Source organism: Xyrauchen texanus, chromosome 16, assembly GCF_025860055.1.
Source record: "Xyrauchen texanus isolate HMW12.3.18 chromosome 16, RBS_HiC_50CHRs, whole genome shotgun sequence".
Lineage (NCBI taxonomy): Eukaryota > Metazoa > Chordata > Actinopteri > Cypriniformes > Catostomidae > Xyrauchen > Xyrauchen texanus.
The window spans coordinates 20279196-20344998 of NC_068291.1; the positions used below are offsets into that span (position 1 = coordinate 20279196).

General features: G+C 39.2%; 3 protein-coding genes across 6 annotated transcripts in view; 1 reads left to right on the forward strand and 2 right to left on the reverse strand.

Moving 5' to 3' along the window:
* Positions 1 to 1859, reverse strand: part of LOC127656999 (cathepsin B-like) — a 5725-nt gene extending 3866 nt beyond the window's left edge. The window contains exons 1-2 of one of the 2 annotated variants that reach the window (XM_052145611.1): positions 1734 to 1859; positions 77 to 200 (exon numbers count right to left, since the gene is read on the reverse strand). In XM_052145611.1, the coding sequence (XP_052001571.1) occupies positions 77 to 199 (123 nt within the window). In that variant the 5' untranslated portion in view covers position 200; positions 1734 to 1859. Of the gene's footprint in view, positions 1 to 76; positions 201 to 1396; positions 1551 to 1733 lie in introns of those variants that run through there. The other variant, XM_052145610.1, reaches the window with a different exon arrangement.
* A 5319-nt stretch (positions 1860 to 7178) lies between these two features.
* LOC127656992 (XK-related protein 5-like) lies at positions 7179 to 14713 on the forward strand. Its single transcript, XM_052145603.1, has 8 exons — positions 7179 to 7308; positions 8349 to 8532; positions 8639 to 8811; positions 11595 to 11807; positions 11977 to 12146; positions 13370 to 13481; positions 13573 to 14003; positions 14058 to 14713. The coding sequence occupies exons 1-8, from the start codon at positions 7218 to 7220 to the stop codon at positions 14358 to 14360; spliced, it is 1677 nt and encodes a 558-aa protein (XP_052001563.1). The 5' UTR covers positions 7179 to 7217; the 3' UTR covers positions 14361 to 14713.
* Positions 14714 to 15078: 365 nt separating this feature from the next.
* LOC127657005 (protein eva-1 homolog A) lies at positions 15079 to 50924 on the reverse strand. 3 transcript variants are annotated; one of them, XM_052145617.1, is made up of 4 exons: positions 50788 to 50877; positions 23882 to 23934; positions 21040 to 21171; positions 15079 to 17681 (listed from the first exon to the last, which is right to left on the reverse strand). In XM_052145617.1, the coding sequence occupies exons 3-4, from the start codon at positions 21083 to 21085 to the stop codon at positions 17311 to 17313; spliced, it is 417 nt and encodes a 138-aa protein (XP_052001577.1). In that variant the 5' UTR covers positions 21086 to 21171; positions 23882 to 23934; positions 50788 to 50877; the 3' UTR covers positions 15079 to 17310. The 3 variants fall into 3 exon arrangements, with proteins under 3 accessions (XP_052001577.1, XP_052001576.1, XP_052001578.1); XM_052145616.1 differs by lacking the exon at positions 50788 to 50877 and adding an exon at positions 45417 to 45773; XM_052145618.1 differs by lacking the exon at positions 23882 to 23934 and having other exon boundaries at positions 50788 to 50924.
* Positions 50925 to 65803: the final 14879 nt, after the last annotated feature.

The following is a 65803-nucleotide window of genomic DNA, read 5'->3' on the forward strand; positions in this document are numbered from 1 at the left end:
ATGACATCGTCATCCCTACTGGAGCACACTTTAGATAATCTATGAAGATAACAGCACATGGTTGTATATGGATTACCATCCAAGTGGTGTTTGCTTTATTGATGAAATTGACCATCTCATGGGAGAGAGGAGCGAGCCGCGGTCGAGCCCAGCTAACCGAGAGGGTGGAGATCACGCACAGGAAGGCTAGTCGCCACATTCTGGAAGATAACAAAAAACATTAATTCATTTCCACTTCAGGCAACTTAACTGAAAGGTGTTCACAAGCAAATCCAGAAATACAAAGCACTATGCAGATATTCCTGAAACATTAGTAATGGAAAAGCATCTTAGCCTGTCATTTCAGAGAAATACATACTGTAAACACTAAACAGAGGTCTCAAATACCAACACAAGCATGCATGCATGAAGTGCTACACCACTCCAAGGACACTTTACATCCTTGAGGCGAAACAGACCACTGACTGATCACAGTAATGTACTCTTAAGCCTGCAATCATGCAGAAGTGAGAGCTCTAGACATTTAACAACATGCACCACACCGCAGTCGTTACACAACCATAAGGCAACATAAAGACAAAAGTACCCTGGATGATAATTTCCTGTTTCAGGCATGATGCACTGTAAAGTCAAATTCAGTGTACTATTGTTGAGGTTTATGCTTCCTTTAAAATTGGGTCTCACTATTGACATCATGATCTTCTCTGATAAGGTGCATGAGTCAGCGAAATTGACCTTATGATTACAGGTAAGCCCCGCCTACTCTGAACCTCAATGTAACAAGAAGTACTGCATTAATACAGTCAAAAACACTGAAGAGGCATGAAACACCCATACGTTTATATAAAGTAGATGTATCCCAAAGCTACACAAGAGATTAATTGTTGATATGTGGAGGGTTTCAGAGTAGCTTACCGTGTGATGCTCCCCAAGTTTGAAACCTAATAGTGTATTTGTAAGGAAAAATATCTGCTAAAGCTAGTGAAGCGTTTACATGTGTGCTCAAGATTAGCTCTGGTTTCCATATCTCTCATTTTCGCTTTTAACCGCAGGCATTGTTTACATAGCAAAAAAAATAAAAAAAATAAAATAAAACAAGACTGCGTGAATGCATTTAGCGTCAATACAAGTTTGAAAACGTATTTACTTGCATGATATTTATCAGATACTAACGATATATTAACTTTATTTAATGATAACTACGGTGACAAGCAAACGCCTGAGAAACTGTAGACTACTATCATCCATTGTGATAAAACATGTCTTCAAAATAACTTCTGAAGAGGTTATTTTACCTAAATAATAATAAATAAAAAAAAAAAAACCCTAAATAACCTATATACAAAAGGCTAACATGAGACGATATATATATATATAAATAAATACAACAGCCTACCTGTGTTTTGTCTGCTGAGAGCGTTCCTTGTACTCGTTGAACTGTTTCACCGGGCGGAAATAAACAACAGTTGAATCGCAACGAGCGTTAATGGTGTTTATAAAGAAAGCAACAATAGATCCCGTGATATGTGACGTACGCAAAGTCTTATGACTCTCACGTGATCACTTCACTCGAATAATCACTGTACTCTCTTTCAGTTTCATATGTAAATATAATGAAAACGGCACTTTAAAAAGTTAATTTATTAACTGCTGATGATAACTATGCAGTAAATAATGACAGCTACAAAACTGCTTCAATAGATTTGAATTACTAAAAGGGAAATTCATTTTACCTTAATTTTTTTTCTTCACAATTTGAAAAGACCAATTCCCAATGCGCTCTAAATCCTGGTAGTGGCGTAGTGACTCAATCCTTGTGGCGCATTGTTGCCTCTACATCTGAGACCAGCAATCTGCGCAATTTATCACGTGACTTGTTGGAACGCATGTAGTCAGCTATCCACGCACAACGCACCCCACCGAGAATCACACATTATAGACCATGAGGCAGTTACCCCTTGTCTACCCTCCATAGAAACAGGGTCAATGTAGTTGCTTAGCTGACCTGGCTGGAGTCACTTGGCATGCCCTGGAACTTGCGACTCCAGGGGTTGTTGTCAGCGTTGTTTACTTGCTGAGCTACCCAGAACCCCTTTACCTAAATTATTAACTGTCAGGTTACCTCAAATTGGTTTAAAATTCCTAATGCAAACACATCTTGAAATATCAGGAAATGGCTTGCTTACATCTATAACAGTTTAGTAACCATGATCTAACAATGATCAATAACTTTACAGCATTTATTAATCTTGGTTAATGTTAATTTCTATATATATATATTTTTTTATTTTTTATTTTTTTTTATTAAAATTTGGGTGGCAGTGGCTCAGGTGATAGAGCAAGTTGCCCACTAACCACAGGGTTGGTGGTTTTATTCCTGGCCCACACAACTCCATATGCTGAAGTGTCCTTGGGCAAGACACTGAACCCCTAGCTGCTCCCAATATCAGGCTAGTTTGCATGGCAACTCTGCTGTCATTGGTGTATGAATAGGTGAATGAGGTGTAGTGTAAAGTGATTTGAATACTGCTAAGGTTAAAAAAGTGCTATATAAGTGCAGACCATTTACCATTTAAATGCTGTAAAAGTATTGTTTATTGTTAGTTCATGATGCATTAACTACTGTCAATGAATTTAACCTTATTGTATAGTGTTACCGTTACATCTAACCAAAGTTGGACTGTATGTTCACATGCTTTCACTTTAGAGAAATGGCAGATGCATTTTTTTAAGTTATATTTTGCTTTGATAAATTATGCTTTTACTTTCATCGTTAAAGTAGTAGTTTATTTCATGAGAAAGGTTCTTTTTTATTTGCACATTGTATACTAAAATAACAGTGAGCACTACAGGAATATGGAAAAAAATATAGGCCTATACATTGGCGGCCAAAAGTTTGGAGTAATTTACGGATTTTGCCGTTTCGGAAGGAAATTGTTCCTTTAATTCACCAAAGTGGCATTCAACTGATCACAAAGTATAGTCAGGACATTACTGATGTAAAAAAACAGCACCATCGCTATTTAAAAAAGTATTTTTGATCAAATCTAGACAGGCCCCATTTCCAGCAGCCACTCCAACACCTTATCCTTGAGTAATCATGCTAAATTGCTAATTTGGTACTAGAAAATCACTTTCCATTATATCAAACACAGCTGAAAGCTATTTGGTTTGTTAAATGAAGCTTAACATTGTATTTGTCTTTGAGTTGCCACAGTATGCAATAGACTGGCATGTCTTAAGATCAATATTAGATACAAAATGGCAAAAAAGAAACAGTTGGGGATAAGTGCACTGTGATGACGGGAGCTAAGATGTCGTCATCACTGCTGTAGTCATTACAAATTGTTTGTGGACTTATGTTTCTTTACATTTGTTATTTAGGGTTTTGTGTTTCTGTTGACTATGGTGCAGTCCCTTAGGTTCATTATTCTATAATACTCATTTATAATAAGTTGAAGATATGCTGTTGGAGTTGATTGCAGATAGGTGCACATATCAGTGGTCTTGACAACATGTTATGTCTACTATAGTTTCTTTTTGATTTTTTTTTTCATTAACCACACAGACAAGTTTTTAGCTATGCATTTTTGTTATTTATTATTTCAAATTTGTATTTTTATCCCACCACTGCCACCAGATTAAGACCAGGCAAATTGTGAATGCGCTTGTGCAATTGTTTTCACGGGTAGGGATACCTTTAGAAATCCTTACAGATCAAGGCACCAATTTCACTTCCAGACAGATGAAAGAAGTCTATTCACTGTTAGGCATACAGGCCATTAAGACCACTCCGTACCACCCCCAGACTGATGGTATGGTTGAACGGTTCAACCAGACTTTAAAGGCAATGCTCCGCAAGTTCGTATCTGAGACAGGCTCAGACTGGGATCAGTGGCTTCCGTATCTCCTCTTCGCTTATAGAGAGGTTCCCCAAGCCTCAACAGGTTACTCTCCATTTGAATTGCTCTATGGACGCCAGGTACGTGGACCGCTGGACATCCTGAAGGAGGCCTGGGAGGGAGGCAAAGCAAGGGAACAGGTGAATGTGGTTTCATATGTCTTGAGAATGAGAGAGAAAATGGACTCTATGGCAGAGATGGTTCATACCAATATGGCCAAGGCACAGCAACATCAGAAGTCATGGTATGACCAGTCATCCAGGAAAAGAACTTTGACCCCGGGCCAAAAAGTGTTATTGCTTCTCCCAACATCAGACAGTGGACTGCTCGCCAAGTGGCAGGGCCCTTATGAGATATTGAGGAAGATGGGTCCTGTCAATTACAAACTATACCTGCCTGAACGGCGGAAAAAGAAGCAAGTCTTTCACATCAACTTGCTGAAACCCTGGCAAGATAGACCAGGGCCCCTATCAGACCAGCTGTTTGCACGGAAGGTCGACGAGGAGGAAGAGTCTAACGAGCAATATTTCCCTACAGCTGTGAATTCTCCGGTCTTCCCTGAGTTGGGTCATTTGACATCAGAGCAGCAGGAAAACCTTCAATCACGGGTTCCAGGGGGCCTATTCAGTGACAGACCAGGCAGGACAGAGGTGATGCAGCATGACATCCGCCTTCTATCACAGGGTCCAGTCCGACAGACTTGCTGTAGGGTTCCTGCAAGACTCATACCCGAGTTAAAGAATGAAGTAAAGGTAATGCTGGAGATGGGGGTGATCGAGCCTTCCAGGAGTGAGTGGTGCAGCCCAGTCGTCTTGGTACCGAAAAAGGATGGCACATTAAGATTTTGTGTAGATTTCTCCAAGATGAACGCTATTTCTGCCTTTGACCCTTACCCCATGCCAAGGGTTGACGAACTCATAGAACGTTTGGGTAAAGCCAAGTATCTGAGCACACTGGACTTATGTAAGGGTTATTGGCAGATTCCTTTGTCTGACACTTCCAAGGAGCTAACTGCTTTCAGGGTCCCAAGTGGGCTCTATCATTTTAGGGTCATGCCGTTCGGCCTTCATGGGGCCGCAGCGACTTTCCAGAGGACTATGGACTGTGTTCTGAGAGGTACTGAGGACTTTGCAGCAGCCTACATTGATGATGTGGTTGTTTACAGCTCGTCATGGGAAGACCATCTGGAGCACCTGTCAGCTATATTCTCCAGAATCCATGATGCTGGGCTCGTGGTTAACGCCACTAAATAAGTGTCTTATTTGGGATATGTGCTGGGTGGTGGGGTAATTAAACCTCAAGTGGACAAAGTGGAGGCAGTGCGTTCTTGCCCACCTCCAACAACCAAAAAGCGGGTGAGGTCTTTCTTAGGTCTCGTAGGTTGGTACAGACGTTTTATTCCTAATTTTTCCACTCGAGCAGTTGTGCTCACTGACCTCACTCAGAAGGCTAGGCCCCAAAAGGTTGTGTGGACACCTGAGTGTGAAACAGCATTTCAAGATCTCAAGGGTTGTTTGTGTCAGGGGCCAGTGTTACAGAGCCCCAACTTTGACCTTCCTTTCACAGTGCAGACGGATGCATCGGGAGTAGGGCTAGGAGCTGTCCTGTTGCAAGGTGACAGTGAAAATCGAAGGCCGGTGCAGTATATTAGCCGGAAATTGTTCCCTCGTGAGGTCAGATATTCTACTGTGGAGAAAGAGGCTCTGGCTATTAAGTGGGCATTAGATACTCTGAAGTATTACCTCATTGGTAAAGATTTCCTCTTGGAGACTGATCATCGGGCCTTGCAATGGCTCCACAGGATGAAAGACAGCAATGCCCGCATTACCCGCTGGTTCCTCTCACTGCAACCGTTTAAATTTCAAGTGAAATACAGGGCAGGAGCTCAAAATGGTGTTGCGGATTTTCTGTCCCGTCACTATGATGAGTGACGGGCTTAAGGGGTGGGGTGTGTGATGACGGGAGCTAAGATGTCGTCATCACTGCTGTAGTCATTACAAATTGTTTGTGGACTTATGTTTCTTTACATTTGTTATTTAGGGTTTTGTGTTTCTGTTGACTATGGTGCAGTCCCTTAGGTTCATTATTCTATAATACTCATTTATAATAAGTTGAAGATATGCTGTTGGAGTTGATTGCAGATAGGTGCACATATCAGTGGTCTTGACAACATGTTATGTCTACTATAGTTTCTTTTTGATTTTTTTTTCATTAACCACACAGACAAGTTTTTAGCTATGCATTTTTGTTATTTATTATTTCAAATTTGTATTTTTTCCCACATTGCAAACAGATACCCCACATGCTGTCTACTTACCATTTCCTGTTCCTGTGACTCCTCAAAGGAGGGGCGGGTCCACAGCTTTCCTTTTTCTTGGGTTGGGTTAAACGATTTCTACTAATAGGGAACTTAATCCTTGGTAATGTAGGCATGGGGAAATGTCTTATGGTGTTTGCATTTAGTTTAAGTTGCTGAATGAGTTTATTTTATTTAATTTTTGATTTTTGGAAAGTTAATTGTATAATGGTCATATATTTAAGCTACAAAGGTTTTGTATTGATAACCCTGTAGTTGGTATGGTCTTGAGTGTAATGAGCCTGTTCTAGGCTATATAAGACAGTCTAAACGGAACCTTGTGGGGAGAGGAAGGGGTTATATTGCTGAACGTATCATGAAGATTTGTGCTGCCTGTAGCAATTTGTTTTCTTTGGTTATTGTCATATCAAAGTTTGCACTGAGTCCAGTGTATGTTTATTTTTGGTAAATATATATTTTTTTGGTTTAATTTTGGAATTGTTTCTGTGACACTTCACTGAGAGTTCGTACACCCCTACTACTCCACTGGCCTTTAATAAAAATCCTCTTTGGGATGATATCTGAGTCCTGAGCCTATCTACCATCTCCCCTTGATCTCTACGGGACACATTATGACATGCACATTTTTGCTTATTAATATAAAATTTAGCTAACAAAATAAAAAGTTTAACCATAAAATCAAGAAACTTGTCGTCCTTATTTTCATTAAATAAAATGGTGTCAATAATATACATGTAAAATTAACAATAATTAACATTTAATTAATTTTCAAGTTCCGTCCAAACTTAGTCCAAATATAAATGTGTCAAAGATTCTCATTATTGCAAAAAGTGCAAATGTCATCAAAGTGATTTTTGGTTGCTCGAATAGTGACGTCACACTGAGCGGCAGTCTGCAAAAACGGAATCTGCAGGACATCATACAAAGCGCCGAGGCTCCTGTTTTTCAAAACCCGAATTAATACCACAAACTTAAAAAAAGGAAGGTGCAGTGCAACGATGCAGAATCAAAAGGGAAGAGTGATCACATGGAGTCACGTTTGCCTCTACTCTTTTTCAGGAGTCATTATTTTATTGGAGAAAGTGGCACGTAAGTGAAATCATTCCCTATTCATTTCCAAACCGCTTTCTGGTCTTACAAACACATATTTGGCAACACCATGTTGCGTTAAGGTTGAGCAGTGAATAGTCTTTTTGCCTGCTTGGACTTGTCGTATTATGAGTTCTGCTCTTTTGTTCTTGTACATTTTTGTCGCCATGGTTTCACTGTATTTGAGCGCCTTTTTTCATGAATGGAGAGTGGATGGGGGCGTGTTCTGCTCTGTGAAAGCTGCTTCACATTAGACATACCAGATGGATAAAAAAATAAAAAAATGTAACACGCTGTAGTGCTAAACAGATATTTTAGCGTATATTTCACCCACAAATGAAAATTGTCTCATCATTACTCACCCTCATGCCATCCCAAATGTGTATGACTTTCTTCTGAACACAAGCAAAGATTTTTAGAAGAATATCTCAGCTCTGAAGATCCATATAATGCAAGTGAATGGTGACCAGAATTTTGAAGGTCGTAATCCATACAACTCCAGTGGATTAATGCATGTGTTCTGAAGTGATGCAATCGATTTGGATGTGAAACAGATCAACATTTAAATCCTTTTTTACTATAAATCTCTAAATGCACAAAGAATGCAAATCACAAAAAAACAAAGGAACAATGTGAAAGTGGAGATTTATAGTAAAATAGGACTTAAATAGTGATCTGTCTCTCACCCACACCTATCATAACCACTGGAGTCTTATGGATTACTGCCTATATGCTGCCTTCAAGGGCGGACTGGCCATAGGGAGAACCAGAATTTTTCCCAGTGGGCCGGCTGTGAAATTGGGCCGAACACATGCAATAATCTGAAATGGGCCACCACGTTATGCCGAATGGGCTGCAACTGGCTGAAGAGGGCCATTAAACGGCGCCATGATATGACGAAGGGTGGCGCGATATGCAGAAAAGTACAACAACCCCCCCCCCCCCTTCAGTCCAAGGATTAACTTAAAAAACACTTAGCAACATTTTCTGATTCTCTCTTTTTTTTTTATACGTTGTTGTTTCATTATTTGTATTTTCAGTTGTACTATGCTTTATGAACTACCTCTGGATGGGAAATGAGCTTCTGGCTTGGCTGACTTTGGGTCTATGTTTGCCGTCCACAGCAGTGCAACTGCTTAGTCTGAAGTGGTACATCACTGAAGCAGAAAAACCCAAGCCTTCTCTCATCCTTGTGCACTGTTTGCATCTGGGCACCTTTCAGAGGTCAGAAACATTAACACACTTGGCTAAAATTGGCTTATATAATGTTAAATATCTATATTATATAGTTATATAATGACATCATATATATAGTGTTATATGTTTGCAGGTTATGGCACTGTATGAAGTCCCAGGGTGTGCAAGTTAAGGTTGGGACATTACTAATTCAGCAGGCAGATGTATCTGCTCTGTGCCTGATCGAGGCCCTGTCACTCAGCCTGCCTCAGGGTCTATTGCAGACCTACAGCTTGTTCACCCTACACACCAGCTTTCTGTCACCAGGTATATGACTTCAGTTTGGAACAAGACTGCTCTGCTTTAACATTTTTAGTGGAAGTAATAAAATAGTCAGACATTGAGCAATAAAACAAAAAAAAAGGTTTTTAAATGCTTATTATGTACCAAGTACCAGGCTGCCAGCATCAATATTATAGCCCAATGCTTAAAGGTTAGTTCACCCAAAAATGTAAATTCCATAATTATTTACTCACCCTCATGTCATTGTAAACTTGAATGGCTTTCTTCTGTGGAACACAAAAAGTGGATTTTTAAATAATATCTCGGCAACTCGCATTTACAATGAAAGTAAATGAGGATTGTGGCTGTCAAGCTCCAAAATACCAAGAAAAGCATAATTAAAGTGTCATAAAAATGGTACATATTACATTTTTGTTATATTCAAAGCAGGGTTATCAACCAATTTCTAATCAAATTAATTACATAATTAATCGATTATAATAAATTAATCACATATATAAATATTGGTTGTGAAAGCCCCTTAAATAACAAAACATTTAATATATAATGATTAAATAATTATAAATAGTTATATTTATTATTATTTATTTATATAATCATTCAGATACTTAAAATGCATTACATTATTGTGGCAGACAAGTAAAACATTGATAAGACAATATAAATAGTAGCTTTAGAAGGGAATTCATGGTTTATTTTTCATATTTTTGAACATAAGCCTAATACTGGCCTACTTAGGCCTAAAACTGGCCTAATCCATTTTACAATTGAATATGTCAATCTGTCAGAGATAGATTTATTATAAGGGCTTTTCTAAGGACACGTTAATGTACACATGCATCAGACGGACACCTTTGGAGTGTCTCATTTAGGTTGCATCGCGTCATAAACACTGTGTCAGGTTTAACGCAGTGTGAACGTTAGAAAAACATGCCTCAAGATCCCTGCATTCGGAATTGTACTCCGTCCAGCTGTGAATGCAAGAACATATTCTCATCATGTGTTGTCACTAGTGGCTGTGTCTCGTTTGGAAGGTAGGACGCGTCCTTTGAAGGCTGCAGTATACTGAGCATCCTCCTTTAAACAAGCATTTTTAAACGAGACAGCCTTTGTTGGACAAACGGAAATGGAAAGTAACATGGTTGCTATGACAGCATACCACTCTTTAACAAGCGCTTTGATTGAGAAGTGAACAAAGTCTCTTTGGAAGGGAATGTTTGAGGTACATTTTAGGAGAGTTAGAATGATGTAGAGAGAAAAGAAAATAGATTTACAGGTGTACTTTTAGTCTAATAATGTATTTTAATTATATATTAATACAATTATAGATATTATATACTCTGCACCCATCTAATGAGGTACTTTAACTTGGGAATGAATATTCCTTGCATTTGAAGATCATATTTACAGGCAAATTGGCATATATTTTTTTTAGACATTTCCGTTGAAGCAAAGAATTGTGGGTTATGAGTGCCCACGAAGGATACACCTCATGCATCCTCCAAATTCTTGTTAAAGAAGGTTACAATTGAAGGCTGCATTCGAAGTGACCTACTCGCTTTTCTGAAACGAGACATCCTCAATGACGTATGCAGCCGACAAATCCAGCCTCCGGAGGACACATCCTTCCAAACGAGACACAGCAAGCAAGCCTGAGTGTGGATTGTTGTTTGTACAGCTGCACGTTGACTATACAGCTGGAGTTTCGCTTACTGCCCCCTGCAGAAAACAGGTGGTAATTCAAGCTTGAATTGCTCTGATGGTAGGAATATTCCTTATTATTGTCTGGATATATGTCTATTTTCCTTATTATATGTGAGGAACATATGCCTATGTTCCTCACAAAATCGCTGTTGTATAGATTCAGAAGACTTCCAATATAGCACACGAGTCGTTTGAACCACTTAAAGGGTAACTAAACCCTAAACCAACTTTTTTTAGTTAATGATCTGTAAGCATGGGGCTTTATTAGTACTGGTCATTGATTCAAGTAATTGTTTTGACATTTGTGTATAAAGTGTTTTTAATTCTACAATATATGGTGTAAAAACGTCTGAGTGCTGCCGTCTTCAGGTTGAACGGTGGCTACTGCAGTTGCATTTTCCTATTGGCTGTTTGCGGTACTTCGTGACGTAAGCGGTGACAGCTGACGTAAGCAGGTTCCAGCTTACCATGCCAGATTCATGTACATGTCGTCTTGCGACCGTGTGAGGAATAATAATAACATAGAGTCTGACAGCAGCTGTCAATTAATCCGTCACTACGAGTCTCAGGTGCCCCCCTCGGTTCGTTCCCTCTATCCCCGCCGGGGTCTGCCCACTTTTCCAGCATTTTCAAATATTTCTAGTGGGTGGAGTCAGACTCTGAGCAGGTGTTTAGTTACCCTTTAACAGCTTGAGTCCTCATTCTTTTTGATTACATGGAATGGACAAAATATTCTCCAAAAATCCAACTGTTGTGCTCCTTAAGAAAGAAAAAAAATTTCTATTGAAATAAATTTCATTTTTTGGGGGAACTATTCCTTTAAGACATACTATATTAATACAAGTAATTGTTTTTACATTCTTGCTATGCTTACTAAATGAGTTTCATACACTGAAAATGGTTACTTGAAATTGTTACCTTAAGGAATACTTTATGTACAGTATTCAGGTTGATTCAGTGATGTTAGATTTTTTTATTTTTTTATTTTATTTTAATCAAACCAGTTCATTTAGATGTTACCACATGTTAACATTTTAGTCACAAGAAACTTTTCTCTGATTATGAATACCAGAAAAACCCAGTTCTAACTTTGCTTTTACCAGTGGCTTTATGTGTTGGATTGAGCCTGCTGAATGTGTCCTGGTTTCTGGCCTTGTACAGCCGCTCATGCTTGCTGCTCCGTCCTGGCCACCTGTACATGACCCCTGCTGCTATGCTGTGCCAGCTCATATGGAGAGGTGGCATGCTGAGTGCCAGGGTGGCCAGCCTCATGTACTTCTGCAGTGTATTTCACTGGTGGACCTACGGAGTGGTTGGTTAGTATGATTCCTAAATCAGTACACTTCTGGATGAAGCAATGTTTTTGTGTAGACAAATTCTTGTCACTTTAAACATAAAGGCTTTTACAGTTAGTCTGATTAATAGGCTGAAGGTAATAAAGAGATGACTGGTTAATAAATGACTGCATTGTGATTGTCTCCTCAGGTTTCCACTGGCTCATTATGACGTTTTGGCTTGTGTCCCAGCAGACAGACATCTGCATTAACAATGGTTCTTGGCGTCTTTTCAACTTAATCTTAGGGGCTATACACATTTTCCTGTTCCTGAACGTTAAAGACAGCCCATCACGGTACCGCATGGTTGGATTTTATTTGGTAGGTTTCTTTTTTTTTTCTGAAAGTCATGAAACTTTCCAGTAGTGTCATTTCCACCACATCTCAAATTCTGTAATATGTATATTAGAATTATGTTGTGGAATTGATAGTGATGGAAATGACGAAGTCATGTCGTGTTCAGGCTAATTTCATAGCTGACATTTTATGTATTCTAAATACACACAATTAAATAATATTTTCACACTTTATTTCATAATTTGTTCAAATTACATCTTGAAAGGGGCAAATCTGTTTGGCATTGTTGAAATGATACCATAAATGTGGCCTAAAGTCATTTTCACACAATATATTGAAATGGCTTGTGCTTGTTTCACTCTTAGTTTAAAGGGCTAGTTCACCCAAAAAATAAAATTCTCAAATAATTTTCTCACCCTCATACCATCCCAAATGTGCATGAGTTTATTTCTTTTGCTGAACACAAATGAATACTTTTAGAAGAATGTTAAGCGATATGATAGGTGTGGGTGAGAAACAGCTGAATATTTAAGTCCTTTTTTACTATAAATTATCCTCCCTGTCCAGTGGGCGGTGATATGTGCGAAGATCGCGACCAAAAGAAGAAGAAAGAAAAAGTGGAGATTGATAGTAATAAGGACTTCAATATTGATCTGTTACTCACCCACACCTATCATATCGCTTCTGAAAACATGGATTAAACCACTGGAGTTGTATGGATTATTTTTACACTGCCTTGTGCTTTTTGACCAACAAAGATTTGGTCACCATTCACTTGCATTGTAAGGACCTACAGAGCTGAAATATTCTTCTAAAAATCTTAATTTGTGTTCAGCAGAAGAAATTCATACAGATCTGGGATGGCTTGAGGGTAAGAAAATAAAAGAGAATTTAAATGTAGTCGTAACTATCCCTTTAAAATATCATAGTTTTAAACATGTAATAATTAATATATTTTTAATGGATTTTCATAGTTTAATATTGAAAGTCTGGGTCTGGGAAAAGGCTAGAACAATTAAATCTATACATAAAAGGCATTTACAAAAATAAACGATGAAGGTGTGATAAAAGTCATGTTTTAATGTGACCTTCATATCACGAAAATCTCAAACCCTGAGACAGGAAATTGCCCTAAACTGAAGAAACAATAATAAGTGAAATTATAGGTCACCATATTTAATTACATTTTTTACCTTTTTATTTTATTGTTAATTGATTTTGAATTGAGTACTTTCTTTGTTGTATAGTTAATGTTGTTGGAGAACACTTTCCTTCTACTTCTGGCCTCAGACTTAATAAGTAACCCTTCGTGGCATAGCATGAGTGTTCCTGTGGCTGTCCTATGCAGCTTCTTCATTGGTAAATACCATTTGTTACTGGGAAAATTTTTTAATAAGCTCTGATATAATATAATGCAACTTGTTACATTCTCTGTTCTCTATTTTTCTAGGTGTCATTTCTGTTGTCATTCACTACCGATTTCTTCATCCAAAATCCACTGAGATCCTCCAGAGTTTTAGACTCAGTCAACTGAGCCTGACAACTATTAACAGAACAACCTCTGATGTACATTGTAAAGAGTCCTCCACACAAAGGCATGGCACTTTCTCAGTTACTGGTTGTGCTCTGTCTCTTGAGGAACATGCAGGAGACTGTTCTGTTCAACCTATAGAGGGTTGCTGGCACCATCATCATATGTTAATATACCTGGCTCTCAAAACTGGAAACTCATGCAAAATCAACTGCATCTATGGAGACAGAGGACTTTCAGCCTTACTGGGAAATAATGAGGTACCCAACACAGACTCTGGACTGAAGCATTGTATGCAGCCATCAGTGAATGTAGGTGAACACATTGAAAACGGTCCTGATCATACAGTTGTAAACAGAGAAGCTGGACTTGTCAATGGTTTCATTGATGCTGAGCTCAGACAGTCTCCAGAGGGAGAGTCGAAGATGCTGAACGGTGCATTGTATAACACCTGTCCTGCAGACTCCAGCAGCACTGTTTACTTCAGTGCAGAACCCCAGTCTCCTCATAGTCTCGGTGAAGCAACTTTAGATAAAGAGAACATAGGCATAATTAGTCCAATTATTAATGGAGCTGCACTGCATTTGACTGCCAAACAATGTTTAGACAGGGACCCATGCTACACCTCAACACCAATACCAGACCTCAAAATTGTGCAAAATACAAGTCATCGATTAGTAGGGGCTAGGAGACAGGTATATTTTTAATATTATAAACAGGAATGACATAAACTCATGGGAATTCCTTAGTTTTGTTTGGGATACAGCTTATAAATGTTTTGTGTTTATTAGCACCATATTACAGCCACTATCTACCCTCATTGTTTTTGTACGATTAGTTATAAGCTCACTGAATTTAGATGAGTTTACATTTTTTAAACAATATTTTAAAATGACAAACCTTTTATGTATTTTACTTGCTGCTGTCTTTGGCTATATTACCATCTTTGCTGGTAATCTCTGTGATTTTATGTATTTTAAATATGTCTACATTTTATATGCTTCATGAAATTTAATACGTATCTCATTTTATAAGGTTTAATTTTTCACAAGCTATCTTTATAGGGAAGACACTATATTTTAAAACAATTGTTATATTTATGGTTATATTTTATAATTTATATGTCAAAGTAGTTGACAATAACAAATCAGTTGCAGTGTTAGCTTGATAAATTTCATTATTGTCAGAAATTTTGAATCTGTTCGAACACTTGTAGCCTCTTTATTTTCTTGTTTGCTTTACATTTATTACTTTTTACATTGTATTCAATGTCAATTAGCATTAAATTGTACATTTAGGCCTATATATTTCTTATTTTACTATATTAATATAAAATTACAAAAGTTATTTATAAGTACATTTATGTTGTCCTTCCACTCATCTGTACTAAAATTGAATAAAAACTCAAACTCAACAGACAGCAGAGGGCACTAATAGACAGGTCAGCTAGCTTGTGCAAAGCTGGGTGGCTGCAGCAGAGACATTCAGAATATAATTACAGGTGAATTAACATGAATAAAAGGTTTTAAATGCTTCAATTTTATTTTATAGAAATATGTAGTGAGTGACTGGATCAACAGACAAACCTTTGGCACATTACTCCTTATACAATTTCAAAACTATTCAATATTAATCTGTAGGCAACCCAATGCAAATTTCTCACAAACTCTATATTTCTAAAACAGTTGCATTGAATTGGTGTGGAATAAGAGTGCCACAAGTATTGAAGAAACGCTACATGTATGAATAGAGATGTCCCGATCAGCTTTTTAAAATATGAAATATCTGCTGATACCGAGTCCCGATCCGAAACATGTATTTGCCTAGATAATAGAGCTGCAGACTGTTTTTTTGTTTGTTTACAAAAATAACTAAGTAAACAAAGTGTTCAGCATCTCCTCGATGGCCTGTTTTACATGCTCGGCTGTATGAGACCCACGAAACTGGTGTGGATGCAATACTGCATGCTTAAACTCGAAAGTGGAGGAATCAATCCAGTGTGCATTGAGGCTGAGCAATGACATGGGGCAAATGTCAGAGCTCCAAATATCTGTTGTAAAAAACTAACAGCAGTAACATTGTTTTAAATCACCTCGTAAGTTCAGTGGCGGAGCTAAGGGGTGGCCAGTGGTGGATGGACCGAAGTCTGGCCACTCCACTTGCAATTGCTGTTTTAGTCATTTTTTGTGGTCATTTTTTGGCACAATTTATTTCTTTAGAGGTGAAATCATCTCTGTACAAATGTACAAACTTAATATGTGTGCACACCAAGGTTGCCAAACCTCTCTGTCCGGGGTGTCATTGTATCCACCCCCGTGCCCCCACAGTCTGATGATATAAATATGCTGGCCGAACATTTCTGTGCCACCACAGACTGATCGCTTGCCCCTGCCTGGCCACCCCTTTGAAAAACTCCTGGCTCCGCCCCTGCGTATGTTGTCACGAACCTTACTGCATTCTCTACCACAGATATGGGCTGGTTGTCCAAAGCTATGAATTCAACCACTTTCTCTGTAATCTTTTTGGCCTTTTCGCTCTCTCGAGGATATTTTTCCAGTGCTTGTTGCTTCGGCGCAGCAGCCTTTTCCTGTGTTGTTTTAGTGAACTCGATGTATTCCGTTGCATGCTTATATTTAAGACGCCTTATCAAATTGGTTGTATTGAACGCAGCTCTATTACTACCGCCTCACAAAATGATCGTATTGCAGATATTGCAAGTGGATGTTGGACAGTTTTCGCTTTCTAGACATTTTAGCCACGGGGTTGCTAATGCCAAGCTACTTGTCAGTTTACGTTCTGCCGCAAAATGTGCTCAGCTTACGTAAATGATCGGAGTATGGTGATCGGGCTGACTGCCGATCCCCGATCAGTTAAAAAAATGGCCATATCGGCGCCGATCCGATACTTGCGGTCATGATCGGGACATCCCTATGTATGAATGTCATTGGAACAGAATGGTTGATGAAGAATTTGGATTTTGGATGCCTATTCTGGACCATTGTTAGATTGCCTGTGCTGTGCTCATGCATGGATGGATTTTAGGACATTAGCACCTACAAATGTAGTATAAACAGAGTTGATTGTCTTCCATGCACAATTAATACTACAAGAATTTATCTAAAATAAAGGCACACACCATTTTGTTGTATCAATATCAAAAAATATATATACCAAATTAAGAAAAATCCTTCACAGAGGAATAGGTCATGTAAATCCTGAGCTCCAAAACAAAGCTTTTGTATAATAAAACAGTTTGTAACAGAAATACATTTTGCTTAAATAACAAGAAAATGATAAAAATAAAAGAATAGGTGTCTGATTTGTCCAATGCACTAATGCGACAATAGCATTTTAGTATTCTAATTATTTCAGACAAAAATTAATTATAATTAAAAGTATTTCAAGTCAAGCATAATAAAAACTTAAGCATATTCTTTTATCCTCTACTGTTTTATATGTTAGGATGAATTACTCATCAAACCAAGTTTTCTTTAAAAAACCCTAAACTAGAACTTTACTATAGTGCCACCAGAAGAACAGTCTTTTAATTGTATTGGCTTGCTCATTTCTCAGTCCCTTACTATATCCCACCAAAAAGTGTAGCTAATATCATAACATGAGGATATTTTCTCAGACAATCTCAATGCTTTAGAAACTTCAATAGTAGCGGTTCAGGCTGCGTGTGGCTGGTATGTCCGGCTGTCCGTTCATCCAGATCTCGCGTATGATTCGCTCTCGTTCCTCCAGCCGCTGCGCGCGCTCCAGCTCTTCAGCAGAAGTAAACACGTTACCGAGCGTCCGTTCAAAGCGCCGGTGGCGCCGTGCCGACTGGTCGGAGGTATTGTCCCAGTCTGATTCACTGTCGCTGGTGTCGCTAGTGCTCTCCGCTGGTTTACCTGTGTTCTTGTGCACTCTTTGTGTGTTGCAGTCGGTTTGACAGGAGATCTGTACCACTAGTGCGATGAGCGTGAGAACTAGTCCCAAACACACTCCACACACAAAATACAGCGCCGCCCGTTCCGGGTGATCTGCAGAAAAGGGCAAAAAGTTAATTTGCTTCATATTTAAATAAACAACAACTTCCTGGTAGCCTACTGAGGTTATTAGGCCTTATGGTGCATTCACATACAACACGAAGCGAGCGTTTCGCACGGCGCGATTAAATACAAAGCCAATGCGAATGAAGCAAATGCCGTGATTCGAACACGTGAAATCGCTTAATTAGTTTCATTAGCATGACGTATTGTCCTGAAAGCCTATCAGCATTGAGATTGTCTGGATGTCACTGACATATTGACATACTGAGGTAGTAGCAGAAGAAATTTAGAAAAATGGATGGAAAAAATGTTTGTAGTGGTGTGTGGGCACCCGGAATTGTATGACACAACGTCATACATGTACAGAAACTGGACGAAAAAAGACATCACTTGGAGGAAAGTCAGCGAGGAAGTTGGACAACCTGGTAAGTTCTGAAAATATGCACGTCTACTTGATTCCAGCTATTGGTTGTACTTTACTAGGAACCAAGTTGTAGAAGCCCCTCCTCCTATCCTTTTCCGGAAGAGAAGGGGGAATACTCACGCGAACACAAGTTTAAACACAAATGTATAATCCAGCGGTCAAACTTGCGCGAGCAATGCAAGGCGAAAATTTTCTTTGTGTTGTATGTGAACGCACCATTACAGCACCATATTTGATTTTTGACAGGAATGAAAACGAGACTGCGAGGGATCATAGACTCAAGGTCCAAAAGCACTGTATGCAAATGCTTGAACGCAGATGCTTTAAGGTAAGCAACATTGATTTCATGAGTAGTTACATTCCAAAATGTGTTAGATTGCAATTTATACCTCAATGCAAGTACGAGTTGCATTCTAAGCATTTCCTCAAAGTTCGCTGTTGTTGGTGTACTTCTACTCAACTGCAGGTATGGCAGAGCAACAGTTTGAAGAGAATATTTCTGAGTTAGTAAGGTAACGTTATAGCAATTTACCTTGATAATAACACATCCAGTTAAATGGCTCAGACTTTTGAAAATAAAGGCCCAAACATACGCAAGTACGTGAACGCAAACGAAAACTTGATTTCATGCGTTGCATTGTGAAATGTGTCAGTGCTCAATTCATAACATAATGCAAGTACGTGCTGCATTCTCAGCGTTGCTTCAAGGGGCGCTAGAGCAGATTTTCTTCTTTCAATCAACAGCTGCCATGGCAGACTCGTGCGGCAATTTGAGTTGAATCTTTTTGAAAAATATATACAACTTTTTGTCCCCAGTCCATTCAAACAATCTTATTTTTTCTCTGTGTCTCTCCTGACTTCTCAGCTATTGACTCATCTACCACATCCAGGCTGCATCTGAAAACGTAGGCAGCTGACTTGCTGCTTAATCAGTTAATGGCTTAACTGACAGATGTTTTGAATGAAAGGAACTCTTAAGGAACTGGTCTCCGAAGAGTTTGAAAAGCACCTTATTTTCATCCTGCCTCCAAGGCAGCATTTTCCTGGTTTCGGGCATGGATCTATAAAATACCGGTTTTGGACGCAGCACCGGTTTCATGGTTACGCCTAAAAAAATCCATTGCCCTCTGGTGGTCTGAGGTTTGTAACCGCCAGAGCAATGCAAGAGCGCACGCAATATATGTACAACGGGACAATGTGTTGACCAAGTGCTCGAGTCTGCGTAGTTGCGTGAAGTATGTTTCAGCCTTCACTTTATCACCCCTTAGGTACTGAGGTTTGTTACCACTACAGTAATGCAAAAACACACGTTACATATGTTCGACCGGACGTTGGCGAAGCGCTCACACTTGTGTAAAGTGTGTTAGAATTGTGATCTGACACATTTTAGAATGCAACAACACAGAAAATCGAGCTTGTGTTGCTAGAAACGTCTGCATTCACAATGCCTACTTGCATAGCCTACTGTTGGGGTATTTACACTTGGTCACTTCATGCGTTTTTCATAAGACCAAGTGTAAATGCCCTCTAAGACGGATTCGAGAGGGATATAAATCCGAAGGTGATTTGAGATGCATTCCAGATGAAACTCTGTAAAGTTTATTTACATGTGGCTGTTCAAGTAACATACACTCACCCATCAGAATGGGGAAAAATGGTATCTCAGTGATTTCAACCGTGACATGATTTTTGGTGCCGGATGGGCTGGTTTGAGTATTTCTGTACCTGATGTTCTCCTGGGATTTTCATGCACAACAGTCTCTAGAGTTTACTCAGAATGGTGCCAAAAACAAAAACATCCAGTGAGTGGCAGTTCTGCGGAGGGAAACACCTTGTTGATGAGAGAGATCAATGGAGAATGGCCAGTCTGGTTCGAGTTGACAGAAAGTCTACGGTAACTCAGATAACACTCTGTACAATTGTAGTGAGCAGAATAGCATCTCCGAATGCACAACATGTCGAACCTTGAGGAGGATGGGCTACAACAGCAGAAGACCACGTCGGGCACTTTATTAGGACCATAATGTTCCCAATAAAGTGCTCAATGAATGTATATAAACTTTACTCCACCCAAAGAGTGCTACTTCAGCATATAGGGAAAATGCGAAACAAATCAAGAAACGGATTGATGTTATAGGAGAGTGAGAATTTTTCATTTTTTTTTATTTATTTAATGCAGATTTATTACGAAATTGAAACTAAACACTTAAAATAAGCACAGCTGACACGCATGGATATATCTTACCAACAACAAGCTGTGAGGGGAATAATACACAGTGTGCACACACACAGACACACACACTGGGCAAAGTCCCTTTGACTCAAATAATAGATCACATCTTTTAAATTCGCTGCTCTGCATTAGCATAATCCCAGAAATGAACTCTTGTTTTATTTGCATATGGTGTGGGAAGTGAAGATCAGATTGGCATCGATTTGGCAGAGACGCATTTATGTGTCCAAATGTAACCAGAATGTGCTGTAAGGTGCATGAGAAGTGCCCGACAAGACAGCCACATCTATGGCAAGTGCTATAGGAAATGTGGTGTGAAATGTCACCTGAGTATCTGGACAAGCTGACAGCTAGAATGCTAAAGATCTGAAACACTGTCATTGCTGCACATGGAGGATTTTTTTTTTTTTTCAAATTGTAATAGTAATTTTTAATGACCTCACTATACATTATGAAATAAAAGTACCAATTTCTTTAAATAAGAACTAAATCTGTACATTATTCAAAACTTTTGGCCGCCAGTGTATATTTAGGATAACAGGTTAGAAGTTGGACAGTTTGCTAGTAAAATAATAGTGGGGTAGTAGGCTAGTAGTTTGGTACTAGTAGAGTAGTAAGATGGGATAGTAGGGCCATAAGATATTATGGAACAATTTAGGTGGTATAGACTAGTTGAAGAAGAAATATTTTACCTGCTATGAAGGAGTAAGCAGCCAGTGCATTGCTCACTAAAGCCATCTCCTTAGTACTGGCTTGCCTTTCATTGAAGAACAGGTGTTACCATTTCATCCACTGACGCTCTATGGATCACTTATTGGGTAATACTAAAAGAAATTGAAAGAGAGAGAGAGATTGCAAGTCAGAACTGGTCTGAACCCACCTTATTTTTTTATTTATTTTTAAATCACCATTTGCAGGAGCACTGAACCATTATATTGGGATTTCTCCCTGCATTTATTCTGTACCATAAGCTGATGTGCAGAATCAGCAGTGCAGAGAACTTTTTTTTTTTTTTTTACAGACAAACTCAAACAGACTGGAAAGCCTTACTTACAACCACAGACATTATAACAGTCTAAAGTTTAATTTTACCTCATTAAGCTGTCACACCTGATCAAAATAAGAGACACTCTGATCCTGCATACATTTTTATTCAATGACAAGTTGATTGATGACAGCAGTTGAAAGACAATCATAATAGAAATTATATGCTTTCATAATTATTTACCATCCTACCTTGACATTCTCTCCCCCCTCTCGTAAAACCACTACTAGTCATTGGGAAATTTTACCCATAAATTATTGCCAAATTGTCAGGACAAATTAGCGCATTTGTCTTTCATCCCAAGAAGAGGAAATACATAAATTAAACAAAGGTGGTTCAAAGCAAGCTGTAAATTAAATCAGTGTGGCAGCATGGTTGCAGCAAATGTGTGTTACTAATCTTTATTTATTTTTTATAGAAGTTTCAGCTAAAGGTAGAGACAGCACCCAGAGCCTTGCAGTCATTCACGGGGGTGTAAAGGAATGCAGAGTCTCAGTCCTCTCTCACTTAGAGAAAGACAAACTACTCTGAGCGTAAATGAGGAATTAGTCTGAATTACTGTTACCAAGTCCTCTTAAACTCATTTAATTTTTGTTTCATTTAATTGTGAATCTCTTCCAGGCCCTGCACCATAATTTGGATGTTTAAACAGTATATCCAGGTGTATATAGTAAACACATAATGCAAAGCCTAAATTCAAAGTGATCTAGGTCTATAAAATATTGCTGTCTGTGCTCCCTAGCAAACATACAGCAATGTTAATTACTGTAAATTAGTACTCAAATGCACCAGTTTGACATGAAATATTTGACGTGTTTATAACAAAACACCATTTTATGGCAATTGTAGAACATTATAGTTATGCAACTATGGTTGCAGTTAAATGGTGGATTTTACTTTTAGGGGCTAGTTGTCACACTTTTTCCTCAAGTGAATATTTCTCAGGGTATGTTTATTTTCTGCATAGCCACTTAACTTGAAGTCTTGGCTATAAAAAAGTTATTGAACTTTCCTGCTCTTACCCAGGAATAAAGATACAGTTCTTTGAACATACTGTATGTTGACCTCTTGTGGGTGGGACATATTGTCACACACTATATGTGGTAAGTGTTCACTATGGAACTTGCCACTAAATCAGTTGCATACGTTTCATGAGAACATTGGGTGGTCCCTGGCAACACAGCCATGCACCAAAACAAATTATACGACTCTATTTTAATATATACCTCCATTAAAGGGATAGTTCACCAAAAAATGAAAATTTTCCCAGATGTGTATGACTTTATTTCATCTCCTGAAAAAAAGAATATCTCAGCTCTTTTTGGTCCATTCTGTGCAAGTGAATGGTGACCAAAACTTTAAAGCTCAAAAAAACACATAAAGGCAGCATAGAAATAATCCATACGCTTTCAGTTGTTAAATCTATATCTATATTTGATAGGTGTGTGTGACAAACAGATACATATTTAAGTACTTTTTTACTATAAATCTCCACTTTTACTTTCACATTCTTTTGTTTTGGCAATTCATATTCTTCATGCATATCGCCACTTACTGGGCAGGATGCAGAATTTATAGTAAAAAAGGACCTAAATATTGACCTGTTTCTCACCCACATCTATCATATCGCTTCTGAAGATATAGATTCAACAACTGGAGTCATAAGGATTACTTTTATGCAGCCTTTAATTGCATTTTGGACCTTCAAAGTTCTGGTCACCATTCAGTTGCATTGTATTGACCTATAGAGCTGAGATATACTTCTACAAATTTTAATTTGTGTTCTGCTGAAGAAAGAAAGTCATACATATCTGGGATGGCATGAGGGTGAGTAAATGATGAGATCATTAAAATCTTTGGGTGAACTATCCCTTTAAACACCCTTTTACAGGCTTTTCAGCTCTATAAAATTTTTTTCATATTTATGAAGTACCAAACGATTAATTAAACCAAACAAATGGAAAAGGTAACATACGAAAATATCAGAACATTGTTTTGGCCAACAAATACTGTAATTGATAAATGGTATAAATGTATGACATTTAAAACATTTGTGGCAATCATGCATAAAAAAGACGTTTGTCCTGAGAACTCTAAATATCTGCTTTTATAATATTCTTGACACTTGCCTTAATGTATGTCAGTATGGTGTGATTATGTAATGGTTTTTTTTTTATATGTGATTATGTTAACTTGTTTACCCAACAGCTAAAACAAAAATATTATGATAGTGAAAATTTACTTTGGAGGGTAGAATTCACAAAAAATATTCTAATTTAAGAGGGTTTTAAAGTAGGTGTTTGAAACCAACATACAAAACCTCTGCTAGAGAAAACACACATTTGCGTAATTGGACTTTTGACTCTGAATCTTATTGTTACTAAGATATAGTCTTTGTGACAACTTCCCCTGTGTGACAGCTAGCCCCAGTCTCCCATATAACACAGGAAAGCACTATATGTTTAAAGGTTTATATATCAGAGTCTTACCTGGTTTGTGTGTTGGAACACAGTGGTCCATCTAAGAAAACTCCAAGGTCACACTGAAGATGAAAAGGAGAATAAAGAATCTTTTTAGAATATTCCTTTTGGTTTTTCAGGGCTGATGGTTAAAGAAAAATAAAATAAAATGAAGGGCTACTGTATGAGTCATGGTGATCTATATTATATAACAGAACTTCCCCCCAGCGCTACGATAAGACCTTCAGTGGAAAGGTCTTTCCTCAACTGCGTTCATGTGTGTCAGAATTCATACATCACAAAATTTCACTATCAGTGCTTTTCCGGGAAACACACTCCTCCATACAACCACAGTGATTAGTCAGGACCAAAACCCTCCCTAACTAGACATAAAAACCCAAAACAATAACATGTGTTGAAGCTCTACTGACGCTTGGGACAGACCACTTATCTGACTACTTGAAAGCCACAATGAATAAAAGAACTTCAAAAAAGTTTCTGCTTTCTGTATTATGGCATTTTTCAGAACGAAACTTGGTCATATTGCTCATATCAAGATGGAGCAATATGTGAAAGTAATATGAAAACAATATATTTATTCCACGACCTACCACCATCTTTGTGTATCTTAACATTTTAAATGAAACCTCTTATGCAAAAACAGCTACATGTGGCAACCATCTAAATATTGAGCATACTTTTCTAATTATTCACAAATAACAATTCAAATGTCCTATCTGCACTTCAATCTATTTTTGAAAGGTTGGAAAACAGTGTAGGAGAAAAATGTTGTTCTTCTTGTGGTTTATATCTTGAAGTTGTTGTTGTCCTTTTCATGTTTTCGGAAACTGTACTGGGCTGTTCCCAGGTCAAAGACTCTTTTCCCACAGAAATCTCATGTGTCGTATCCGGTCAGCATATTTGAATGGTTCTAAATTGCTTGACTATTTTTACCTTCTTTAAATATCAATGCATTATTAAGAAAGGCCTATAACTGCACCTTAAAACCTGAAAAGGATGATTAGATTAATCAACTATGATCATGCTTAATTAACTGAATTCAATGGTAAAGGCTTTATACTTCACATGGGACAAAACCTCATGAGTAAAAGAGACTAAACACTAAGATATAAAGTCTGAAAATAATTCAAAACTATGATATAGGCCATGCTACACTAATACATTTTCATTAGAAAATGCATTGTCACTACTGTTACTACTGCCTCTCATCAAAGCTAGAACGGCATTTCGTAAACGCCCTCCACACTGTGAAAATAAACTTGTTGTTTAGACCTAAAAAGTAAGTGTTTGTGTTGCCTTACAATTTTAAGTTCTGTCAACTTAAGAGGGAAAGTTGATTAAACAGAATGTAAAAGTGGACTTAAATGAGCTTAATGTCTTTAAGTTAACTTGATTTTCTTTGTTCAATCAACTTATTTTATTCTAGTTCAATTCTATCTGAACAAAGCATTTCAATTATATTATAATTTATTATCATTGATAAGGCTGGTAATCAATTCCAAAAGAGTCGATTCCTCGATCGAGAATCGAGAATTGATTCGAAACGTTGGTATCGACTCCAAAGCTGGAGTCGATTCCTTCTGCGAAACCGGTTCATATTTTGAAACTGTGTTTATTTCCTCGAACACTGAACTACTACACATTTTAGAAGCCTAACAGCACTAATACAATTTACAAAACGATTTTAAAAGGACTGCATCATAACGATCTTCAATTTCATTTTATTCAGTGTACAAATGGTAGTGGACAATTACATTCTAATATAAACCTCTTTCTAAACAAAAACTCATGAGTGGTAACAGACAATTTCAGCGGTGCTTTTAAGATTATTTTCAGTAGTTCTTGGAAATACAGGCACATCTACTCAAACTTCCCTCAAATTTATCTAATGGGATTGAATCGCATCTCGGTTTGGTATGTGCATACAGGCCTTTATTTAATTTTAGAATGGACCTATTAATAGTAAATGTCACTATTGCTATTATAAACAGTGCAAAGAACACTGTAGTGAGCAGTTTATTATGATGGATCTGAATCGATTCTTGGAATCGATTCTAATGATTCCAAAACCAGGAATTGGAGTCGAATCTCAAATATGTGGAATCGAACAGCCCTAATTATTGATAACCATAAAAGTAGTTAGGCTATTCTATTGTCAGAGGTCAAATTAACTACCATGATGGTAAATGGCCAGTTAATGATCCGAGACCTACGCCTGATTCCTTATCAATACTTAAGCTTATCAAGGACACTTTACACACAAATACCAATGATGGTGACAATCAAACAAATAGAGTAAAAAGATGAGCTTTTAATTATTGCTATATGACAAATAACTGAAAGTGACCACAAACACAACAACAATAGCATACAAAAAGCAGCAAACAGGGAGAAAAATTTAAAGTAATACAGTAAAACGGCAAGTTGCGTAATTTATTCATGCCGCAGTGCATGCTGGGAATCCAAACTCATGAGCATGACATGCATAGTTCTCTTGATGTTTATTTTTTATTTCAGCTGAATAGTTTTTATAAGTTCAAAAATCACAAATTCAGCCAACAAAAACTTGGATAATTGAGTTATCTCTACAAGATCCAGGTTAGTTATTCTAACTCTGCATTTTAAATTACGATAATTAAAAGGCAGAATACTTTTTTACAGTGCATAACTGCATACTTTGAAAAACAATGCCGTGCGAAACTAAACGTATTAGTGTGGACATGGCTATAGTCATACAGGTTTGGGACAACATGAAGATGAATTATGACAAAAATATATTTTTAGGTTAAACTATACATTTAACACAGGTTTGAGAAAGTCTAACTGGTAATTGAAAAACTGATAGTGTCATAAAAACAAACATGAGATTATTTTACTGGGAAACTGTAACGATACCATTTTGCAAAATTGTACTTAAAGTAAAGTGATTTTTTTATAAATGATACTACTATTTTACGTGCATAAAATTGTCAAGAACTAGTTTTTCTCAAGGCAGCCTCGACTGTTCACATTCATACATTGCAAATTCTTTGGCAGCTTTTTCATCTTAACTGTGCTGTCCTCCAAATGCAACCACCATTCTGTACCGCAATCAAGAGAGGAAAGCAGCAGCTCATTTTGGCAAGGCATTATTGAAGCCAGCAGCTTGTAGTATTTCAGGGACCTGACCAAAAGAGCCTGGATTTAATCAGACAAGTCAGGCACTAGCCAAAACTCTTTCATTTGACTTCACAAATAGAATCTGGGCAAACAACTTACTCTAAAAACTATTTCTTTCCTTGTTGAATAAGTAACGCAGCATGATTGTCCACCTATTTTCAATTACATATGATCCCAAATGTATTATTAATTTGTAGGCTCTAATGATCATAACAGGAACTTGAGCACCTGCTTCGCAACTATAACCTTATATTTAAGTTGAGAATATAATGGGAGGACAACTGCTGTCATTAGTTTTCACAGCCAGCGTTAAAATGAGTCAATGTCAACTGGACTGGACCGCCCACAAGCATGCCCACCAGCCTGCAGCAGCAGAGCATTGTTTATCAAGCAGGTCACTTTTAGCTGGCATTTTCTTTGCCATGGGTGTGAATTCTTGAAGAACTAATAGACAGGTGGAGGCTAAACAGGTGCATTTTGCAAGTGCTTTTTAAAGTCTTAATGACAGTAAATAAGTGAGAGAAGAGAGAAAAACAAGCATTAATAATAAGTAATAGTATGTGTTTATTTGTGTTTTAACAAGCTTTAATTGAAAAATACAGAAATAGGCCTCAAATGAGGGTGTGCGTTACAGTGATTTTACAATGGGTAAAGAGTGTTCTTAAAATCCCCCTTAACCATGATTAAACTGTGGCTTGTTTCACTGTATAAAATGGTGGCAAGGGCAATATAAATAGTTATATTTATTACTGTTTGGAATAAACAATTGTTCCACCAAGTAATATACATTAGTTTATTATTCTAAATATAGGAGTTTATGTTCAAAAGCTGATCATCCTATCAGAATTGTGAGTCTGAAATAAAGAATTAAGATTGAGTTTAGTACAATAAAGTTTTGTGACCAGATTACTTGCTAATCCAAGTGCCTTTGGATGCTTATGTACTGGTAAAATAAATACATTTAGTTAGAGGGTTTCATTGAAATGTTTCACTAGTATGTCTTAAAAAACAGAAACAGAACATTCAAACTTCTACTCACATATCATGGGGGGAAAAAACACTACATAAACTTCTCATATTGTCAGTAGATTGTGATACAGACAGAGTAAAAGCAAGACCATTTAAATCCTCTAAATATCAGCAAGGTTCAGATTGTGCTTGCCTTATGAGGTTGCCTTATAAAACTCAGACTCAGTCTTCTCACAAGGGTCTATGTTTACTGTGAACTTAAAAGATCCAGCTGAGATATTATAGCACAGATGGAATTATTCAGACTTCATCATTGTTTTCATAGGAGATGGAAAGAAGATTTGGCAAAAAAAGATTATTAGGGGAGTTTCAAATTTCTATTTTTAGAGGAAACATTTAAAAATAGAGGACTACACACAGTTTTCCAACAGCTGTTTCTGATCACGAGGAATGGCAATATGGAGCTCTAGCCAAAGGATATTCAAAGATAAAAAGAGATAGACTTATTAAAATACAGAGATGAGGCTTTAAAAAGACAGAATAGAAGATCTAATCTAACAAGTCCATCAAGTCAGTTTGTCCTTAAAAGGACATCATGGACACAAATAGAGGCAATGCAATGCATTTCCAGCATACTCTACCATATTTTAACCATTTTGTCTTTGCTATATAATCAAGCGCCCAAAGTATAAATGGAGCAAAATGAGTGAGCAATCATTCGATCAGACATAAAGCAAACTGAATTCCCACCACTAATGACTATTTTCTATTTCATGCCATTTTTGTCCCAACCAGAGTTGGCTTAAACCACATAACCACAAAATCTCCTCACACCTCATAAAGAAATAATACGAGAAACCACATCTGTGACTGATAAAAATGTCTATGTCTGATAATGTAATCCTACACACATATTTACTCTGCTTGATTATTCAGTATACTTAATACAATGAGATTGCATGGTTTATTGGCTTAATTGAAATAAACTTTGCTCTTAAAATGAGAAGATTTTTAAATGTTTTAGTTAATTACTGTTGTCAATGTATACTACATAACTTATGCAATTAAATATTGTTTTTTTGTGATCTTTATTGATTACAATGAGTTTTTGTCCCTTTTTAAGATCACAGCCAATGAACCACGATTGGCTGCTTGCCAGGGGCAAATCTAGGATTTCAATCTTAGGGATGTGCAGCCCCCAATGACACTACAAGATATGCACATTGAATATATTCCACTCTTTTGCATAGATAGTGTTTTTTAGCTAGCCTGCTAATATTCAATCAGAATATTGTCATTTTCTATAATAAACATTTACAAAGTTGAAAAAATAACTGACACCACATGAATAATATAGACAAACTATACAATAGCGACCAAAAGTTTGGAATAATGTACAGATTTAGCAGTTTCAGAAGGAAATTAATAATTTTTTAATTAATACCAAAGTGGCATTCAACTGATCACAATGTATAGTCAGGACATTACTGATGTAAAAAAAACATCACTATTTGAAAAAAGTATTTTTGATCAAATCTAGACAGGCCCCATTTAGAGCAGCCATCACTCCAACACCTTATCCTTGAGTAATCATGCTAAATTGCTAATTCGGTACTAGAAAAACACTTGCCATTATATCAAACACTGCTGAAAGTTTCAAGTTTTATTTGGTTCATTAAATGAAGCTTAACATTGTCTTTGTGTTTGTTTTTGAGTTGCCACAGTATGCAATAGACTGGCATGTCTTAAGATCAATATTAGGTCAAAAATGGCAAAAAAGAAACAGCTTTCATACAAGGGTGTACACTACAGTCTTCAAAGACAAAGGACAACTGGCTCTAACAAGGACAGAAAGAGATGTGGAAGACCAGATGTACAACTAAACAAGAGGATAAGTACATCAGAGTCTCTAGTTTGAGAAATAGACGCCTCACATGTCCTCCGCTGACAGCTTCATTGAATTCTACCCGCTCAACACCAGTTTCATGTACAACAGTAAAGAGAAGACTCAGGGGTGCAGGACTTATGGGAAGAATTGCAAAGAAAAAGCCACTTTTGAAACAGAAAAACAAAAAGAAAAGGTTAGAGTGGGCAAAGAAACACAGCCATTGGACAACAGATAATTGGAAAAGAGTGTTATGGATCTTAACCCCATTGAGCTTTTGTGGGATCAGTTAGACTGTAATGCCTCCTACACACTACACAACTTTCAAAGATGTTGGATTGTGGTACCATTCATATTACACAACTGTCTGTCTTATCAATGAAGTCGTGGCATTTTCAAATTACACAACAAATCCACGACAGGGGTAAACACAATAAGAAACATTTCACTATTGACGAATCCCTGACGACTCTGCCTGGACTCCAAATTACATTTCACAACAGAGTACACATGAGAAGTGATACGAGATACGAAAACAAATGCATGATCGTATGTTATGCATTTCAGAATATGATGTGTATGTTTTTAATCACCTAAAGGCATCATATATTTTATTGGTTACAATATGAAAAAGTAGCTCCTACTGAAAAATCTTCCTATTTGCTTACCTGACTAAAAAAATTGGCAAATTCTCTCCAACTCCTCTCTTTCTCCACCCGGTTGTGGTACAGTTCAGAGGAAACTTTCCAATTTTACGGAAAATACGATTTCAGGCTTTTGTCAGCAATCTCAAAAAAACTGTTGGCGAGCGAAAATCGGGCTTAAAATCGTGAAGTGTAAACTAGGCATTAGGTGCTTGAGAAGTGCCCGACAAGACACATCTATGGCTAGTGCTACAGGAAACGTGGGGTGAAATGTCACCTGAGAATCTGGACAAACTGACAGCTAGAATGCCAAAGATCTGCAAAGCTGTCATTGCTGCAAGTGGAGGATTTATTTATGGGAACTCTTTGTAGTAGTTTAAGAAATACTGAATTTTTTTTATCAAATTGTAATAGTCATTTTTTATGTTATTAATGTCCTGACTTTACATTGTGATCAGTTGAATGCCACTTTGGTGAATAAAAGTACCAATTTCTTTCCATATGAGCAAAATCTGTACATTATTACAAACTTTTGGCCACCAGTGTAAAATATGTTTTGAGGCAAAATGTTTCATCTGTCTTAATCATTCCTCTTTTTGTTGTCCATTCATTGATAAAGCATCGAGTCATTCATGACCAAAACAAGTCTAATTATACTTTATTAAAATTTGTCTACAAAATTTGTCTACAAACAGAGTTCAGGGTGTTTAAGCATCATAAGCATTTTCCTGACAAATTACAACAAAGCATTGCCTATCTATAACTTTGGGAACTGCTCTACAATACGACCGCAATATTATTTAAACAAATTCATAAATATGTGCTTAAATTACATCCTGATGTCATTGTAGTGTCAGCAGTCACTTGCAATTTACTTATAATTGATCCAGAACCTTTCTCTCCTTGTTAAATTTGATTACCGAATGACATGCCTCCTCCTCTCGTTCAGTCAGTCAACAGATCATGATCCTCACTCATTCACAAATGAGATGACTGATTCGTCCCACTCAGACTCAAACGACTGACTGTTATAATGAAGGGTGTATTTGTTCAGAGGCTGAAGACAATTATATGCTCATTCGCAGCCTGCACTTGAATGCTTGAAGGCTTGTGCTATAGTCAGTATATACAGGCAAGTAAAGTCACCAAAACTGTCTTGCGTGGCAAATTAAAGCTCACAATGGACAAACACAGATTTGCCTCAGAGTCTCAGGTTTTTAGGGGGGCTGAGATAAAATTTAAGTGGGCTGAAACCCCCCTATATAGGGTCTAGCCTCACTTTTAACTTTTATTGTTGTTTTCCATTGTTAGTCAGAGGCAGGTAGTATTAGAGAGAGGGACATTTTTATTCTAGAGAGTATTTCATTTGACAAAAATTTGGAACTGCCCGTGAGTGCTAAATGTGTCCTCAATATTTTGTCCTCAATTGTTGCTCTTTCAGTTTTCCTCGAAGAGCAACTCTGTAAATTATAAGTGCATATACAGTATGTGTTAAAAATTTATTTTGTCAATTTTCAGGAGTATACTAGCATATTTATTGCCTCAAAGCTAACAGACATGGACTGAAAGCAACACACTCCAATTTTAATTTCACAGGTTCTTAAAGAATCAAAACAGAATTGGAAAAATTCTAATTCAGAATCCATAACATTACAATTCTGTATAATGTCATTTTTCGTGTTAGGGCTTTAGATAATAAATATAGCAAATGATTTGTTCCACTCTCATCTGCCTGCACCACACCATTTCACCCTCATTATAATCACAAAACATGACTTTGGGCAGATTCATTTGCCAACCTTAATGGTACACTTCCTCTCTGCCTTGTTTTTTCCCTCTTTCTTTTTCCCTCACTTTTTTCCCCCCTCTAATATTAGGTTTCAGAATGCAGGGCCAGCCTCGGCTCTCTCCGACTCAGCCTCTGTTAACTCAGTGAAGCAGAACAGTGGAGCTGGAGGAACTAAATGTGCTTAACCCCACACAGATGGGACACTCAAACCTTTCAATACCCTTACTGCCTTGACAAGAAGAAAGATGGAACACAACTATTTTTTAATGTCAGTATGACAGTTTCTTTTTAGGACTGTTTTTATAACACCACATTTTAACTATTTATTATCATAATAGGCTGCTGAACGATCTTACCCTTTTTGACTGACTTTGCACCAGTTTACCTGACCCGATTCAAACCCCTAACCACCATAAGAGCCTTGGATGCTTAGGAGAGCCATGTTTTACATGCTGCTGAAAAGCAAGAAAAACATAATATGTTCATTTAAAACTGGCTTCCTGGAGACATAACCAAGCTTTTGGATTAAAGAGAATCACTAGTAGAATCACCTTTTTGTGCACTTTAGCTGAGGACTATATTTATCCTTCTGATGAATGGTGTCTACTACAGTGAACAAATCTTTAAAATCTGTTTTTGACCATTCAGGGTGTGATGTTACTTCCAAACCTCCTTGGGTGGGCTACCTTTGACCCTTTCTCATAATTCAATATGACTGTCTTCATATACCATTACATTTATGGTAAAAAAAAGAAAAAAGGGCACATTAAATTAATAATAAATTGTCTTTTGCTTATTAATAAACTCTAAATGCATGGTGTCCACTACAGAGGACAGATGTGTTAGTTTCTTGAAATACATATTGAAAAAAATAAATAAATATATATATATATATATATATATATATATATATATATATATATATATATATATGAAACTAACACATCTGTTTAATTACAGGTATATTGTTATTTTGAAGTAAAAAGAATTTGGGGTTGTGGGTAATTATTTGTGGAATTCACCATGTCCATATGGAAACTAAATATGTACAGGAGAAGCTCAGGCAGAAACCTATACCCAGAGGCTATTTAAGCATATTAGACAGACATAGATCTCCAATTTGACAGACTCTCAACTTGGAATTTCCATAAAATTGTCAGTAATTTACTGGAGGATTTCATCCAAACGAACATCAAGTGCTCAGTCAAGTATTCCGTATAAGTCAAGCCTACTGTATCCTCAGCGGTATTCAGACAGATGTAATAAATCGAAATAATTTAACTAGACAAGAAAATGGAAGTGGTTCTTGTCCATGCAAAAATCCCAAGGTATTTTTTTACTGGCCTATGTCAAAATTAAAGATTTTTTCAACAGTTGTGTCAAGATCGAAAGTCTAAAAAACGATCTAATGCCGAGTTTACACGGTTTTAAGCCCGATTTTTGCTCGCCGACAGTTTTGTGGAGATCGCGGACAAAAGCCTCAAATCGTGGGCAAATAGTTGCTCGCTTCCGTGAGTGACGATAGCAATGTACGAACTATCAAAGACATGATTTGAGAGAAGCACCGACGCCGTCTGCGATTACAAATCGTGCAGTGTGAAATATGTTTTGACTGAATAAAACTCTCAGCATTGAACTACAACTAATGAGAGATCAAGAAAACGAGGCATGGGAAGTTTCAGTGGGAGGAGTCCTGATGTACCTGCAACAGAACATCAACTAGAGTGACTGCAGTTTCAAGAAACTCTAATTGTACCAAAGAAATGGAGGAAAAATTAGTGGAACATTGACAGGAGGAACATTGACAGGAGCACCAGCGCCTATTTGATGTTTCCTCTAAAGTGTACCACAAACGGGTGGAGAAAGAGAAGTGTTGGAGAGAAATTGCCAATTCTCTTAGTCAGGTAAGCAAATTGGTAGATTTTTCAGTAGGAGCTACTTTTTGATATTGTAACCAAATAAAATATATGATTAAAAACATACACATCATATTCTGAAATGCATAATATATGATCATGCATTTGTTTTTGTAACTCGTATCACTTCTCACGTGTACTCTGTTGTGAAACGTAATTTAGAGTACAGGCAGAGTCGTCGGGGATTCGTCAATAGTGAAATGTCTTGTAATGTGTTCACCCATGTTGCAATTCGTCGTGTAATTTGAAAACGCTACGACTTCCATGACAAGACACACAGTTATGTAATATGAACGGTACCACGATCTGACATCTTTGAAAGTCGTGTAGTGTGTAGGAGCCATAAGGTACTTTATCAATCAACCCTAAATATGAGAAATAGTTATAGTGATGCTTTCTGTTAAAACTATTAATTATTATTGTATTATTGAGAATTATTTATTGGACATTAATACTCAGAATTAATGGATACCTTATGAGGTTCATGCCATTCCACTGTCCTTCACAAAAGTCCTGTTTCTGAGAACACAGCCCTGCCTTTACCACATAAGCAAGCCAGAGGGCAGATTATGCTCTTACTGACAGATCACACATACACATAGTAGAGAGAGAGAGAGCAGACCCCACTGGATAAACAAACAAACATTCAGTGAGGCATCTTGCCATCATAGCATACATGGTACACAGTATGTTCTTTGATCAGGTAACTGAGAAGCCCGTTTATTGACTCAATAATTAAATTTTACTCAAAAATTTTACTTTATTTTACTTACAAGGTACCATATGTCACACATTAGAACATTTGGGTCAGTTTTGGCTGCTGCGGCACAAACAATGAAAGACAAACAAAATATTGATTACCCTTTAGGAGTATCCCATCAGTCAAAAAAGCGTCTTGTATGTAAATAGTAAAGAAATACATTGGGGTTCAGACATGCAATGGAATCATGGAAATCATGATAAAAAATGTTTTTAAACCCCATATTTTTATTCCAGATCATGTTGCTTTTCACTGTGGATTCCTTTCGACGTGGACTGTACATGATAAATGGACTGAAACAAAAGATTTTCCAGTGAAAATGGTTAGATGGCTTCAACAGCTGAACTGCTGCTTACCTAGTTGATCTGCTCTAGGCTACGTGGTCTTGGCTGGCTTGACTTGGTATTAACCAATTCTATACTCCATACTTAAAGGCCAAAGTGTCAGCTCTTTTAACACCAGACTTGAACTGATCTTCAGATATTTCTGAATGAAAGAAACCTGCATGGCCAATAAATAAGTATTAATGAATTTATAAAAGTATGCAAGCTCTAGCTTGACCATGAATCTCGATAGCAACTCAAGTACAATCAGATTTAACATTTATGCTGAACTGGCCTGATATAAATACAATGCTGTTACTACGGTGCTCAAATCAACTGAATTAGCATAGCAAAAGAAGCTGAAAACACAATGTAAAAAAGCCACAACACAACAAAATTAAGCCACAGCACAATGGAAATAAGACACAACACAACTAAATTAAGCCACAAAACAATTAAATTAAGCCACAACACAATGAAATTAGGCTATAACACAACTCACTGAGGTTGCCAGTTTACAAAGAGAATTCTCCTATGTGTTCTCGCCTCTTCTCGGTCATAAAAAATTCTCATCGAGCAACATATTGGTGGTTCCGGTTACCTTAGCACAAAAAGATGGCTTGGAAAGAATTGAAAATCAAGCTCGATATTGGGGTAATAGAAGTATCACACAGTGACTGGTCCAACCCAGTGGTTCTGGTTCCTAAGAGTGATGGGTCAGTCCGGTTCAGTGTGGATTTCAGAAAAGTCAACGAGTTATCTAAATTCAATGTGTATCCAATGCCCCACACTGATCAACTGTCACAAAAAATTTTGTTTGTCTCAGACCAGAGGAGATACTAGGTTAAAGGACCGTTTGGCATGTCTCAAAATGGAGGCTCAGGAGAGGGCCCAGGTTCATAAGGCTGAGATGGAGCTTCATTTAGAAGTTGGAAATTTAAGCTGACACAGCTGTTCGTCTGCGTAAACTGGAACTGAAATCTGCACAAGCTCCAGAACCAGCCAGTTCTAATGTATCTTCCTCAAACACACCTACTACATTTGATGTGAGTAAATATATTACTTTAGTCCCTCCTTTCCAAGATACTGAAGTAGATTCTTACTTCAGTGATTTTGAGCGCATTGCGGCTTCTTTCCGGTGGCCTAAGGAAGTATGGCCTCTTTTACTGCAGAGCAAATTCACCAGAAAGGCTCAGGAAGTAGTGTCAAAACTATCATTAGATGATAGCTTACAATATGATTTGGTTAAAGCAGCAATTTTACGTGCCTATGAACTTGTTCCTGAGGCATATAGGCAAAAAATGTTTAGTTACAGGAAGGCAAATATTCAAACATTTGTTGAGTTTGCCAGAGAATAAGGAACTCTCTTTGATAAGTGGTGTGCTGCGACCAAAGTTGCCAATTACAATTCTCTCCAAGAACTCATTCTGCTGGAAGAGTTTAAGAACTGTTTGCCTGAGAGTATTGTGGTTTATTTAAATGAACAGAAGGTTTCTTCTTTGACTGAGGCTGCAGTTTTAGCAGATGAGTTTGTGCTCACTCACAAAAATGTCTTTGTATTAAAAGATCAAAAATCTAGGTCAGTGTCTACTCCTTTAGTGTCTTTGCCTTCTGCAACTAGTCAGGTAAAATCACCATCCGTCCACCCGAAAGAGAGAGAATGTTTTTACTGTCACAAAGATGGACATGTTTGATGGACAAGCAAAAGCAAATGCAATCACAAGGTTCAGGTCAGAAAAAGTGGGGCCTTGATTGAAAATGTCCCTTTGTCTTCCAAAGGAACTGATTCCAGCAATTACATAATTCCTGATTCTGCTTATGCTCCATTTATTTTTAAGGGGCTAGTATCTGCAACCGGAAGGCCTGAGGATCAGAGGATGATTCGCATTCTGAGGGATACTGGGGCAACCCAGTGGCTTTTGCTTGCAGATGTGTTATCTTTGACTGATCATACCTCATGTGGGGTGAGTGTTTTAGTGCCGGGTGTTGAGATGGGATTTGTACCAGTACCTTTACACACTGTACACATAAAGTCAGACTTAGTCACTGGTTTCTTTAGAGTTGGGCTTCATCCAACTCTACCTGTAAAGGGGATTGACTTTATTATGGGAAATTATATAGCTCATGGGAAAGTAATGCCAATGCTCGAGGTATCAGATCGAATAGATCATTGTTGTACAACCGATTAATTTTTTCACAACTTCCCAGATGTCTTTCCTAGTTGTGTTATTACTCGTGCTCAGGCATAGAAATTAGACATTTTTTAGGCCCAATGCTGATGAAGGTCTGATGAATTTTTAAAAGTGTCTTCCTCTTCAGACTCAGTTTGAAGAGTAAGCCTGTTTCCTCAAATTTGTCTGTAAAGCTTGACCCACTTCAGTTTTCTATATACCGTGATCAGTTGATTGCAGCTCAGCAATCTGATCCATCTTTGGTCAAGTATTTTTTGTTAGTTGTCCCTTCTGACACCATGAATGATAGAGAGGCAGTGTACTACCTTGAGGATAAGGTATTAATGCGCAGGTGGACCCCTCCTGGTGCGGCAGATTGTGCTACTTATCAAGTGGTAATTCCTTCAGTTTTGCGAGAACAAGTGTTGTGTTTGGTTCATGACAGTGTATGGTCTGGACATCTAGGTGTCTCAAAAAAATATAACTGTATTTTTAAAAAAAAACTTTTTGGCCAGGTTTGAAATCCGATGTGGCACGGTATTGTAAAACCTGTCATGCATGCCAACTGGCTGATAAGCCAAATCAAAAAGTCCCTCCATCTCCTCTTTGTCCAAACCCTGTTGTGGGAGAGCATGTTATGTTTGATTGTGTGGGTCCTTTGCCCAGGACTAAATCTGGTAATCAGTTCCTGTTGACAGTAATGTGTGTCACTGCTAGATTCCCAGAGGCTATTCCCTTATGAAAAATCACTGCTACTTCAGTGGTGAAAGCATTGACCAAATCTTTTTCAACATTTGGTCTTCCTAAAATCCTCCAGACTGATCAGGGTTCCAACATTCTTTCAAAAGTGTTCAATCAAGTTTTGGAGGCATTGGGTGTTCAGCACATAGTCTCTAGTACCTATCACCCTGAGTCCCAAGGTGCACTTGAGCATTGGCATCAGATGTTAAAGTCTATGCTGCGCAAATATTGTTTGGAAACTGAAAAGTGCTGGGACGATGGACTTCCCTTTGTTCTTTTTCGCTGTGTGTGAGGCTGTGCAGGAGTCCCTTTGATTTAGCCCTGCAGAACTTTTCTTTGGACATACTCTTCGTGGCCCCTAGAGAATTTTCAGAGATGAGTTGTTATTGGTTGATTCTACTCCCACAACTAATGTATTAGACTATGTTAGTCAGTTGCGAGAATACCTGCACAATGCTGTTGTTGTGGCAAAAGTAACTTTGTCTTCAACACAAAGTGCCATGAAAAGCCGTTTTGACAAAAAGGACATTATACGATTATTTAAACCTGGTGACAAAGTTTTGGTTTTATTACCTGTCCCTGGTTCTTCTCTGTCTGCTCGTTTTTCAGGTCCTTACATGGTCATGGAAAAGCTTAGTGATACAGACTATGTAATCCATACTCCATAAAGGAAACGTCAAACTCGTGTCTGTCACATAACATGCTAAAAGAAAACCATGGAATGGTAAGTCCTGAAACAACTTCTGTCAAGTCTTTTTCTGTTAATAAGAATGTAACCAAGCATTTGGCAATCATTTCAGTGTCTGCTGAGCAAGTGATTGAAGATGATCTAGCACTCTCTAATTCGGTACAAAAGTTAGCTAGACTTTTAAATTTAGAAATGTTCTCTAATTTACCTTGCCATCTTCAGCATTTGTCAGAAGCTGAGCGAGGTGACATTCTGCTACTAGTTGAAGATTTATCCACTGTTTTTGGAGATGTACCAGCATGACATAGTAGTCACACATGACAGGATCCCTATAAAGTACTTAGGGAAGTATTTACTCGTCTTGCAAGAGCTAATTTGACTTTGAACCTTGCAAAGTGTGAGTTTGGGATGGCCACGGTAACCTATTTGGGAAAACAGGTAGGCCAAGGGCCTGTTGAGCAAAAAGTTACTGCGATCAATGCATTTCCAGCTCCTACTACAAAAAAGATCTCCGTAGGTTTCTCGGAATGGTCGGGTACTATCAAGGTTTTTGCAAGAACACCCCACTTACCAATCTACTGAGCCCTTCTAAAAACTTTCAGTGGACTCTTGAGTGCTGTGTACTGCCCCTGTTCCACAACACACTGGAAATAAATCACACACAACAAAATTAAGTAACAACACAATGAAATTAAGCCAAAACACAACAGAAAAGTCACAGCACAATGGAAATAAACCCTAACACAATCAAATTAAATTAACAACACAATGAAATTGAGCCACAACACAAGGGAAAATACAGCACAATGGAAATAATCCACAATTTAACCAAATTAAGCCACAACACAATAAAATTAAGCCACAGCACAATGAAAATAAGCCATGACACAAAACAATCAAGGTACAACACAATACATTTATCAGAAAAACAATATTTAGAAAAATATTTGTCCTGAAGTGCTCTGTACAAAGCATATATGGTTGGGTTTCTACCAGTTTCTTATGTGTTTAAATATAATTGCACATAAATTCATTAACATGCCCAAAGGTATCAATTTATATTCAAATAGATATTTCTAGCATGCATTGAGTCTCTTCTGTTTAGATTTCCACACTGGAAGCCAATTACATGTTGAGTCAGACTGCACACAAATTAAAATACTGTTTTCTGTCAATTTTGTTGTGTTGCAGCTTAATTTCGCTGTGTTGTGACTTAATTTAGTTGTGTTGTGACCTAATTTGTGTTTTTATTTTCAACATTAAAACCCAGGGCCCCCCCGGACAGTCAAGGGCCCCTGGGCACTGGCCCCATTGGGCCGGTCGGTAATCAATCCCTGATTACTATGTGCTTCATGTAAAAAAAATTACATATACTATCTTAAAAATGTGTGCATATCATGCATATATTTCTCAAAAGAAGCTCATATCTACACAGTTATTGCAATAGAGTAAATATCTATGTTTGTAAATGGCAATAGTTTCATATCAACCAGTCCCTGGAGTATGCATGCTTCTTTAAATGACATAAGCCCCAAACCAGACCAACAATTGCCCATTGTTTCAGTTTATTTCCTTGCAATTTTGTTTTTAACCATAGCCACTTGTTCTCTTTTTTAATTGCGTAGCTGCAGCCCCTTGGCAGCACTTGTGCATGAAAACTTGTCATAGGCTGGCAGTAGTGCTACACAAAAGACATCTCACACAACACATGCGCAAATCCTTGAGTTCTAGAGCAAATATATTTTAATGGGAAAGGGAAAAGGGGCCACATGCTCCTTGCCAGGGTCCTGTGCATTTTTGAGCCTGATTCATACTGACAGAGGCCCTTTTCCCTCTTTGTGGTATTACATTATAAGGTTGCTTAGTGACTTCAGCCTGCCAAGCCAGCGGGGAAAAGATTAAATAAAGTTCAGAGCACAACTGAAAAAGAATGAACATGAAACACAAAGCAAAATGAACAACTATAAAAACATAGCTCCTTACAAGATTTTAGTTACTATTTGAAATCATGTAAGATTAGATTAAATATTACTCATTGCAACATCAACCGCTTTTCAACAATATGGGAGTGCGCTAATCAGTTATGTAAACAAGATCACTTGAAATCTCTCCAAATCATCAAAATGTTTGGTCAAATCTGACACTGTGTCCTAACTAAATGCCATGTGATAAGATTCCAGTGAAAAGCAATTTGTCTGTCCACAATTAATGCGAAACTGCTGTGCGACACAGTGTACAAATAATGTACAGTGATGAGCGGGATTTGGACAAATGAGAGTTCACAGTGGCTGGGGCTGCCTTGCACAATGCTGCATGATATCAAACAATCAACAAAAGTTCTGTTTTTCTACATGTTCTAATTTAAGGCCTAATTTAATAAATACTCTACTCAGGTATGTAAACACAGATGCATCTAGCTACACAAGCCGACTCGATCACACGAGAATTCATCTCAATAGTACGAGGTGGCAAATTCATTCCCCAATTCCATTTGTACGAAATCATACGATTTATACCCCCACCAAAGAGAGAATCTTCCCTCGGTTCCTTGTAGTTCCTGATGTGGCATTTGTTCCGTGTTAATCCAAAAATGTGTTTACGGAACTTTAAATGCTAACCAAAACCCCATCCCTAAACCTAACCATGTAGTGTAAGACCTTGCCCTACCCAGAGCATAAACATAGCCATGATAAAAAATTTAAAATCCCTAATGTGTACTAGGGAAGAATGTGACACTTCTGGGCTTGTAAAGCATGTTTGTGAAGTGTAGCCCTAGGTAATTGGTTGATGTATAAATTCTCATGAGACTATGTTGACACAAGCTCGAATTCGTCCATTGTTGCATCCCAAAATGTGTCAGACAGCAATTCATAACTCAATGCATAAAGTATGTTTTTGGCCTTATGCATCACAATCAGTTACTAGACAATCAATTGAGAGAACCAATTATGTATGGCATTGAGATCAATCCTGGCAGTAAAAGTTTGAAATGTGTGCAAGCACAAAATATATTTGAGAACTTTAGAGGAGGGCAAAGATTTCAGTGAATAATGACTTAAATTTCAGTAGATTCCTCACAAAAAGCAATCATATGTCTTCAGAAGACAGAGAGAGCACATTTGTAGAATGGACTACATTTATGGTACTTTTTTGTGCTTTTTTGAGCTTGACAGCTCCTGGTCACAATATGCTTTTCTTTTATGGAAAAGCACATCATCAACATTCTAGGAAATATCTCTTTTTTTCCCCACAGATGAAAAGTTTAAAGAGTTGTGCTTGATGTGTCATAACGGTGAGTCATTTATTTTTAAAGTTTAAAGTTATTTTCATTTTTGGAAGACCAGTGGCTTCCATGTGAAACAGTCTTTCTTTCAATTCAACGTTCAGTATGAACTCCAGTAGATGTGACCACCCCACTTACTTGGTGAACTCACTCAGACCTGTGTGAATCTTGTGTATCTTGCAAGTCCTAAGGCAGCTTGTCCATATGAACAATGCCTCAGTGTGTTTTCAGGCCCATTGGCCCCACCGTTACTGCCTTCCAAGCTCTAGGAGCGGGAACCAGGATGAGAGCTGACACAAAGCAGCTGTCTGAAAGCACTAGAGTGGCAGGAAGTTCTGCCAACATCTGGTCCTTCTATTAGAGACCCTCGAGAACCAAATCAGGCGATAGCAGGACACAGAAATAAGGAGATTGAAAAAAAATTGACAATAGTTCTGTTATAATTGCTTCAAGTCAACTCAACACTCTAACCATTTACTTAGGTAGCCATTAAGTAATAGTTCAATAATGGTCTACACATCAGAACATTGAGGTCTTTGTGTATTTGAGCATGAATGTGGTGTGTATAAAAATAGAGAAATGACTGGAGGTCACTTCCTCTCCACTGACTCTGGTTGCAATAAGGGGGATAAAGGCCAAAACAGAGAATATCCTGTTATCAGCAGAAACCTGTGATGCTTTCAGATAAGAAGATAATGCTAAACAACCTGATGGAGGTATGTGTGTCGGTGTCTGCAATTGTGTGTGGGATTGCATGTATATGGCCCTCTTGCCTCAATGTTAAAGGGAAAGTTAAAGGGATAGTTCACCCAAAATGTAATCACAGTTTAATCCTTTATTTTTTTGGGGTGTTTTATAATGTTTGGAACACAACAGCCATGTGAACTGTTGTTACATGGAGAAAAGGAAGATTCTTTAAAATGTCTAATGTATTCCTCCATAGAAGAAAGAAAGTCATATGCATTTGGAGTGACATAAAGGTGAGTAAATAATGGCAGAATTTTCTTTGCCTCAAATTTGACAAAAAAATCCCCACAAAGAACACAATTACAAACTAGAATTTCCATAGTGTCAAAAGTGTCCACAAACACCCATAAAGAGCAGTGAGGTTGTTACAGTCCTCAGTGGGTGTCTGGTTGTGTTTGAGGGATGATGTTGACCCTGGTCGGCTCTCCGGAGCAGGGAAAGACATCAATCTAATATGAAGTGTTAAATGAAAACCCGCTAGCATTCTGTTGTTCACAGTTCAGCACCCCGGAGAGTCATTCAACAGCTTTTATTTAACACAGAGAGCAAAGGTGTTCCCTTTCAACTTCACTGCGCCATTACAATATCCCCAACCAGAAACTGATGTAGTGACATTGAGCTGTTGATCTGTATAATTCATACCTATGAGTGTGACTATGGATAAGAGAATTTGGTCCAAAATCAGTACAATGCAACAATATGATCCCATGATCATAAACCTCAAATATTGAACTTCTCAAAAGGCCATTGTGAAAAAATAAAAAATACAGTTCATACAAATTATTTGAAAGGTTATATTTGAGTTGTTGGCATAAAATATATAGAGTTGACATCCTGTGGTGGGACATGCACACTCCAAAATTATTTTTAAGCCATTTTTTGCTAATTCTTTTCTAATTATTATACTTGAAGTTTTTATGACCTCATATTATTTTAAAGACTACATGGAATATTTGTACTCACACCACAGGACCGTGTAAAATAAACAAGATAAGGCAAAAACAAAATCTTGAATGAAATGGTGCCCAGATACAGGACCTGAGATGTACAGTACACTTTACTTTATTTATTCATTGAAATCGTAACATAAAACTTAAGCTGAAAAAAATTATATGGACATGCATCCAGTTTCCCAACAGAACCATCTGTAGTCAGGGCAGTGGCATGCCATGAAATTATGTCTTCCTTAAATGATTATAACAAACTCTAAAGCACAGCTACAAGCCCAACCAACCTTTCTGCTGACATTAAATAGCTATAGCAGACAATATTTAAAGAACAAAAGAATTACAAATAAGATAAAATATATGCAACAGACCATAGACAGGGGAAAGGCATCAAATGCATTGCATTGTAAGAGAGAAAAGACATATCAAATGCATATGAGTATTAGCCAGACAGTTTGTGATCTCACCATATATCCATGTACATTCACTGAGCACTTTATTAAGAACACTATGGTCCTAATAAAGTGCCAGACAGGATCTACTTCTGCTGTTGTACCCATCCACCACAATGTTTGACATGTTGTGCATTCTGAGATGCTATTCTGCTCACTACAATTGTACAGAGTGGTTATCTGAGTTACCGTAGACTTTCTGTCAACTTGAACCAGACTGGCCCTTCTCTGTTGACCTCTCTCATCAACAAGGTGTTTCCATCTGCAGAACTGCCACTCACTGGATGTTTTTGGCACCATTCTGAGTAAACTCTTAGAGACTGTTGCGCGTGAAAATCCCAAGAGATCAGCAGTTACAGAAATACTCAAACCAGCCCATCTGGCATCAAAAATCATACCACAGTTGAAATCACAGAGATCCAATTTTTTCCCCCAATTCTGATGGTTGATGTGAACATTAACTGAAGCTCCTGACCTGTTTCTGTGTGATTTTATGCATTGCACTGCTGCCACATGATTGGCTGATTAGATAATTGCATGATTAAGTAGGTGTACAGGTATTCCTAATAAAGTGCTCAGTGAGTGTATATGGGTAGTTGACATAAAAACTGTTTTAGACAGAATTTTGCAAATCATTTTGCAAATATAATTAATTACAATATTGTATTATCATTATGCATACAGCCTTTCTGAACTCATTACCATAATTCATATTTGTACTTTCACACCGCAGGAGCATTTAAAATGAACTAATGAAAATAATACAGCTGATTAAAATGATAATAATGGTGACCAGTTTCAGGACCTAAGATTTCCCACTTTCCCTCATTTATTAATGTATATTTTAACGCAAAATCTTGATGTTAAAACAAAAAGTATACATATAGAGAAACTACCCAAATATTCTTACAACTACACACAATACAATTGACACTGCAAAGAAAATTTTTTCATTCAAATAAGAACATAAAAGCAACAGGGCAGTAAAGCACCTAGCCAGCATCCCATAATACACCTTATATTGATTGAAATATCAACACACGCACAATTAACAAGACACTGAAACTCACCCAGTATTCTTTCGTTTCTCTTGCCCATGCACACACCTGAGCTGCAGAAGTTAAACCCGTGGCTCAATTCTGTATTCCTCTGTGCACAAGTGAGATATTTGATACCGTAGAAGCCCCAAAGAACTCAAAAAAGGAAAAATGGAAAGCGAGCTCAAGAGTCTTTTTTTTTTTATCTCTGCCTATCTAGAAAGGTACTCAGAAAAGTAGTTAGAAACAAAAGGTAATCATAACACTGTGTTCGGATGCATTCTGGAGCTGTGCCTCTCTTAATAACCCATGTCAGGAGGACATTGAGCCCGGCAGCAGGAATGTGACACGGAGAAGACAGAAGTGTTCACCACATTGACGGACACAGCCGAGTCAGAATGGAACTCAAGAGAGAAACGAGTATAAAAGAAAGGGAAAGAGGGAGGTCGGAGAGAGAGAGAGAGAGAGAGAGAGATAGAGAGCGAAAGGAAGGGTGTTTGGAAAAGAAGGAGAAGGAGGGGGATGGTTGGACGATTGGTAGAGAACACGACATGACATGGGAATTTCATTCAGCCTGGACTTGGAATTTGCCTCTTAACTTTTGTTGGGAATTCTGCCCCCAAGGCTATGAAAATGTATATTTTTGTACACTTATTAAAAAAACCCTATTATGAGCATGTGAACTGGGGTGAAAACCAGCTAGGTGACCATAATACACTAGCCATCTTTTTGAATTAAATAGTCCACATTTAAAATGTGAGATTTAAAGTTATGTTAATTCTCAATGCTGAGAAAATTAGACCATCAGCTTTTGCATAAATTTGCCAACTTGAGTACATTATTATTAAAGCAACAGGGGGATGTACCAAATATTACAAAAATTCAGAAATCAATATGATCACAAAGAAATCGACATGTTGTTACCGAATATTCTGGCACCCTGAAATTGACCCCATTCTGCCAAATTACTGACAAATGCCATCCCCCGTCAGACATTTTTGCATCAGTTTGAATGTTTGCCTTTTCCTGTCGCACTACTGATAGTGTGTTGCGTGACAATCCTCAGAGACATGGGTTCTGGTTCCATGGAAACCAGGAAGTAATCACATTCACATAAACAATGACGAGCGCAATTCAGAGTTTGCACTTTTCATCTAAAATTTAATTTTTACTCCACTGATGGTTAGGTTTAGGGTTGGGGTTGGTTTTACAGCTAGAGCGTGTGGTTAATAAAATATTCATTCCTGTTGACTGTATTACACAATTTAAAACTAAAAAATACCACTCGTTTTACAACTCACTTTTGGCACCACTCTGTAGACATTTCACCTGGAAACTGGAACTCACACTTGCCCATATGCTCAACAACATTTCCATCCTCGGCCACTGGGGGCAGTGGTACGCATTTCAGGAACCACAGACTGATTACAGCAGAAGCACTTTCGACACACTGTTTTCAAATTGCAAATCAGTGCAATCAGTCTGCAGAAATCATCAAAACTTGATACTCCAACGTGTTTGCTGAATATGTGATTATCTTTCTCTGTCTTCAAAAAACTACTAACTTTTGACTTTTTCATGAGCACAAGACCATACAGTTGCACTCTAATCTCTGTCTCGGCTAGTACTTTCCTAATGCAATTAAAACTTTGTAATGAAGAACATTTCATGTTACTGTCTTCTTAAGATGAATCGCTTCCGTTATATCCTTCCTCATTTTAAGTCGCTTTGGATTTTAATGGTTAATGGTTATTTTGTTAAATTACTTAAAAACACAAAAATAGAAGCATTTTCACTAGTGGACTCAACTGTATAGCAAATGACTGGTCTTGTATTTAAAAAAATAAGCACTCCAAAACAATTTGTTCTTTTAGTACAAAAAGTACAATGCTTTTAGACCCGAGTTTGTCCAGGTAAACACTGGGCATTCCCATGACCTTTGTGCTCACTCATTAAGTCGAATTTCTGTTGCTTTTATAGACCATAAAAGCCTTAGATAGTCTTTGACCTGTCCCTCAATGCAACCATCTTCCTCTAATCTGATAGGAAGATTGTCAGACAGAACACTTTGCATGGCACCACTCTAGTCTGTGATTGAGACCTGAGCTTTTGATCTCTCAGGCTGATCCCCTCTATCAGCTTCACCATCCATGAAGTGATCAAACTCAGTTGTATGGTTACAAATACACCAGAAAACTAAAAAATGTCAATGCTTACAGGGAAGCTGAAGAATACTGATGCAGACAGGAAGGCAATCAGTCTAGTTGAAATCAAGCTAATAAAATCTGTAATGTACAAAGTGTCATCATGCCTAAAATTGAATCTTAATCAATTATAAGATAGAAAAGTTATTTAAAAGAGTGTCCAATTTACTGAAGGGCCCATCAGCCTAAATTCTTTAATTATAGACTTTGCAAACAACCAGCTGAGCACTGAAATAAAATATAAAAAAAAAAAAAAAAAAAACATAATAAAATTGGCAGTTGCACAAAAACATATTAAATGGGCGCTCTGGAACACTTGATTTTGATTGGTCAATCGTGGCCATCTGAGTGAAATATTTTTTATATAATAACCCCTTGTAACGTATTCAATGGAAAGGAGAAGGGGAGAACCGGCTTGACGATATAAATAATATTTTAATGAGAAACTTATAAGACACAAACACACACATGACGGACATGTCCGTAAACTATCTCTCTCTCGTCGCGACCACCGTCTGCCCTTATCCCTCTCCGAGGTCATCTACCTGGACGAGGGAGGGGACAAGGGGAGGGAAACATAAATAATTAAAATGGGGGGGTACTTCCTGTAACAGTGTAGTACCCCCCAAAAAACACAGTACAATTTAAACAAGAGGGAAAAGGCCAACGCAGAGCGGCAGTGAGAGAGAGAGAGGGGAGAGAGATAAAAAAAAAAAAAAATACTTGCCGGTTCTCCGATACACTGTCGCATGGTCCTCAAATCACTACTCCACCCTCTCAGGCGGACGACAGCCGCTTCTCCCCGGGCAGACCGCAGTCAGACTCACGACCCCCGGCGGAAAGAACGCCCCTCCGCGTTCTCGGTGACTCATGGTGACACTCCTCCGCCCCTGGCAGCGGCCCTACCGCTCCAGGCAGTTGGGGAGACACTTCCCTCCTCCCCTCACGGATGGCGGTCTTCCATCGACCCCTCCGCATTTCTGGGGGATGGCAGGGCTCCATCGCTCCAGGCGGTCGGGGAGTCCAGTCCCCCACTCGCCTCGCGGTCGGAGGCGACCGGGCGGTCGGTCGGTCTACTCCCTCCCCTGGTGGATGGCAGTGTCGAGTACACCGTGACGGGCATCCCTCCTCCTTCCCGGGTTTCGGCACCAGTGTAAAGAAGTCAATGGAAAGGACGAGGCGAGAACCGGCTTGTCAATATAAATAATATTTTAATGATAAACTTAAAAGACAAAACACACACACATCTCTCTCTCGTCGCACCACCGTCTGCCATCGGCCCTTATCCCTCTCCGAGGCTTAATTAGCCTGATAAGGGACCGGTTGGTTATGATCATGACCCGGCCCCGCCCTCCGCCTTGCCACACCCCTAAACTGTACAACTGACCATTGCCCTGGTAGTTGATTTCCTACATAGCTGTGCCAGTTTTTCTCTGCGGTCTCTTCCTTTTAACATATTACAATAAATTCAACTCAAATCAATGTTTCATGTCCATGCATTTTTTTTTTCAAGTAGCCTTAAGCAGGATATTGTACAGTCAGCTGGTCATCATCACAAAATAAACCCCTCTCTGCTCGACGTCAGGGTCCTGATCATTCTGTTGGGATTTATTTTCTGATTATGACCAAGCTGTACATTACATCCCTGTACATTTTCCCCATATACCCTATATTAAGTTTCCATATTAAATGAGATTGCATGCACAAGAGGAAACCCAGTGTTCACATACTTTATCTCATGTGAAATGTTAATTGAAAACCTGACCAGATAACTAAGCTGCTACAGTGGAGACAACTGCTAAAACCTAATTGCGGTACAATACACATTGATGAATTTTAAAACTTTGTACATTGCTGTATTGCTCATTTTGCTCTTCACTACAAGCTCAAAAACACAGCCATAGTAGCAGTTCAAATTAATGGGGTCATCAAGACCTCTTTTCCCAGGGAAGGTAATTAAGCATTTAATGAGTGTGATAATAGATCATCAACAGCACATGACCACATGAGTAAATAAGAGTAGCGAGGAAGAGCAGCAATCTACCAGATAAGAACTGCAGATTGTAGGAGAATCTGAAGCCACATTACGTAGCAGATTGCAGAACTACTGACGTCCAGACTCACTCATGGAGATGATTTGATTAGTATGATTGTGCAAAAAGCTTTATGTAACTCTAGTGCATCTCAGGGAAAAAATACTGAGGAAACCTTTCAACGACCAAAGATTACATCTAGTACAGAGCATAAACCAAATATTAACAAAACAGTCTAAGAAAAGTTCTTGAAGGGATAGTTCACTCAAAAATCGTTTACTTACCTACATGCCATTCCAAACCAGTATGGCTTTCTTCTTCTTCAGTTGAACACAAAAGGAGATGTTAGGCAGAGTGTTAAGCACAAAGTATAAAGAGTATACAATTTTCGTTATCAACAAAAGTGCTCAAGCACTGAATGAGCGCATCTCGATTTTTGTAACCGTGCATCTTTGAATTCTTAGAATGAGCATGCGCCTGGAGATATTTGCACTAATTAATGGGTCCACAAGGTGGCAACACTCACACTTGAGCTATTGTGGTCACGAAGAAGTGTTAGAAGAAGATCGCCGCTGAACAACAGAAGACGAATATGAAAACAACAACAGTGGATGTGCACATCAAGAAGACGTGTGTGAGGTCAGGAGATACCTGCATTTGTATAATTCGAGTCTGAAGAATATAAAGACATATTTATGTGTCTAATCTCCTAAGGACAAATAGTCCAGTCTCTCATAGCAGTCATAGTGTGTATGCGGCAATCGCCTTCGTATGCGCACAGACAAATGAAGTATACTTTGACAGACATGCATTCGACTGTACGTAGAAGCCAAGCGTTCACGACAAAACCAAAGCATACTTTAGGCTTTATCCTTAGTCACCATTCACCTTCATTGTATTTTTTTTCTACACAATGAAAGTGAATGGTGAATAGGGCTAAAAGTTTGAAAGCCATAAATGTTTGAAAGGACATAAAGGTACAGTAAATGATGACAGATCTTTCAATTTTGGGTGAACTATGTCTTTAATCTCCCAAATTTACTCACTAAACTACGTAGAATTGCCTTTAGGGTCTTAATCAGTAAAAACAAACCATATAGTTCAAGGCTGAACTGTCAGGTTATTGCAACATTATTTTCCAGCTTTGCAATTTAAAATGTTACTGACCTCTAATTTTAGTCATCTGGATCCAGAACGTTCTATAACGGTGCTGCAACATAAACCACATTCTTAACAACACCCCATCCCCCAGTTCTGGTCCCATTGAAACTGGCATGAGGGTCTGCTGAAGCAGCACATTTCAGCATCAACAATTCAACTGCCCCATCACCCAGACCCCGTGTGCTGTCTTTACTGCCCTGCTGCTCAGAGTCAACAAACCAGGGCTTATATGGTGTGCCTGCGTTTGACGTGTGGGTTGGCACTGGAGAAATGATAACTAAAAGGTTGCATTAAAGACATTGAATGGCCCCAACTAGCTGATCAAAAACAAGCCTCTGCAAGTACGGTTTTCTGTCTTGTTAATTAGCTTCAGTATGTCAGTGACATGAAAGTCCAGAAAATGTATTTATGTACACTGTAGTTTTTGAAGTATGTGGAAAAATAGCCCAAAATGAAAATGCATTCATTATTTACTCACCCTCATGTTCTTCCAAACCCATATGACTTTCTGTCTTCCATGGAACACAAAAGGAGAGGCAGAATGTTAGGGGCTGACAGCCTTAGTCACCATTCACTTTCATTGCATTTTTTATTTATTTTTTTGGAATGAAAGTGAATGGTGACTAAGGCAAACATTCTGCCTAACAACAACTTTTGTGTTTGATTTATGAAAAACAATTGTGTGATGCATACCAAATGCCATTTTCATCTACAGTGTATTCTAAAAACTAAAGATGAAAAAAAAAAATATTGAGTATTAATTTAAATGAATGGGATGAAATGTGCTTTGGTTCATTGGAAATTAAATGGTGTTATACAGTATAGCATTCTCTCATGTGAAACTAAATGCATTTGAGGTTAACCTACCTGGACTATCCAGTTTGCATTCAGTGACATTGGTGAAAAGTGATGGTGATTTACTGTAGCAAGATTTATTAGAGTGTGGAGTATCTCCATACCTGAGGTAGATGTGAACAACCACAAGGACATATTTCCAGCTCAGTTAATACATAAATCTTCACAATTGTTTTTTATTATACTTTGGACACAAGGGCACCCTCTAAGCAGACATAAAACATAAAATTATGGTATGTGGCAGCATTAAAACATTTTTAATGTACTGTATATTACATGATTCTGTATCAATGATTTAAACGATCAATTTAGAATGATTTGTAAGAAATGTATAAAGCGAAATGTGGATCATGTAGAAAGAAAGAAATACTGCCAACAGAACACTTGGAGAAAGGTGCTATTTTGTTCACATGTCATGCTGTCTGAACAATGCCCACACAAGAATTTAAATGCCCCAATTCTTACTTTTCCTGCAACCAATGTCTGCTCTTTCATGAAATGTCTCGATGATGCTTTTCTCATTGATATTATATAATCTGATCAGTTGAAACCCTCTCTCCAGGTAAATGGTATCTAAGTACAGAGCAATGCAATCATAGGAGACTCAACGTAAGAATATTGGCATACGCAGAACATACATTTGATTTAAACAAATAACTATAGAGGCGACAGAAATTGTATGGGGTCTTGCCACCAAAACTTGTTATTGCTCCTTAAAGTAAAACTTAATCTCATATCTCATAATTAAATATTATATAAATATTTTTTCTCCAAAACACATTTGCAGCAATTAGTAGTACCCCTATAAATTCTTACAATATATCTGAAGTATATTCCCATTCATATTTAAAAAATGTAATACACCTGGGTGACAAGGAACATGAAATTGTTCAGCCATGACTTAAAATATAAGGTAACACACAAGCCAAATTCCCTTAGTCATCTATCACAATGGGTAAGACCAAAGAATAAAGTTATGATGTGCGGCAAAAGGTTGTTGAGCTTCACAAATTGAGAAGTGGTTATAAGAAAATAACTAAAGCATTGAAAATACTAATTTCCACCATCAGGGCAATAATAATTAAGTTACAATCAACAGGAGATGTTAAGAATCGACCTGAAAGAGGATTCATGTCTATATTGTCTCCACGCACAGTGAGGAGGGTGGTTCAAGCCATTGCTGCCAAAATTGGCCAACATTTTTCAATGGATCACAGCTGGAGAACTGCAGAAATTAGTTTGGACTTGGGGTCAGAAAGTCTCCAAAACTACAATCAGGCATCACCTACATCACCACAAGTTGTTTGGGAAGGTTTCAAGAAAAAAGCCTCTGCTCTCATCCAACAACTAATTCAAGTGTCTTCAGTTTGCCAGACACTACTGGAACTTCAAATGGGACCTGGTTTTATGGTCAGATAAACCAAAACTAGAGCTTTTTGGCAGCAAACACCAGAGATGGGTTTGGCGCACACATAATGTAGAGGTAGCCATATGGAAAAGTACCTCATGCCCATGGTTAAATATGGTGGTGGATCTTTAATGATCCAAAATCAACACAAAATTTGTTCACTGACCACAAAATCAAGATTCTGCTATGGCCATCCCAGCCCCCTGAACTGACCCCCATAGGAAATTTGTGAGTGGAACTGAAGAGGAGAGTCCACCAGTGTGGACATATTTTCCACAGCCTTTTCTGCTCACATTTACCAAGGGGGCCAATATTTTTGGCCACAACTGTATGTCTGGATATATTTGAACAATGCTTGACATATGGTGTCCTGCTCTGGTTGCCTCCAGACAGTGTGTGTGTGTCAGTACTGAGTTGACAGTACAGTCAGAGTGTATTAGCCCTTAACTCTCTTCTGTCCAACAGCCTTACCAGGGGACCATAAATTAATCATGCTCTTTCGTAGATGACAAAAATATGAATTCCATGAAGGTAGCATTCAAAAATAATACCTCTGTTGTATTATTACTGGTATATAAATCACTCAATGGGCTAGGACCTCAATATATTGCAGATATGCTCACTGAATATAAACCCAACAGATCACTCAGATCATTAGGATCACATCAGCTAGAAATACCAAGGGTTCACTCTAAGCAAGGAGAGTCTGCTTTTAGCTATTATGCCAGCCGCAGCTGGAACCAGCTTCCAGAAGAGATCAGATGTGTTCCTACAGTAGTCACATTCAAATCCAGACTCAAAACACATCTGTTTAGCTGTGCATTTACTGAATGAGCACTGTGCCACTGTGTGTCCGACTGTTTGTACTGTATTTTATTTTATTTTATTCTAAACTGTTTCAATTATTCTTATTTTTTTATTCTTATTTTAAACTCTTCTATGTAAAGCACTTTGAATTACCATTGTGTATGAAATGTGCTATATAAATAAACTTGCCTTGCCTTGCCTTGTTGTGTGCGTAGAGTGGGGTTCAAAAGAAACATTCACAAAACTGCTTCCAATTTGCCTTTTCTTTTTTCTTCCATTACATACTATATAAATAGCATAACCGTTTCTGTAGAGAAAGTTGAATTAGAATTTAGTTTGAATTGATGTTTTAAAGATCATTTTGTGTTTTTCAATATATGCGAGGAAATATCACCATATTTGTTTGATTTGTTAATTTTATTATAATAATTTAAGCACATTTTTTAGGTCAAAAGGAACTTTTTGGGCATTTAATTAGTTGTTTTTAAGATTCATAAGAGACTCTTTTTTAGAATTATTGATGTTGTTTTACTGTAATTTGTTGTTTTGTGTAGTCACCATTAGGGTGATTAGTGTTCTCTTTGGTGAAGTTAAATCCTGTTCAATCCATGCCATTTTTCCTTGCGCTTGTGAATGTTGTTGCATTATTTGCACTTCTTCGGGGAATTCATTGTTTAATGATTAACCTCAGTCATTATCTTCTTTGCCCTGCGATGGACTGGCGACCTGTCCAGGGTGTCCCCCGCCTTTCGCCCAATGTTAGCTGGGTTAGGCTCCAGCCCCCCGCGACCCTGTACACAGGATAAGCGGTTGACGATGGATGGATGGATTATCTTCTTTTGAGAAAAATCAATTAGGTAGAAACAACGTTTATGTTCATTTTAAACAACATGCTATTATATACTTTTTATGTAAATATTAAATGAATTGATATATTTGTGTTATCTCACATAGGTTTTCTAGTTATTTTTGACATAAAAGTACCATAAGTTGAATTTACTTTAAATGTTTGATGCCAAAATGCTACATATGTATTTTAAGTAAATCTAACACAATTTTTTTTTTAATGTAGACTTATGAATCACACACTATAAACAAATGTTAAAGGTATTCTGTACAGTAAAACAACTGTGTGGATTCATCTCGATAGGTTTGCCCCAGTTTGTCCATTTTTATCTGAGTCACCTTCAGAACTGAAGCAAAAGCTCTCATTGTGTCGAAAGTAAAAGGGCTGATGATAAAATTCTATCATGTGACTCATAAGATTAAGAAATCTGAGCCAAGCAAAATAAAGAGGGGGCAAAATTTATGTATTCAGCAATTCACATTAAAATGTTCAGCCTTTGTTTTCACAGAAGTTGAACTCTGTCTGTTTAAGTCATTAGCAAAAGATTACCACCCCCTCGTAACCAAGACCGGAACATTTTCCCATCCATTTCTATCCTTAGGATAACCTCTCTAAGTATTTAGTGTAACCAAAAAGAACAAGACATGAATGAATCAAGTGAGGCACAACAAGGACTACTATTGAATGCCTCTGCCTGGGGAAAGGGGGACAAAAGAAAAATTATATTGTAGTTTTCCAAGATCCACATCAAGCAGAAGGCAAGTATCTAATTCAGTTTGACCACGTGTGCCAAATGCTAGCATTTACTCCAGTTCTGCTTTTCATGAGGTTTTCAGACTACTTCATCGCCAAGTGTACATTTAGTATCCATAGTTGGCATTCAGATCCTTTGAACTGCAAACAGCATCCATTGAGGTAATAGGAGTGCAGGCCATCTTCTAGGTGAGTCCATTATCCAGAGACTTAAATTAAATGGCTGTAGTGAAAATAATTTGTATGTAGTGTACTTGCTTTTTTTCCCCTCCCCAATTTGGAATGCCCATTTCCCAATGTGCTCTAAAGTCCTCGTGGTGGTAGTGACTCGCCTCAATCCAGGTGGTAGAGGACAAATCTCAGTTGCCTCCGTGTCTGAGACTGTCAATCCACTCATATCACGTGGCTTTTTGAGTGTGTTATCGTGGAACTTCACGCTATTCTTTGCGGCATCCATGCTCAAGTCACCACGCGCCCCACAGAGAGCGAGGAGTGTAACCCAACGTGACTCTACACACCCTAGCAACCGGGCCAATTGGTTGCTTAGGAAGCCTGACTGGAGTCACTCAGCATGCCCTGGATTCAGGGTGTGGTAGTCGGTGTCTTTACTTGCGGAGTCATCCAGGCCCCCCATTTATGTGTATCATTTAGCAGTCCAGTACCTTGTACAGCATCAAAACACACTTAATCACACAATTTATATGGAACTCACGATCGTATTGAATAATATTGAAACATTTTCAATATCAGATGTGATTCAGCATTTTAGTTTTTGGAATCATTTGGTTAAACTGGAAAATGCTTGTCCGACATATCTCATGACTTAGTCAAGACCGATATTGCACTTTTCTTGAATGGAGGCAAAATAGAGCTCCTCGGCCTACTGTTAAATACATTATACATGATAAAATATAAAATAAATGAGTGAAAAAAAGTTTTTCAACCTGCCCTGAGAGACAACCAGGGACCTCATAAAGACTGTTAGTTCAGCTCTTCTCCATAGGTCAAGTCTTTGTAAGGGTCACAGATATTAGAGAGTTAGCAGCTGAGGAAGGATCAGGCTACTTTTGATGCACTTTTCCAGTTACCCACTTGTCCTTCCCTGTGTCCTTCCCATCTAATACTATAATGAACATTTCCTACTTATAGCAGCAAATGAACACAGGCACCTTGACAGCTCTAAAGACTAAAGGTGAGGGTATACTTCGCTTTTCTGCATGCTATTCTGTTTCGCACAGTTGAGCACTCAGCCTTTCAAAGTGTACTCTTTTCACTGCAAGCTGATACAGACGAGTTTAACACATGCACACTACGACTTTGTGATAGTCCTTTAGCAGTCAACGCCATGTGCATGCACCAATGGTGCGCAAAGACGAGGACTGTCCGCATGTCTACAGAAACAAGTCTGCATTCAGAACACCTAAGTATACTTGGGCCTACAAGTCTCAAGTATACTTTCTTCTTCCGTGTGTCGAGCGCTCAGCCTTTCAAATATACTCTTTTGACCGCTACCCCGCACAGACACGTTGGATGCAGGTGCACTACGACTGCTTTGTGAGACTCTTTAGGAAAAGTAACTACCTGTTATTCACACCGAATCAGAGACTATTTAGCAGAGACGAGCCACTTCTATTAAACTGAATGGGAGAAATTGGAACGCCACACGGTCAGCAGATGTAGAAAGGAAGTCCCGCCTTACAGGTAAAAGAGCCAATCAACTTTTAAATACAGATATCACATGTAAATAAATTTGTTATCTGAGGTAACGAAGCACAATTTATGATTCTTTTGTTTGTCAGATTTTATTGCTGATTTGAAATACATTTTGATCATAAGCTTGACCAACCATTTTAGAGATTTCAGTGTTTCCCCATTCAAGTAGATGGAAGCTGTACTGTCATTAATGGAAATAACCTCCCAAGAGCATTCCAAAGATGGCTGACAGTGGACTGACTTGATATAAAGACTTTGTCTGAATGTGTCCATCTGTCCAGTTTTCAATTGTTTCCCTATGTCAACATGTACTAGACAGACATATTTGAAAGTGACGCCACAATTTGTTGACGGCATAGCTTGATTATTAGAATTCTGTTTTAGCCAAAAGAACCAGTGAACTTGTCAATGGACAGTTATCATTACCAGGCTCAATCATTTATGCCTTTGAACAAGGCCTTTTACCTCTGGTCGGTTCTTTGGATGAAATGCTGTAACAGGGCAAAAGGTTGCTGATTCATAAGAATAATCACAAATCTAAAAGCAATGTTTAGCCTGTTGGGATTCTATGCAGTTTGTTTGATTTTATCTAGGTTTTGCCCAGTAAGATCACATCCTGACTTTAGGAAGGACTACAAAGTACAAACAGCATCAGTTCAAATGAATTGACTTCCACTTTAAAGATACCCTGAAATTGGGCTTTAAATAGCCAATAATCTGTCAGAAAGGACATTCTCATTCTAGAGAACATTTAATTGGACAAAAATCTGTGTAATGCTAGTACAAGATGAGTCATCAATATTTTTGGTCCATTTCCCCAGAAGAAATACACTGTAAATTTGAAATGCGTATATCTGCTAATGGTTAATTTTGTCAAATTGTAGGAGTAGACTAGCATCAGTAGTGTAGTCTAGGGCAACCGTATGCCCACCTATCTTTCTTAGGATTTTGCGTATGCCTACCTAAAATAAGTGATGATATGCTGTGATATATGGCCGCCACAATGCGATGCCGCAACACCGTTGAGTGAATTGTGTGTTTTTGTTTTAAGTGTACAGACATTCTCTCTAAATGCACATGGAGCAGCTGTAGGCGGGAGCGCAACTGATTGTACAGGCAAGACAGACAGTCTAAGCTAAACGACCAATCATAGCGTTCATTTTGGATATTTGCTAACCAATCATATTTTCTCATTCAGTAAGGGGTGGGACATTTCTAGTATCTAATGCTGATGCACAAGCATCCCTGGAGTAACCTTAATTTGCGCTGTAAATGTATTTCCATGTTAAACGTATAAATATATATATACATATACATATATATACATACACACACACACACACACACACACACACACACGTAAATTTAACTTATGTAATTAAACTTGTGAAAATACATCATGTTATTGAACCAGTGGTAGTTTTTTGATGCTTTTTGCAGATGCTAGACAACTGCGTCCTGTAATTATATCAATATGTATTTTTTTTTTTTGATAATTTAAATGTACATTTCTTAAGTATGAAAACTATTTCACTATACACAAAAAAAACGAATTATAGTACACATATAAAACAAATACCATTACTTTTTATGTAGGTTATATATGGTAATACAAGATAAAGTGTTAACGTAAACACACTCATATAAGTTACATAACAGTTTATTTTGTATTCGATTCCATCACTGTTATATTTTAAGTAAACATAAAATCTTAAATTTTGTTAATTTTGTTAATCTTAGACACATAAAATTGTTTTTTAAATGTTTGACTGAACTTGCACCTGAGCCACTTTGTAAATTTGTGAATAGGCTGGAATCCTCCAGATCAACAAGAGCTGCTACAATTGGAGACTGTAAAGTTCCATTTTGTAAAACATCTTTTGCCCAAAAAAATGTTTCTGTTAAAGGAGCCAATCTGTGGAACTGGCTTCCTACAAATATAAAGACTTTATCTAAACTGCCCACCTTCAAAAAACGAACAAAAGCCTGGATCATACAGCAGCAGCATGTGATCATTCCATATGAAATGTATAGCTGTGTGTATGTGAGGTGTGCATCTGTGTGAGTTCGAGTGAATGTGTTTATTTACTATATTAACTTTTATTGGTGCTAACTGGTTTCTGGACATTTTATTGTATTCACTGTACATTTGTATTCCTTTATTATCTTAACTGTTAAAAGTTAACTGTTAAAAGTCCCTGTGTCTAGGGACAGGTGTTGCGAATTAGCCACGGCTATAAACACTGTGATACAGGCATCGGATTGTACTTTATAATCTATGCTTTCTTTTTGTATCTGTCCCTATTCAAATAAACAACAAATAAATAAATGTATGTGTTAGTTAACAAATCAGAGTAATTATAAAGTATTAACAATTTTCATACTAGCCTTATGAATGCAAATTTAATGAGACCTATTAATTTAAATACATATTTAACATTAAGTTACCATACCATAGTTCTTAATAGTTTAGTAATATTCTCTTCTCTTCAGACACTACTAAACCATCTGACTAGCATACAGATGCTTCAAATCTAATCAACATGGAGTCAAGGCCACAAACCTCAAATGTTGAAATCATGGAGTTATTACCAATCATATTCAGGAAAGGCCAGTAGGGCTATGATTGGGAAATCATGCCACGTTTTTTATTTCTTAAGCAGCTCTTTCTGCTACATAGTGCTTAATCCTGTAGTTAAATTTGCAAAGTCCCACTTCAGGGGTCAGCACAAACTAAAGTAAATATCGCACAGCATGAACAAGATTATCCTTGCAGTGGACCAATTTATCAGAGGAAAAGAAAAACATTTGAATTTCTTAAGAGGCTACTGGTTGACATGGAGACAGTAATGGAATCAGTACATGAAATATCTCATCACAGTAGAATCAAAGCAAAATGCCCACTGTAAAATAAACCTCACAGCACTGTGACAGACTCCAGAGGTGCAAGACCTACCATCCTTACATTGAGATATTATATAGTCCAAACAAGTACTACAATTTAAACAGTTTTGTGTTGTGAGAAAACCACACTGGTATGCATTACACAACATTGACCTTGTAGATACAGGTCAGGAGCTTCAGTTAAATGTTCGGACTGGGGGAATGTGATGTGATGTCAGTGATTTCAACCGTGGCATGATTTTTGGTGCCAGATGGGCTGGTTTGGGTATTTCTGTAACTGCTGATCTCCTGGGATTTGCACACGCAACAGTCTCTAGAATGGTGCCAAAAACGTCCAGTGAGTGGCAGTTCTGCGGATGGAAATGCCTTGTTAATAAGAGAGGTCAACGGAGAATGGCCAGACTGGTTCGAGTTGACAGAAAGGCTACGGTAACTCAGATAACCCTCTATACAACTGTAGTGAGCAGAATCTCAGAATGCACATGTGAAACCCTGAGGATGGGCTACAACAGCAGAAGACCACGTAGGGCACTTTATTATGATCTTAGGGTTCCTAATAAAATGCTCTGTGAGTGTACATTTCTGTGTACCAGAAGGCAAATAAATCCACCCTGAAGTCTCTAAGATATTCTTGTTTCTAGATTTAGGCTTGTGCCCCCAAGTGAAAACTGGGGGACACTTAGAAAACGTATCGGTTACCTAACGTAACCTCGGTTCTCTCTAGATGAGGGAACGAGTATTGCGTAAGCTAGCTTACGCTACGGGAAAGATTCATCTTTTCTGAGATATTGAAGCCAAAAAATTATCCTTAATTTTTGTATCCATTGTCAACGCAGTGCGGCAGCTGCAGACCTTGAGCGGGCTAGCTAGCGAGCTCATAGGTTGCTCTGCGGCAACTGCTGCAGCCTATAGACGAGCTTGGGCGAACTCGCATCCAATGAGAGGCGTCCGCGCTCACTGCATCAAAGCCCGCCAAAAGGGCGTGACTAGAGTGCATATAAGCGTAGTTCGTGAGGCTGGAACCCTGGTTTTCATTGACTGAAGCGAAAAGTCGCCGTGGCGCTGAAAGCACGGCCGGTTACGCAATACTCGCTCCTCATCTAGAGAGAACCGAGGTTACGTTAGGTAACCGATACGTTCTCTTACGAGAGGTTCTCTCGTATTACGTAAGCTAGCTTACGCTCACGGAACCCATTGTCAACGCCGTGGCGCCAAGCATCCACTGTATAAGCCCCAGGGAATTAAGGGGGACCCGGGGAGCCCTTATGAGTGGGGAAATAATATTTGGCCGGCAAGAATGCGGGTCATTGATTGTGTAATACATAAGCACATAGTAGGACCGGAACGACAGAGCGGCGGTGCCGGTCTGTGTGGAATGTGTCCCATCAGTGCAGCTCACCAGGGAGCTGTAGCGTATTAAACCGCTAGTAGTTTTGCCTGCAGAGCGGGCACTTCCATATTGTAAAATCTGACAAAGGTGGAGGGGAAGTCCATCCCGCTGCCACACATATGTCGTGGAATGGAAATTCCGCTGGACCATGCCCACGAGGATGCCATGCCTCTAGTGGAGTGAGCCCTAATGCCCAACGGGCATGGCAGGTCTTTTGACGCGTATGCAGCAGCAATAGCGTCCACTATCCATCTAGATAGTGTCTGTTTCGAGGCGGCGAGACCTTTGGTGCGCCCAATCGAAACGAAAAGCTGCTCGAGCGCCTGAAAGCAGCGGAGCGTGCAGTATACAATCTCAGTGCTCTGACCGGGCAAAGGAGATTGGCGTCGCGTCAGCTATCCGGTGCTGGCAGCGCCGATAGGGAAATGACCTGTGCTCTGAAAGGAGTACCGATCACCTTGGGAACATAGCCGTGTCTAGGCTTTAAAATGACCTTGGAGTCACTTGGTCCAAACTCAAGACACGCAGCGCTGACAGACAGCGCGTGAAGGTCTCCCACACGCTTGACTGATGACAGGGCAGTCAGAAAACGGTTTTGAGTGAAAGGTATTTCAAATCCACGGATTGAAGTGGTTCGAAAGGGGGCTTTCATAGTTTCGAGAACTATAGAAAGATCCCAGATAGGAACCGATGGGGGCGCGGGGTTCATCCTTCTAGCTCCCTGAGGAAGCCGGATGACCAGCTCGCTTTTACCCCATGACTGGCCGTGCAGGGGTTCAGCTAACGCCGCAACGGCCGCCACATACACTTTGAGCGTGGATGGGGATCTGCCCTCATCCAGCAGCTCTTGTAGAAATACGAGCAGCGACGACACCCCACATGTCCGTGGGTCCAGGTCTCTGTCGGTGCACCATTTTGAGAACACAGACCATTTTGACGCATAGAGTCTTCTCGTGGAAGGGGCTCTAGCGTGTATGATGGTGTTTATTACTCCTTCTGGCAGAGCGACGGGTAGTCGCTGATCACCCACGCATGCAGCCCAGCTCTGGGTGGGGATGCCAGATTGTGCCGCGAGCTTGAGAGAGGAGATCTGCTCTCACTGGGATGGGCCACGGCGCTGTCAGTGACAGCTGCGTAAGCCCGGGAACCATGTCTGATTCTCCCAACGCGGGCTATGAGGAGCACCGAGTGACGCTGCTTCCTGATCCTCTGCATTACCTGTGGCAATAGCGAGACGGGAGGGAAGGCGAAGCGGGCGCCTGGGCCAGTCCTGGGCCAGCTGCCCTCGCCGAGAAAAATACTGGGCAGTGAGAGTTCTCTTTGGACGCAAAGAGGTCTATCTCTGCTCTGCCGAATAGGTGCCATAACGCCTGGACTGTTTGAGCGTGCAGGGACCATTCCCCTGGGGGAATATTGTCTCTGGACAGTCTGTCCGGGCCGCCGCTCAGGTGGCCTGGCACGCGCGTCGCCCTCAGCGAGCGCAGGTGGCACTGGGACCAACTCAGTATGCGCTTTGTCAGATGGAAGAGGTTCCTGGATCTGACACCGCCCTGACGGTTTAGGTAGGATACCACAGATCTGTTGTCCGAACGGACCAGGACGTGGTGACCCTGAATGACCGGAGAAAGACGCAGCGCCGCACTCGACCGCTATCATTTCCAGACAATTTATGTGAAGGAGCTTTTCCTGAACTGACCATAGGCCGAAAACCGGAGAGCCCTCGCGAGACCGCGCCCCAACCCGTGTTGGACGCCGCCTGTCGAGATGACTTTTCGGCGAGATACAGCTCCCATTGTCACTCCCCGCTGATACCATTCGGCCACTGTCCAGGGCTGCAGAGCTGATATGCAGGTCTGAGTCACCTTGATGGGCTGGCGCCTGTGGCCCAAGCCCGGCGAGACGCTGGTGTTTAGCCAATGCTGAAGCGGGCGATGTGCAGTAAACCCAGCTGAAGTACTGCTGCGGCTGAGGCCATGTAACCTAGCACTCTCTGGAATTTCTTCAGAGGCGTGAGGCTGTTCATCTGAAAAGATGCGGCTAGTCGCTGAACACGGCGTGCGCAGCTGTGTAGATAAGCGAGCCGCCATTGCCACGGAGTCTAGTTCTATTCCCAGGAAGGAAATGGTCTGACTGGGCTGTAGTGAGCTCTTGGTCCAATTGACTGCAAGACCCAAACTGTTCAGATGGCTGAGGAGAACTGCTCTGTGAGACAGAAGCTCCATATGTGACTGAGCCATAATCAGCCAGTCGTCCAAATAGTTCAGAATTCGCGAAACCCTGACTCACGAGGGGTGCGAAGCCGCATCCATGCACTTCGTGAAAGTACCGGGTGCTAAGGACAGGCCGAACGGAAGGACGGTGTATTGATAAACCTGGCCGCCGGGCTAATCTCAAGAATGGCCTGTGACGGGATTTATCTGAATCTGAAAGTATGCATCTTTCAGATCGAGAGAAATAAACCAGTCCCCTGGCACATCATGCGCGAGGAGTTTCCTGATTGTAAGCATTTTGAACGGTCTTTTTGCAAGCACCTTGTTCAAAACCCTGAGATCTAATATGGGTCTGAGGCCGCCGTCTTTCTTGGGAACAAGAAAATAACGGCTGTAAAGCCCCGACTCGCTCAGAGAGGGTGGCACTTTTTCTATGGCCCTTTTGCACAGAAGGCTTGCTATTTCTGAACGAAGCATGCACGCTGCTTCCGTGTTCACAGTGGTTTCGAGCCGCTCTGAAGCGAGGGGCGGCGATCGAACTGTAGCAAATAGCCCTGTTGTATTGTGCTTAACACCCACTTGGATATCCCTGGAATAGCTTCCCACGCTTTGAAGCGTAACGCTAGAGGGTGAATGGCCAATTCGCTCTGATTGCCGCACACAGAGCTGAACAAAATGTGTGAGCTGCGTTTAGTGTGTTCATGCATGATTGCTCGCAGACAGCATGAACAGGCTGTTTTGTGAGTGACTTCCGATTGGAATGAATGGGGAAAGAGTCACATCTGTTACGTGATGCGCAAGCATAGTCATGGGCACGGACTTACACACAGAGGAATGGTTGCTGGCCGTGTAACAGAGCGGGCAGAGAATGGGCGCACGACGCATTTGCGGGCGTATTTATTGACTCTAGCGCCGAGCGGTTCAGTAATCGCTTTATGTGAGCGTGCTCTGGTGGGGACACGAGACATGCAGTGCTTGTGTGCAGAAGTGAACACTGGATTGTGGGCACATTTTCTACACATAGGGCTGGTCGTGTGACAGAGCGGGCAGAGAATGGGCGCACAGACGCATTTGTGGGCTTTCATTGACTCTGACGCCGAGCGGTTCGTGAATCGCTTTATGAGAGCGCGCTCTGATAGGGGCACGGAATGTGTTATGCTTGTGTGTAGGGGCTAACACTGGGTTGTGGGCACTTTTTCTACACATAAGACATGTTTGCTCTTTACAAGATTTATTTGGGTCGCCGTGAAAACGGCGCTTGAGTGCAGGCAAGCGGGCAGTGTCACCGCTTGTTGGCTGCTAAATTCACCACTGTAGTAGCCTGAGAGAAGGGGACTGACAGGGGTAAAGCTTTGACAGTGGTCCGCCGCGGCGGACTGAGCCGCCGCTTGTTCAACACAGTTAGGAAGACTTCGCTGCTCGGGTTTCAGCGCTACCTTAGATCGAGGCCCGCTGGGAGGCGGTCTGCGGCGGCTGTCTGAGCCTGATCGAGGGCGGCCGCCTGTCGACGCTGAGAAGTCTGAGATTGTTGAACTGGGCGCTGTGAAGAGGCTCGTGCAGGAGGCTGATCACGTGAGCGGCCTGCAGAGGAGCTTAGCGCGACGCCGCAGGAAGAGGTTCATGGCTTGGGTGGCTTTCTGGACTTCTGAGAAGCGGTCAACAATGCCACTCACCGCGGAGCCGAAGAGACCGGTTGGAGAGAGCGGTGCGTTGAGGAACGTGGAGCGCTCTGCTTCTCCCATGTCGGCTAGTGTTAGCCATAAGTGTCTCTCGGTCACAGTCAGCGAGGCCATGCACTTCCCTAGAGCTTGGGCTGCAGCTTTGGTAGCTGAAGGGCGAGGTCTGTCAGCGCCAGAGATCAGTAACAGCCTCTGGGTGCCTGCCTTTCTCATCCCACTCCGAAGAAGGTCTGCTTGTAGGATCTGTAAAACGGCCATTGAGTGCAGAGCAGATGCGGCTTGGCCGGCGGCGGAATAGGCGCGCCAACATAGGCGGAAGTCGCTCTGCAGGCCTTAGACGGGAGCACAGGCTTGGAACGCCATCTCGCGGAGGGCGGACAAAGGTGTGCTGCTACCGAAGTCCTCGACCGGGGATGGAGGAGTAGCCTCTCTCAGTGGCGCCGCCCACCGACGCCA

What these genes read in the sequence shown, in the direction of transcription:
- LOC127657005 (XM_052145618.1), bottom strand. Translation starts at nt 21,085, where the DNA reads ATGGCTTTAGTGAGCAATGCACTGGCTGCTTACTCCTTCATAGCAG. An exon ending in TGCTTACTCCTTCATAGCAG is followed by an intron (nt 17,682 to 21,039) that starts GTAAAATATTTC and finishes CCTTTTCTGCAG; the next exon opens with ATCACCCGGAACGGGCGGCG.
- LOC127656992 (XM_052145603.1), top strand. Translation starts at nt 7,218, where the DNA reads ATGCAGAATCAAAAGGGAAGAGTGATCACATGGAGTCACGTTTGCCTC. An exon ending in GCATGGTTGGATTTTATTTG is followed by an intron (nt 12,147 to 13,369) that starts GTAGGTTTCTTT and finishes TTTGTTGTATAG; the next exon opens with TTAATGTTGTTGGAGAACAC. An exon ending in ACGGTCCTGATCATACAGTT is followed by an intron (nt 14,004 to 14,057) that starts GTAAACAGAGAA and finishes GAGCTCAGACAG; the next exon opens with TCTCCAGAGGGAGAGTCGAA.